The sequence below is a fragment of the Leptidea sinapis genome, chromosome 18 (genome assembly GCF_905404315.1).
Source record: "Leptidea sinapis chromosome 18, ilLepSina1.1, whole genome shotgun sequence".
NCBI classification, from domain to species: domain Eukaryota; kingdom Metazoa; phylum Arthropoda; class Insecta; order Lepidoptera; family Pieridae; genus Leptidea; species Leptidea sinapis.
Window position 1 is genome coordinate 731,645 of NC_066282.1, and position 65,750 is coordinate 797,394.

The 65,750-nt window shown below is 37.5% G+C and overlaps 1 protein-coding gene across 2 annotated transcripts; it reads left to right on the forward strand.

Annotated features, from left to right (window-relative positions):
* The first annotated feature begins 12,172 nt into the window (after positions 1 to 12,172).
* LOC126969630 (protein singed) lies at positions 12,173 to 58,799 on the forward strand. 2 transcript variants are annotated; one of them, XM_050815188.1, is made up of 10 exons: positions 12,173 to 12,430; positions 34,681 to 34,908; positions 43,731 to 43,839; positions 48,555 to 48,702; positions 48,941 to 49,126; positions 50,804 to 51,032; positions 53,704 to 53,860; positions 54,264 to 54,428; positions 56,160 to 56,287; positions 57,379 to 58,799. In XM_050815188.1, exons 2-10 carry the CDS (start codon positions 34,689 to 34,691, stop codon positions 57,579 to 57,581), a joined length of 1,545 nt encoding a protein of 514 aa, XP_050671145.1. In that variant the 5' UTR covers positions 12,173 to 12,430; positions 34,681 to 34,688; the 3' UTR covers positions 57,582 to 58,799. The 2 variants fall into 2 exon arrangements, with proteins under 2 accessions (XP_050671145.1, XP_050671146.1); XM_050815189.1 differs by having other exon boundaries at positions 34,684 to 34,908.
* The last annotated feature ends 6,951 nt before the right edge of the window (positions 58,800 to 65,750 follow it).

Here is a 65,750-nt window from a genome sequence, read left to right on the forward strand (position 1 = left end):
GTAAAAACATAACAGCTGCGACGGCGATCCGCACGCGTGGTCTCATTTTGACAACTCGCTTTATACTAAATGTTCGGACCGGACGATGGCTCGGCTTTTCCTCGCGAGGCAGCCTCGCGACGATGGTTTTGTAGCGAGGCAGCCTCGTTCAGAAAATCGTCGCGAGGCATACGGCCGAGGAAGCCTCGCTGTATGCCTCGCTCAGTCAGTACGAGCCTATCGACGTGTGATGAGTAGTTTCTAAGACTTTGACATAATCTAATGCAGTTTGCATTAGATCTTGAAAAGTAGGTATATCTGACTTATTTTGGCACTCGAAGCGGTGTCGCGTATTCTTATCAAGCGCGCAAAACGCTGAGTTAAATAAAATAAAGTCACCTAAATCATCTAGCTTTAAGGCCTTGAGGGCATTGACCGACTCACAAAGAATATTAGAATACGTCTGCAATTCATTAAAATTAGGATTTTTCAAACATGGATATCTATTTATTTGGTCTAAATACGTCACGTCTAGAATTCGTTTATTTTGATAACGCTTCACAAGTTCATTAAAAACCAGTTCATAATTCAAGAATACTTTCAATTTTAGAAAAAGCATTAAATTGGCTAATTAACGACGCGTTAGGTTTTGCTCGAATCTGAACCGACAAATCTAATATAATTTGTATTGCACGAAAAACATATTCACGCTGTGACGTATATATACATTATAAACAAATTCTCCTCTTTAGACATAATGACCAAATATAGATGTGCACAAGCAACAACAACAATAACAACACTGCCTAGCGAAATGAATTAATATCTATTAATATCTAGCAAGTTATATTTGACCTACGTAACAGTAATCTAGATTAGTTAGTAGATAAATAATATGTATCTAGTAAATGTTTATATTCGCAGTCAGTTGTAGTTAAAGAATGCGACGCAGTATTAATCTACCCTCAAGTTGCGATCAGATAGTTGAACGGTAAAACGTTTCAATGCACATACAAAGTTAGCGATGGTATGATACGACGAAATTATAATGTCATTCTATGTGAGTAATATATGCACCAAATACAAGCATTCAATTTAAGCAAAAAAAATTTAATTATAAATATTATCAGTGTTTTATATAAAAAATAACACTTGATATAATAAAATTTGTTGGACTGTATATATTAAGTTAAATGAAAATAATATCCTTGGCTCGAATGGATCAGAATTTATGTTGGCACATGAACACTTGTATGGATTGGTGCATATGTTAGATATATTTCAGATTACCTAAGTCACCGAAACAAAGAATAACAAAACCTAATTGGCTTCAAATAAGAACAAATATAGTGGCTACAAAACTGGAAGTGTTGGAAGGAATACTCACTGGTCAGGAGCACACCTCTTTTGCCAATTCACACGTCACTAATACTTAATGTTTTGGTAATCATATATAACTACTGGTAGACTTAGCACTATAACTTGAACGTACACTGTTGTCCAGGCGATTGATCGATCTTAGACCTTAGATTTCTATACTTTTCGTGAGCGTCGATGCGGTTACGCACGCGGCCATTAAGAGTTCTCTTTTGACAGTTCGCCAGATGGCGCACATCACGGATGTGCATGTAAGGAGTGACAAGTATAAGGGATTGTTCTGAAGCCGCAACAAAGGCATTAAAGCTCTAAATAGGACTCTCCAAGATATAATGAATTGTAACCGACTTATGGGCGGAGTCACGGTACTATTGGCTGGTGACTTCAGACAGACGTTGCCTGTTGTCTCACGAGGTTCACGTGCAGGTGAAGTGAAGGCTTGCCTTAAGTCATCAGTTCTATGGCCTAAAGTTAATATTTTGTCATTAAAAGTAAATATTATGGGCGCCTATCTTCAACAGGATGCAAAGGAGGAGGATTTCTCCAATTTGTTGCTAGATATTGGTGATGGAAACATATTGGACGAAAAATAAACATTCCCAGTAATCTTGGTGATGTTGTGAGAGATTTGACTAGTTTAACGAACAGAATCTACCCCATATATTGTTCAATCTGGATAAAATTGCTCTGCATTGCTGAGAGAAAGAGCTATTCTTTCTCCAAGAAACGACTCAGCCAAAAGTGTTAATAATTTTTTGATAGCTGTAGAGTTTCTTCACACTCTTGAGTCACCAGGAAAACTATCTCACATCCTATAGGTACCTTAAAGTTGGCGCTTCAGTTATTTTAATGCGCAACCTAAACTCTTCAAAACTTTGCAACGGAACCAGACTTCAGGTCAAGAACTTGCATAAACATGTGATCGAAACCACCAGTTACTGGCGTCAACGAAGTGGAAAAAGCGTCTTTATCACTAGGATTCCATCGGATTACCATGATGTTTTAAATTTAAACGTCTGCAATTTCAGGTTAAACTATGCTACGCGATGACAATTAATAAAGAACATGGCCAAAATTTGAAAGTAGCCGGTATAGATCTCAGAAATGATTGCTTCTCGCGTGGCCAGTTGTGGCGAGCTCCAGAGTCAGTTCATCAGATAGTTTACTAATTCTTCAACCCGAAAGAAGGACTAAAAATGTCGTTTACAAGGAAGTTTTAAAAAAATAGGGCTATCAATTATTTTTTTCCATACCATCGGATAACCAATTGCAATTTAAACATAGCAAAAATTTCTGGTTAAGAAATTATACTACTCGTTAATCTTATACTCGTAATATTAAAGCCAGAATCAATCTTTGAAAAAAACCGGTGTACATCTCACAAATTGTTTTTCCACGACCAGTTGTACCTATGTGGAAGCTTATAACAATATCTAAATGGAAATTTTGTTTACGGGGAAATTTGAAAAAATAGAACCGTCAGCTCTTTATTCCAAAAAATTATAATAATGTAAATTGCGACCTCTATGTAGTATGAAGTGCGGTTTTTAGTAGCGATAGGACTTCTGTCGATAGGTTTGATTTTTCTTCCAGCAGGAAAATAATCTCATAGGAAATCAGAAATTATACGCGGACGAAGTTGCGGACAACTGCTAGTAAATATATAACAGTCATTGGAGTATATTTGTTTGACATACATGAATTGATTTGATTTGACGATGATGCAACAAGTTGGAGGACAAACGAGCGTACGGGTCACCTGGTGTTTAGTAATCACCGCCACCCACATTCCCTTGCAACACCAGAGGAATCACAGGAGCGTTACCGGCCTTTAAGGAAGGTGTAGGTATGCGCTTTTATGGTAATCTTTGTGATCCTTTGTAAGAACAGATTTATTTATTTATTCACCTAAATGTTTATTAAGAAAAGTTGTATATATTTACCAAAACTATTAGGTATTAATCATTTATAAAGACTCTGTTAAAACTTGTTTCCTCTTACAAACTTTCTAGAAACTACGATACTAGTATAGCGTTAAAAATATATTTTTAATTGAACAATTTTGTTATGAGTACTTCGTCCTGCGCGAAACGATTGGTCATTTATCTTGATTAGGTAAGGAGTTCCTATACCTACCTAGAAGGTAGGCTCCATCATCTTATAGGTACTGGAAATCATCCAGCACCTTAGTCTTTGTCAAAACAAATGGAAGTCCTGATAACCGGACGGGCTTAACAAAGTTAGTTTGGGAGTTGTTATCGGCACCTCGCGTCGGCATTATCAGCCCGCTCTACGGGATTTAATTATTGCATTATCACCGAAGATACACAAATATAACAAATGTAAGCCAATCCGAACATCAAGGAAGGTTTATAATACATTTTTTTCAATATTTTCTCTCCGACAAAACGACGAAACGTCGACGAATATTTGAATTTACCGAATCTTTATTTTTATTGTATCAATTTTATTTATGTTATTTTTTTTTATTTTTTTTTGATATCGGATAGGGCGAAAATGGAGGTAGGAGAGATAAAATTTAGTAAATTTAGACGTAGACGTATTAGAGTAGACGTTTCGTGTGCGGTGTATAATCAGGTCGCTTTATTACTTGACTGGAGAGCTATGTCACTGAATATATTGTTATTTTATAATTAGTCATCGTTTTTGATTCACTGAGTAGAGATGGTGGACGGCGCACGAGCCTTGTTAGCGTGACGTGTTCGCCCACTGGTGTGTGGAGTGTGCTCTGTACTCTGTACACCGATCATACACGAGCGAGCGAGCGTCACGCCGCCCGCCCGCCGACAGCCAACATTTAACTTCATACAAAAACATTTTTATAACGAAAGCTTAAACTTAAAACGACTTAATGGATTTTAAAACTGTTTTTCTAAAGCGGTCACAATTTAAAGCAAATTAAAGTTTATAATCGCGGTTGAGCTCGCCGCTGGTAAAAGGAATGTTCCTCTTCATGGATCGTCAAGCAAGTAGAAGCAGCAATAAAGCCGACTAATCCGATGCTATTAACTGTAACATAATATGTTGCGTTCCACACATACTCGAGCAATTTTCCAACGAGAGTTGCCGACGTGTTAATAATTAACAGGCGGTGCCGAGCGTGCAATGACAGACAGCTTGTGCCGGTTGTGTTAATGGGGAGCCCTGGGGCGCTGGGGGTGACACACGCCGCAGTCGAGGTACGTTCCTCTGTAATTCAACCTTTCCTGCCGCCAAGGAATAGCAGTAGCCGTCGGTCTCTTGAACGACCAGAATTGAACCTTGTAGCAGCAAGCAGGTGAATGTATTGCTCGACCCGTGACTATCATAAAACATTAATAAGGTATCTGCCACTACGGTCAGGTGATCAGGCGGCTGGCCTGCCTCGTGGATTATCACCAGTCATTCCGTATAGGTACTACTACTACTAGGTCGGTGTGGACATGTACATATGTATGTTTGACATTTTCTATGATATCCATACGATAAGTTATAATTTTATTTTATTAATACTTAAGTTTGTTTGATGTTTTTCGGCATAGGTTCCTAGATTTATAATTGTAAGTTACTCATAATTATTATTCATCTTCAATGTTTGTTAATAAATTAATATTATAGTTAGATGGTATTTACGTTTCACATTGGTTTACAGATATTAACAGAAGTGTAAAGACTCAATCATTTTAACAAAAACGTTAATTGTGTGATAATATAATGTCTGCCATCACCCACTACATAGCTGATCGCCGCGTCGCGTGCGTGACGTAGTTTCCGCTACAGTATAAGTCAGCTACTCTGAGAACTGGACAAACAAAAGTACCTCCTAGCTACCACTTACCAGATCTAACCACATATATTATTCTGAAACAATACCTAGTCTGGCCATAAATACTTAAACAATGAAACAAAAATTTTCTATTGCAAATAACATTTATTACAATGTGTTTATTTAATTTTTACATAAATATAAACAAATTAAAAATATAAAAAGCTAATTCGAAGTGGTCTCCATTGGCTACAATACAGGTTTATGGTCAGAATGGCATTCAATTATGATCCATCGGAATAAGATCGGGACTAGACGAAGGCCAGTTTCCAGCTCCGATGAAATGCGAAACGAACGTATCCAACCAAGAATGCGTAGACCGAGGTTTATGACCCGACGCCGAGTCTTGCTGGAAGGACCCATTCTTGGTTATTTTACATGGTGTTGTTAAGGGGCTTCACTACCTTCACAAGAATGGTATCTTGATACACTTGTGCTGATGTTTTGATACCTTTTTCACAAAAGTATGGCTCAGTTACTCCTTCATAGCTAATACTCCACCAAACCATCACTGAAGTCAGATAGTGCCCACGTTGCACTCTGTCGACTAATTGGGAAGCTTCCTTGGAGCTTTAAGCATAAAAATAAAATAAATTAAATAAAATAAAATTAAATAAATTTAAATACATTTTGTTTGTAAAAATGCTGCTTAATTGTAAAAATACCTTGCCGTACCACATCAGTCTTTTACTGATATATTATACTGTCAGTTAAAAAATATATCTTCCTTCACGGGTAGGTGACGACCACAAAATTCTGCCAACCTATAGTGCCATATTTGGCGACAACCAACGACTCCAAAAGGAAAGTTAACGTAAATCAGGTAGCTGTTTGGATGTTAGGTCTGGGATTCACGTCGCGCGCGAGTTGTGTCAGACCGCATTGGCTAAAGCGAAGTTGTAAGAAGATCTCCCCGCATGATTGGTACCTACATGAACCCTGCCATCGGTGTGGTGTCCGTTGAAATCACCAAGAATCACGGTCCAGTAGAAGATTATTGAGGGTAGCGGGGAACTGAGAACCAAATATTTTTGTTGCATCACTTTACATATTATATTTTAATTGAAATGATTTCTAAATCGATGAAAATGTAAATGTTGATTTAAAAGAGTGGCAATGAGTTTCTTGCCAATTCTTCTCATTAGCTCAACCCTTTACGAAGTGGCGGTAAATTCAATTAGAAATGTAATTTTTCGACATTTATGAGGGTCATCCGTGAATAAACTGATTTTGATTTGATTGGAACACTATAAATTTTAACCAGCAGATAGATAAATAATAATTAGGTGGTTATTCGGTAGGTAGTAGTTAGGCAACGATTACTCCAAGTTCAATTGCAATGTGAAATAATGAAGTACAAGCAGATTGTATTGTAATAATATATTGGTGTGACTACTATTTAATTAAAAATAAAGCTGTATTATCTGCAAATGGAGCGTATACTACACAGACCCGCGGACAGTTCTGCTTTCATCAGTAATTATGTTAATATCAGCTCGCTACCGCCGCACGCCACGCGACGTCTGCGTCGACCGCTTTCCGAATTCCAACCGCTCATCTCCTGCGAGCATCTCGCGTGTACCGTACGAGTCATCACCACCCCAACCGGTGCCAGCCACCAGGAACTACCGGCAGGATGTACCGGTCCGGCAACAAATGTATCGACTTGCCTTTTTGTATGAGACAAAGTGACGGGACATGCAAGACATTCGACAGACGACAAGATGTTGGTAAGTAGATACGCCCTGCCCATTACAATGCAGTGCCACTCAGGATTGTTGATTGAGCGGCATCACAATTACGCTCGTCACTTTGAGACATTCTCTCATCTTGTACTGCTTTATGGTAGCACGCAGGCATCCTGTGAAAAGGAACGTCCCACTCGTAATATTGTACCCTACTCCCCAGCACCTACTTCTTGGATATAAGACTCAATCGGATCTATATATCTACACGGCAGCGTGTTACCATCTATGTGTTATAATATTATGTATACGAACCATTTTGAGATACTTACGACCTCTTGAGATCTCCCATACTTTAATCAAGTTAACATGGGACAATCGACTCATTCCAAATGTGTGGCATGATATTTTATTAATGATAACACTGGTACCTTTTTACCCACATTTATGTTAGACTAACTTTCACCACACAAATGTTTTTATTATGTTATTTTTAATTTCTCTGATCCTTTTGAAGAAAGGAAAAAAAGCAAAAGTTGTACGCCAGATATCATTATTATTGCCGCGATAAAACAATTGCAGAAAAGAGTTGTACCATGTGATCTGAGATCAAATTGTTGGGAATTCTCACATATCTTACGTCTGTAGGTACCTACGTTGTACCCACTATTGTTGTTGTAACGAAAACATTCCGTGGAACACCACCAGTGGTCGGACGAGACAATCATCACTTCGATAACATCGATTAGATCTTGAATCGTTGTTAAAATCTTTTTATTAATATGTTACCTACATGTGAAAACAAAAAACGACAATTCCAAAATGGGCACGGCTTTGAAATTGTGCACTGCCAACGTCTACATAACATTGTCGTCGATTACGACATAGTTTTGAAAGTTTGACACAGCCATGCGCCAGGCAGGTTGAGCATCGTGCTGCAGTGACAAGGACTCGCGCCGCACAGTGAGGGAGTCGACGTGTTCAGCTGAGCGCGGGTCTAGAACGTTATCAGATGTATGATAAGGTAGAAAGGCGCTAAGCCTCCCGTGGCCTGCCTCGCCGAGCGTGACTGATGGCGCACGGCCGCGCCGCTTTGTTCGCCACTGAGCGCTCACTCCGCACTCCCGAGCCCGGCCTTTCCATCTGACATTCACTTAATTTGCAGCACACGGCCACTGGGCACCCGCGCTGATGGAAAGTTATAGCTTAATAATACCAGAACAGGTAAATTACTGAGTGCAATAACCCCAGCTCGCACACGCGGAGAACTGCCGAATTAACCCACCGTGGCTATTGCATGTGTCTCATTAATTAAGTAGATTATTTAAATGATTTACTATACTAGCACTTGAATTTAATAAGCAGCACCTCCGCTATCAGCATCCGTAAATATATGTTAAAAGCACTACTATGTTCAGTTCAGCGAGCTAATAATAGTACTATTTCTATGTAGGTATGCAACGCCGCGCCCGCGCCTCAGAAAATAAATTGTCGTTAAAACTATCGATAGCCTTTATTTTTTTTAGGGAAAAGGAGGACAAACGAGCGTACGGGTCACCTGGTGTTTAATTGAGTCTGTCTATGTCAAGGAGTATATCAAACGGTGTTCTTTGAGAGCACCTCTTAATTATAAGCCAACAACATCTTATTATTACCTTATCTTGCAAATAAAGATGATTTGATTTGATCAAACTCTCTATTTTTAGAGAAAAAAAGCGTATTCGTGAAGTGACACTGGTGCAGTACAAGCTACATGTTGCTATAGCTCTGTGCAGGTTGCTGGCTAGTGACACTGGTGCAGTACAAGCTACATGTTGCTATAGCTCTGTGCAGGTTGCTGGCTAGTGACACTGGTGCAGTACAAGCTACATGTTGCTATAGCTCTGTGCAGGTTGCTGGCTAGTGACACTGGTGCAGTACAAGCTACATGTTGCTATAGCTCTGTGCAGGTTGCTGGCTAGGATCACGGGACTAGTGAAACATAACATATTAATTGCCTCATAGTGCCAGCATAATTTTGTGGTTTGTCAAGACTCCTGAGAGGCACCGTGCATAAGATACCTTCAGCTTAACCTCATGCTCATCTCGCCACTTATCTTCCAAAAAAGGCTCCTTCATCAACACCCGACGCAAAAAGAGGGGTGTTAAAAGTTTGACCGTTATATGTGTCTGTCTGTCATACTCATAAACGGGTGAACCGATTTCGGTGCGCTTTTTTATTTGCATATTTTTTTTAACAGTTGTTCATAGTCCATAGACATGTTTTATCAAAATCGGATAAGCCGTTCTAATAGTACATTTTTTCTCGTAATTTTTTGTAAATTTATTTTATAGAATAAAGTGTTTGTCAGATCCATTGCGTCAGCATGACGTGTGGGCCGGGCTTTATCCCATGGGGTGTTTTAGTTCTTTGTGGTGAGTATTGAACCCGTTCGAGCGTGTTTCTCTGCCTGACTCTTTTGGGTATTAAAACTAACTTTATCATAAAATGTATCCAATCTGTGACACATTTCGAAATATTTTCCTCACGAGTCAAATATTGGATATTACTATGTTGACAGTGACAGAGTGTCGCGTAGCTCGCCGCGCGCCGGTGTATTGTTACCGCGTTATGAGCTAGCACTAGACACGTGTTACACAGACATCAGACAATGAGAGCCGCCATCAATGGGTCCAGGAGATCGATCGATCAGACCGTAGTGCGTGCCGCCAAGACTTGGCCCGCAGCCAACACTGCGCGCCGCCGTCACTCGCAGTCTCAGTTGTACGAGTACACTGTACACTGTAGAGAATACAGCGCTGGCTCACATAACATTATATCTAAACGCCATGATATTAACACGTTGAGTGAGACATCCCTGATCCCCCATACTGTCATGTCCTAACTATTGTCATAACTCATAGGTCCTAGTATAGCGCTCCTGTTGCCAGTGTCATGACCACGGGTTGACTCAGAGAGTAATCATCGTCACGGATATCTCATTAGATACCATCTAAGTGTAATGAATAATCGTGAAAATTTAAGAGGAGACATTAGCTGAGGCCTTCTTCACATATTTTAATAATTTGATTATTTTAACAACTCTTGGGAGCACTCCCCGTGATAACTGCGGTAGAAGACACACATTGAAGCGTCTCTACGCAAAGCCAAGTAATCCCCAGTCGTTCACAGAGCACTAGATCCCCGACAATTCGAGCTGCTCTGCGTTGCACGCGGTCAAATGGATCGAGCTGATACTGGTGTGCGCCAGACCAGAGATGACAGCAATACTCCATGTGTGGTCGGACCTGCGCTTTGTAGAGTGCTAAAATGTGGGCCGACTTGAAGTATTGCCGTGCTCTATTTATGATGCCCAGCTTCTTCGAAGCCAATTTGGCTTTGCCAGATGACCCTATTCTGATACTGGGCGAGGGAAATGTTGCCCAAGAGCGGTGATACAACAAATGGGGTTTTTATTAGTGGTAAATGCACAAACTCATTGTTCAATTCAATCCCATTCCACGACATTCTCAAGGGAGGACTAGATAGAAGACACAAGTTTCTTCCGGCTTGTCGACGATTTCCCGAGAGAGACGTGCATGGCCCGTGAATAAGGCATCACCAGTGCTGTCGTCTGCGTAGAAATTTATATTGGAGGTATCCAACATATCATTGACATACAGAAGAAACAGTGCAGGAGATAGCACACAGCCTTGGGGCACTTCAGCATTCACGGGCTTCGGGTATGCTTTTTGAGACACAAAACAGTTTTTTTTAATGTTTAATGAAACTTATTGCCAGTCTTTTATTTCTTTAAATAAAACAATAATTATTATACTCTGGTCTCTGATAGATGTTATCAAAAGAAAATCTTCAAACAGTTTTTAGGAAATCATTAGCAGTCTTACTTTTTATATATTTTTTCATTAAACAAAAATTATATTCTTTTAACTAAAATAGATCTTTTTAAAATTATCAGTAAATATTCTAGTCTAACAGTTTAAATTTCTATATAATTATGCAAATATGTTACTCTTTTTATAAAGTAAAGAATTTATAGAAACTATTAGCAGTCATATATTTTTATCTATTATCAAAATAACATCTAATTTTAAGTGTTAAGAAAGTAAGAAGCAATTCTGAATTTATGTTTCTTTAAAGCTTTGTTTCATCAGGCTATTGCCTGATTTACTTTTCAGGCTTTCGGTATATTTATCAGTGAGTATTTCTTTTTCTTTCTTTCCTTTAAAATATCTTTTTACCTTAAAAGAAATTTATAAAAATCAATACAGTTATAATCTATGAAATTGATTTTTTTTAATCCTTGACGAGACTGTTTCTGTCTTCAACAAAATATTTCTCTCCTTAATCCACTGTATTGTGGTCTTGGAGAGTCGGTTTTTAAACCCGGACTACAATTGAAACCCATCCCAGACGCTCCCCGGACGCCGTCTAAACTCTAAGCTAGGCCAAATCTGGGGAAACCCGGAAGGATGGCAACCCTAGATAAAGACTTTTTAAAAATAAATTTAATAGTTAAAAACATTTTTTTGACTTTGACTGGTCGTGGACACCTCACATTTTTATTTGTAAGGCCGTAGCGTTTAAGTTATCTCACCGTCACTAAACACCACCAATCAGTTTAATAATTACATAATTATTATGTTAACTGGAATATTCTAGAGCTTGTATGTTATTGCAAAATATCCGTTTAATACGCGCAAAAAATTGACTTCGGATACAGAACTCCATAATTCTAGTATATCCTCATTTTTTTTTTATTTATTATGAAAAATAGAATTACAATTAATTACCATATAAAAGCCAAAAACCACAGACGTTTGTCAGGCATGTTAGAAAAATACTATTATCGTCTACAATTAATATTAACTAATAAATACACAATTTAATAATATAGGTAGGTACTGTAAATTACGGTAATGTTTTTGAGGCTAAAGAATAGCAAAGAATAGGTCTACAATAGGCAGTAAAAGTACCTATCACCTACTAATAAACAAAAAGAGACGTGCATCTTACAAGTTACAAGGAATTTGGCATAATAGATTTGTTAAAGCTTGTTTATATTTATTTATATTATATGTTACTTTGTAAAAACCCAATTTTTGTAAAAATTGTATCGTGCAAGTGACAAAGTTTACAAAGTTTTTAAAAAGCTTCTCGGCATTCAAAGTTCAAACCACATTCAAACCTCGCGATCTTATTTTATTGGCGGAATTTAATAATACTGTACACTGATTGGCTGTCTTTTGAACGGGTCATTCACAGCTAGATTCATTCGCAATTCGCATCAATCCGGGAGAAGCAAACGGGGAGAAGCGCCGCGCGCCGTTGCATTCATTCTGATTTCTGTCAGTTTGCCGCGAGCACTTGTGGAGGATAGGTGCCCTTTATATAATTTTATTGTTAATATACTTTTTGCTAAAATAATTTATAGATTAATAGAAAGTGAGAGAATAGCAAAAACAATTATTGTGACATACGTTAGTAAACTATTTTTATGTGAGTGCTATATCACGACTCAGGCGAGCTGATTTAGAAGTGTACTCAGTGAAGTGGAAAGAGGTAAGTTTTTATGAACTTGAGCTTAGATTGTTTGCCTGCTGCTTGAACATAGCAAGGCGGGTGGATGGCCCATTTTCTATTGTTGCGGGTATAGTGTTGAGACAATATCTATGGCTGCTAGCTATATAATTGAAACTGAACTGAATCCGTATTCCGCACGCACTGGGGGATCGTTCACCGGGCTGCGTCGTCAGTCGCCGCCCGCCGGCTGCGTCGGGTTCAATCGATTGACTTGTGACTACGATTTACTTCTACTTAATGTTTAGTTGTTTATTGCTGTACATGTGACGGGCTACACCCTCTGTTCAAGAAAATATTTTGCCATGAAGTTATTGTTGTCATTGCTTATTCTGTCGTAAGCGTCCAGCTTTGAATGATTGCCATACCTACTATTAAATATTATAATTCATTAGTATGTAATTATTATTGGATGAACTACTTGTAATACTGAGGTAACTCTCCTTATCCGTTTAACGAGATTTAAAGAGGAAACACCTTTATTTGAATGAGGTTTTAATCTGTTACAAGTTGGACAGGTAGGTTACCAATTTAACTAATAAAATGATTAAACATAAATATTTGCAATGTTAAAAGATCTATGTGTAATTAATAATTATTATAAGTTTAATTGCACATAAGAAATCATTATTGGTTTTTTGAATACAGGTAGGTAATAAAATTATGAATAGTAGGTAGTAGTAAAAAGTAATGATGGTAAAATACTAATATATAATAATTTATATTAAATATGAATTATTGCCGAATTAGGAGGTACCTACCTATAGCCTTTGTTATAACAGCAAACTTTAAAACAACTTTACAATAATTTGCATAGGTAGTACCTAGGGCTAGGTACCTTCAGGGAACTGCTTTTTTATTTCATTTTTACGGCCATACTCTAGTTGTATACTCGTACTAGTGTTCTGACTTCTGAATCTATGATCAGAACTTTCAAATATCATAATATAGGTAGCTACGTTAGTATCCATCGCTACTCTGTGGTAGGTATTTTGTTATCGGTACCACTATTATATTCTTTGTCGCGGCCCGGTATCATCAGTATTCAGTTTATCCTGTTGTTATTCTTTCATTCTGATCACTTATATTTATAATTCGATCGTACTCTTTGGCCAGCGCCCAGACTGGCAGCCTCACAGTTCGGTTCCCATTAGGAAGACATTGTAACGATCTTCCCTCGGCGAGTTCTAGCCCGATATCACTTTGTGGGACTGTTCGATCGCCCTCCTTCAAAATCTCAATGTCTATTGCGGTACATGAGATACACGACACGTCACACGTACTGTGGTGGTGTGGTGGGAACTGGGTGCTACTGGGTCGGTACTCGACAGCCCGCCTGTTTCTTATAACACTGGTTCCATTAGACAAGTGCAAGTCGTACACTGTCGAGGTATCTACAATTTTATTTAAATAACAATAATAAAAATATTTTTGTAAAATAAAAATTATGGGTGGATTTGGAAACCGCTTTCCAATAAGTATTTTGTTATTATACCGGCAATAGTACTTAATTATTTGATATATTATTCTAAATGTATTCTAATAAAAAATCATCATCATTAGTGGTTTGTAAGTTTGTTGGTAGTTGCACACGTTGCAGCACACCACAATTCACCAATAAATCGTCATACACATAATATGTTATTGTCATTTAACTAATTTAATAAATGTCACATATTAAATTAATATATTTTTGCGTTATTATAAAATTAAAGTTTAATTATATCATTAAAAAAAAATCGCAAGTAGATACGACTCCACTGTTAAGGTGTGGCTATAGAATTCTTTAAATTATGTTTAAACATTTTATCCACTAGCCTTAGGCCCTCCGCGCACTAGGCAGCCACGAATTCCTGGCTGCGGCAGCCAATACGATGCGCCTGTTTGCACGGCAGCCAGAGCGTGTATAGGCTGCCGCAGCCAGGAATTCGTGGCTGCAGTCAGTCACCGCGCACTTGTTGTAGCAACCAGACGGTTCCGAAATTTTTTCTAAAAATGAGATTTGATACAGAGTTAGATAAGCAATAATTACCAGTTCTTCCACGTACATATCGCTCGACGGAAGGATCTAGACTAGTCGTCAATTGGCTGCATTAATCTTAATTTTTTATGCATCGAAGTTCTAGGCAACTCTAATATTTTCTGGAAGATGGCTATAGATCTTTATGCATATTATACTACTGCCCGGATAGACTTCGTTCTGTCATAAGTTAACAGTAAAAAATTAATAAATATAATGTAATTTCCGAGTGATCCAGTTCTCTACAATAAAAGAGAGACGATAACGTACAACAACAAGTTTAGTAGACAGCAATTCTTTATAAACTTGATAATACTCATTGTAATGCTTTATGGTACATACATTGATGTTTTATTTGGTAACTTGGCACGTAAACAAAAAAAACAGGTGACGGTTTCCCAACGCGGCCGCGTGAGCAGGCAACATACAACTGTCCATGAGAGAAGCATGGGTTTTCAAGATTAACGCCGCAAATACTTAAGTAGTGACCATGTGATTTATTTATGGGCTTTGCGAAGGCTGGCCTCACTGCAAATTGCTGTCATTATCATTGGGGTATCTACACTTCTCCCTTATATTTTCCTTTTATAGTTATTGTTGCCTCGACTACATTGTTAAGTAAATTGTTCACTGATAGCCGTGTGCCGTTACAATGACGCGGTGGGTTAGTATTCCGTAATATTATGACTACCGATCCTATTTTTAATCAAAGGTTATGGCGTGGCATTTTCAATCCAATGATTTGCCAGGATTAAAAATTCTGTTATGACGTCATCTTGATTAGTTAGGCAATCAACTAATTTGTATGTTTTTAATTCACAGGCATTTTCATTTTAAATTTTGAAGTTTATTTCTTTTACATCCACTTTTTGGCAGTTAATATAGCACGTTGTAAAATATCTTTGTATATTGAGCGACGTTTGAGAACACCTTTTGAATGAGCTCGGGTGTTGTTTCAGTAAGCCGACAAAAATCGACAGGAAATGTAATATAGCCAGGTAAATCAACAGGGATTTTGCCATTACCAAGGTCAATGAGTTGTTTACAAAATATTATTATTTATTACTCCAGATTGATCACTTTACAATTCGATACGCATATTCTTGGTTAAATTTAGTTATCTCGACGTATTTCCACAAAGTGGAGGCCTTTAAGCATGCATTGAGTTCATCCGCTGGCGATGACCGTGGAATCACTGGTAATCATCGCTCCACTAAATCTGATTTTGATTGTTTCGCAGATCTTTCATAGTTCTTTCTAATGCCTCCAAAGACTTTTTATGTGCCATCGTGAATTAAACCCTTTGCCATTGCTGAGTTCTTCAAATGTTACAGGTTGGAGTTTCATAGCATTGAAAATTCAATGGTAATTTTTATGTATATAAATAGATAATACACAATTTGCTCCACCTTCATTTTTTAAAGAACAGTGTTGTTTTTTTACTTTTTCCACGCAATTATTATTTTTTCTTACTAAAATCTTCCATGTACCTTAAGGTGCTTTGAAAAAATAAATTAGCCGAATTGGTCGAGCCGTTTTCGAGTTTTGGGCTTAGCAACATTCATTTTATTTATATAGATAGATATTCTAAGCGTGAAACTAAAATAAAAGTTCAGTGAAATCTTTCTATTCTCGAGATGTCATGAAAATGTCAATCTATGCGACGTGTATGAGAAAATTTACAAGTGATTTTTTCGTTGTTTTGATACTTTAATAAGTATCAATCCTATTCCGGACTAAGAGAAATCCAAATAAATCCAATATCAAAAACAATCGGTATTTGTTGTATAGAGGTCTAAACGGTTCTATAGGAGAGGACCGAGTACCGACTTTGCATAGAGCTATTGTACCTACATTTTCCTTAGTTAACGGTTTTCGTTGGTTTTCATAAAAACTACCTGTTATGAAAAGCTAATGAGCGCCATTAGTTTATATTGGAGGTACCTACCTACATGTTATACTATTAATAATTTATACTTAATAGAAACGTGTTTATCTAGGCGGTTAGAAATATCCACGTCAGCAAACATAACGTCGCGCAGTATATTTATTAGCTACGTAAGTGAATGACGTTCTACTAGTTCAGCATTCTGTTTATGTCGTACCTTGTGTGATACGTGCGGCGTACTTGCAGCTCCGTGCTCCGTCACAACGATCGGGATGATTCAGTCCTGTCGCCCCTCGACACTCACCACTGCTCTTGGACACATACACACATAACTTACAATATACTAGCGTATATAATAACAAAGTGTGCGAGAGTGAACGATTTTAGCGAAGAATACACCAAGATACAAAAGGAAAGCGTATATTGAATGACCATTCGTAACGAGAGCTCCTCAATATTTTGAATATTAAAACCACCAGCTAACTCGCACATTGACAACTCAAATTTGGTCATCATTATTATCGAGGTATATCGGTCAGGTTACAGGGAACATAATATAATGAACGATGGCAAAAGAGAGCTATTGTACGAAAGTCCGACGGGCTGGCTTGACATCGCCGCGCCTGTCGCTGTCGCCTATTGGTAAATACAAAAAAAAATTGAAAACAAAATTTTATGAACGATGCGGGACTCGATTCCACGACCTCTCGCTCAAATTTTATCTGTGTATTAATCCTAGAAGTGAGGGTTATCACTTTAAAAACATAACAAATTGTTTAAATTAGGTAGTAAATAATTTATTAAATGGGTAAAAATTCAAAAATATTCATCAGCTTTGGAAAATCGCAAAACTTTCATGGGGTCATTACACTGTTGACAGTATTTGATCCATATAGTAATTAACCCTAGTATCTACATCACTAATAATTTTTGTTATCAGATAGTGTCGCAAGTACCTCACTAAAGCCTCATACAATTCATCATAAGTTTGAACTGTCGCCGTGTTCGTGGCGGAGGCTGCTCGTTACATCCCGGCCATTGTTTCCTTGTCGGCGTGAGGGTCGTCTCCAGAATACAGATGGCGCGGCCGTGTGCACGTGCTCCGTGCTCGGCCCCGGTGAACGACCTCGACCCTTCAAGGACACGCTTCATGGAAAACTATCGCCAACATTACTCGCTAGTCGCTACTCTGATGACCCCACTACGATCTATATATGTATTTAAAATATGCTCAGACTTTACTTACGTAGAACTTAGCTGACTTCAAGCTTAGCACAAGCTTTGTCATGTGACAGTGGAGATTATACTGAGCTTCAGCTTGTCTTAACAAGAGTTAAGTAAGTGTATACATTCAAGATTATTATTAAACAAACTTTAACAATTAAAAATATTCCTTATTTAGTTAAAATGTAGTTACATATTGTTAAACTGACATTATAACAGATACCATTTTTAATATTATAATATGTAGTAACTAATTGTATTTTCAGTATTTCAATGTCAACTCCGTGATATCCACATTTCTATGTTATTCAAATATTACTGGCATAACCGATTCTTATGCTATGCGGGTATTATGAAAAGCAGAATAACAGTTGTATTGCCGCGGGGAATTGTTGAAATCGACTCAAGTCTGAGCAAAATACAAAGTATGCTCTATAGATAGATAGAAATTCACAAAATGAAATCGTAATAAATCATAACTTTAGGTATACCTGAGTGAGCACGGTACATCGCCGTCCACCACGGGAGCTTTGTTTATTAGTAACGCGAACGACATCAACGCATTGTCAAGCACTACTAATGTTGTAAGGGAACTATAGAACAGCTGTGCGAAGGTTGCGTACAATTCGTCAGTATATTTCAATCTTATTATTTGTAGTTGTCTGCTCTCAAAAATAAATCAATGTCAAAAGTTATCGTTTATTTTCGTACGTTAACAATGACGAAGTGATATTAAGTTCAACGAGTATTTCGATAGCCGTTAGTTAGTTAGTGTCTCATTCTGGTCACTGCCAAGTGTCATCATCAAGTGGCTGTTAGTAGGTGCTACGTCCAGGGTGACAGTGACGCTCCAGGATTAACAAATTATACTTTTATGGACGCCGCGGCATGCACTGCCTTGAGTGTTTTACATATTCAGCATTCATTCCACCAGCTCCTTGCATCTCTTCCATGTTAAGATGACCACGTTTCTTTACCATGGTAAAAACTTGTTATATTTTTCCCATAATATAACTCGTTATTCCTTATTACTGATATAATTATATTTTTTTAATCGAAAAATAAATGAACACACAAAAAATGGTGTTGAATTCCACAAAATAATGCTTTTGTTGTTTTTAAATAGTCAAAGTTAAAAAAACTTTAATGAAATAGGCTTATATTAAGGGCTTTTGAATCTATTTATTAAAAGTTCGTATTTGGATATTAATACTAGGTGATTTGGATAGTAATAAACGTTGCTAAATAACTAGATTTGGAAATGTGAATACGACTGGTGAATGTAGATATTATATAATCCAAATCTAAACCATTTAATACATGTCCATAGGTCCAAGAACTTGCTTATAAATGTCACAATTTATACTTCTTACTAGTTACCACCAATTAGGAGAAGGTTGAACTTTAAAGAAACGAAGTGCCAACAAACTTAGTGCCGCTCTTTTAAACCAACATTTACAGACTACGTGTTTTAAGTACAATCTATATAACAAATTTATCCAATGACACACAAATAACTTAAATCGTCTCCCTCCAACATATTTTAGAATTATAATAATAATCATTTATTCAAGACTAATAATATGTGGTACAGAATGTTTTATGCCCTACCCTCTGCGGTAGGATACCCTGATTTGCAGAGAATAGGAACGACCCGGCCCACGACGCCGCCACATATAATGACATTTAAGCGACTTATATATTAGAGGGGGCAAACGGGCGAAAGGCTCACCGGATGGGGAGTAGTGAGGCAACCGCCCATGGACATCCGTAACAACAGGTGTCAAGAGATTTGCCGACCTTTAAGATGCTCGGGAGTGTAGAAATCTTGCTATATTGTGACAATATCTAAATAGTTGTTTATTGAAACTAACAGACAGGAATCAGCTGAGCGGGCTTGCAGACCGCGCACGACAGTATTGTACTCAAAGGCCCATTGTTTCAGAGAGCCGCCATACGCCTACTACCCACTGGCATGACGGCGGCGTGCGCTACCATTGTACACAATACACTCCACAAAAGTCTCGATATAAAGCCTGGCTTACTCGAACATCAAACTGTCCCACAATAGCGAATAAATACAGCGACATTGTGTTCCACGAAGCGTGTCGCGTACATCACAGCGACCATATTGTCTGCGTTCAATACTTTGTATAGATTCATCTGTTTTAATAGTTTCTAGAGCTCTTTAAGGCTGTATGGTAGGCTGTGGTATATATGTGCAACATACTAATAAGTGTTCGCTGTTGACGCAGTGTTCTTCGATATTTTCCGACACTCGCTAAACTACCAACTGTAATCAATCGTAAGACTTATAAAACATTTCTAGTAACAAATGTATAATGTAATATATATCGCAATAAATAAATATAATAATAGCGTACAAGTACCACGTGCCAGTTCAACTATATTGTGTTGACACAGCGGCTCCTTTACGCCTAATTTATATAATGTGTATGATCTGATAACATCGCTCAATGTTGTTCAGAACATAGTCGTTATCTGGAGAGCATCGATACGGTTGTTAGCTGTCGAGTGGCGCTACGCTCTGTGTGTGTGTGTGATTGTGTGTGTGTGTGCTTCTCTCCTCTTATCAACCCCAGGTTGCCACGCTCAATGTGCTCTGCACCTGCGCCTCCCATCAGAGGTACATCCTAGGCAGGTATGTTGTGTAGCCCGGTCAGCTCGCGTCGCTGTCTCTCCATAATATTGAGTCACCTGCCACACCACACCAGTGGCGGTAGGCGGGCTCTGGCGGTCGGAAGTAGATAACTCATTCACAAAATCCAATCGAAACAGGCTCTTGTTGGAACCTGATCCGACACTCTGGTAACAAAGTATTTTCCACGCGATTCTGAAGGTACGATTTAACAGTAAAGTATAATATGCCCACAGGCTACTAAGCCTCGGAGCTGCGCCGGGCACTATTAATATTGCGCAGGCCGGGCACTATTAATATCACACGATTCTGAGAAAGAGTAAGTATCTACTGATTGAATGTTGTGAATGAATTAATCCTAAATATACAAAAACTAAAGAACTACTGTCAAGCGTGGCTGAACGTGTACCACTTGTCAATCAAACTTGGTTGCAGTAACAATAGATTCGCTTACCTTTTCTATGTTGTTATATCTCCGTTAGAGATGTTGCTCTCTCTTGCATGCTTTGTTTGTCTATACGCTAGTATATTGTACGTGTATAAGTGAGACCAATGTACATCAGTCACCACCAGCTCCAAGCCAGTCACATTGAGTGCTCGTACATCATATACTGATGTAGGTGGACTCACGATATGGTCACCCTACTCACTAGTGGTCTGAAGATCTTGTCAAAATTAGAAATTGTTCACGAATGACTCTGCAACTATTAATATTATAACTATCTGAATGATATATGCATATGTTAACTTTCTAATTGTCCATTTCACCTGCTCGGTCGCAGGCGGCGCGATCTCAGAATTGGGCATTACTCAGCACTCTCACTGATCACCATTCCGTATCGTCATTTATTATAATCACCGACAGTTATTTATGACACCTTCTCCAAATAAACATGGAAATTTAAGAATTCATCTGATTATATTATATTTTAAAATTTATGAGTCAATAATACCGACTCGCGTGAAATATTTCTGAATTTATTGCACGACTCATAAGCGAAGCGTTTAAGGAAGGCTCTACTCTCGGCATCTGAAAGAGGCAGTCCTCCCAAACTATATCGCACGTACAGGTTAATATGAGTGCACTTATATCAAGTGTAACAATCTGTGAGGCAGTTAAAATATATTTCAATAACAATTATTCTGTTTATTAATAAAATAATCTTTAGGTTAGGTGTAAGCAGAGATATTTTTTATTATCTAAAGTAACACACTGCGAACTGTCTTATTTAATTATTGTTATGGAGCGAAGCGAAGCTGAGCGTAGCTCCCACCGGGACCGATTTAAAAAAATTTAGAACTCATAGAAAGCTTTCGAAATTTTCTAGGTTATTGTCGAGACAGAATTTTGAATTTCGACTTGATTTAATTATTATAATTAAAAACAATCTTGATTTACAAATTATTCTAAATTAGCACGCGCTTTTTATATTTATTTAAAAATCGCTCAAATATACGCGGCAGCGAAGCGGTACGACGAGCGACTAGTTTATAAAGAACTAACACTAAGACACGACTAGATCATAGATAATTAACTTATTTAACTAGACAACTGGACATGTGTTACACTCGTTACAATATTGTTGACAAACTTCACAATTATACTGACAGTTATTTAATGATGCTGGACTTTGCATATTTAAATATTGTTTTTTGCCATAACACTTGTCACTTGGATCTCCTTGACTCTATTCTAATTTCAAATTAAAATACCATCCACTTCGACGGAAATGACACCTTCTAAGGCCTTCAGGGAGCGAGCTTTGGCACATGAGAACGAGTGCATCTAGGAACTTGTGTACACTTTTACAAATAATCAATTACATATATTGTGGAAAATAAGATTATGGGGCATGCACTTTTGGATTATCCAAACTTTTTTAATAACTCGATTGAGTCATTATATGGATTTTGTTAAACGAAATTTATCTAAAGCTTTTGGACATCTATTAGCAAAACTATACAATATAATATATAAACTACGATGTATATTTTATATTTATTCAGGAAAGTTCTTAAATACACACAGTAGTAAGAACAATACTTGGACGACCCAAATTACCTCCACGTACATTTTCTATTATGTTTTCCCCTTTTTGACGAATCCTGACTTAGGAGACTGTTCCTCATAGAGACGTCAATTATTGACATGAGGTAATTGTTATTTTTTCTTAATTAGTTGAATAGCAAAAATAATTAGTAACAATACAAAATCAACATCAATTTTTCATTATAAGTATATTATAACTAAAAGTAATTATAATTAAAAACCATTCTAAAAAAACCCTAGATCATCTTATTGGTAATAATCGTTTTAGTAGTTATCAAGAACCTATTTATTTCTTTCTAAGTAAAAAAAAAAACATTGTTAAGAGATTATAATAGTTAAATTAAATAGAATAACATTAGTATCCTGTTTTGAACGGTAATGTTCAGCACACATTTATCATAATATAATAGATTCCTCAATATAGCTATATATAGCAAATTGTATTCGAAGAGGAAATATGCAAGATTCAATGCTTCATCCAAACATAGTGTCGGTAGGTACAGCTGTTATAACATAGACATATCGCCTCGACCTCGCTTGGTGAGTCACGCTGTTTACCCTGCACTGGATGTGTGACTCAGCATCCGGTCTGTAGGCCCGCCCTGCCGAGTGACAGGGGGATGAGTCCCAACTTAACAGTTAACAACAATATTGCTATCTAAATATAACATAAAATTAAATGCAAGCCCGCCATATAATTAGTGCTTCAAGCTATACACGAAATAAAAATGACAGTGATAAATATTATAATTCAATAAAAGATACTTAAGCAACACAACATCTTTGAAGCCTGTACATGTACATTAAAATGATATTTTTTAATGACGAATTATATTTTGTTAATCATAAGTTTAAAATTGTAGAAACACGTGAAATGACACAATTTTTATTATTTATAAAAAAAACTCGAGATATCGCGTCATACTCATGATGCCATAATATTGTTTATGCTTACTGAGGCTATTTATTAGGCCCAGTAAGTGGCTAGAGCGGTAACGAACACGGCTCGAGTAAGCGTCCAGCGAGCGGTTAATTATTGGACAAAGAATATAGTATTAAATATAAATGTATAACGTATGTAGGTATGCCTCGACCGACTGACATGGAAGAATTTTACATAGATTAATAGCATTTGGAACATATTGAGCTCTCTAGATGATGATTATCTATCACATATTTATTATATATCACAACCCAACATCAGGATGATCTGTCATCCTGATGTTGGGTTGTGATATATAAGTACCATTGATTTGAGATGTTATAAATAGTAACGACGCGCATGAACCGTAACATAAACAAAAAGGTGAACAGCCCGCGGGGGCGAACACCTGCTGCTGTGATGTGAGTGACCCGCGCCGAGCAGGCGACTACAGGGTTCAACGGTCAAACGTTCTTACCTCCGTTTGGACATGGGCTTGACGAAGGCGGACTCTAAACAACCAACAAGATTAGGTCGAGTAGAGCTGTAAACCCCACGGACTCTCGCTGGCCAACTTGTTATCCTGCGGCTCCTCTAAAGATTATATAAAGTTCACAGTCGGTCATAGTTTAGAGATATATAGTTTTGTAAACCCTGGAGAAATAATATTTTTTTTAAAATCTCTAGACATGAAAAAAACTGCTGATATATGGGGCATTTCTGTAAAAATAATAGGTTCAATAGTTGATGTCATACGAAACTACCTGTATACTAATTTTCATTAAAGTCGTTACCGAGATTCAGATTATATTTATTTATATACAAGAATTGGTCGTTTAAAGATATAAGATAAGTTACTTCATACGGAACAATTTGGCTTTACTTAGGGGACGTTCAACAACGGATGCAGGTGTTGAACTAAACAAAAATATTTTTGATGCCTGGGAGGAATCGCAGAATGCACTTGATATCTAGGTCAGCTATGTCACTATAGCACAAAAGGAACTGCGCTCGATCTTTTGATTTCATATCTATATATAAAATTCAGAAGGTTGACATGAATAGCAAGAGATCTCCTGGGACTCTTCTCAGTATGGGGGTACTACAAGGCGCTATTCTTGGACCGTTCCTCTTTCTTATCTATATAAATAATATTCCTAATCTAATAGAAAAAAACATAAGGCAGTATTGTTTGCGGATGACACTTCAATGATATTCAAAGTGAAAAGGAACCAAGTTGAAGTAGACGTTGTATGACGAAGTAAACGATATTCTATCTGACATTGTGTTCAAGTTAAATAGCAAGAAAACGAAATATTATATACCGTACTAAATTTCAAAAATTTAGATGCAAGTGTTTTGTTAAACGGACAGGTGATAAAACCAATGGAATCTGCTGTATGTCTTGGCATTACTATGGATCCAAATTACAACAAACCAATTTCCAATTACAAATTACAATCCCCATATTGAAGGATTGGCGACCAGACTTAGTTCTGCAGCATACGCGTCATAAGATACATAATAGCTTTAAGGGTAAATGTATACACTTCTACAATAAAGTCCCAGCCACTGTTCAGGCATTATCTATAAATAAATTTAAATGTTTTATAAAAAAATGGCTCTGTCGTAAATCCTATTACTCCACTGCTGAATATCTAAATGATAGGACAGCCTGGGTCTAGATTGTGATTATTTTATAGCGACTGTACAATATTGTATATTTTTATTGAAAAGAGCGCAAAAAAAAGAATGCTGGGAGAGTTTCTTGCGCCGCTTCTTCTCTCTCAGAGCGCCATTTGTTTCCGAAGCGGTAGTAGTATCTATTAGTATAAGAAATGACATCAAAAAGAATTCTAAAGGAATCAATTTTGAGAAAATAAATGCCTTTTTATGCCTTTTTTTTTTACGCGGTTAAAAATATTAGACAATTAATTGACATAGATACGGCGCGACTTGTATACTTTAGTTACTTCCATAGTATTATGTCCTATGGTATATTGCTGTGGGGCAGCGCTGCCGATATTAATGCAATATTTGTGCCGCAGAAGTGGGCTATTCGCGTTATTTATAACCTAGTTTCTAAAGAATCATTGAGAGCAAAATTTAAAGAAATAAACATCTTTACTGTTGCTTGTCAATATATTCTTGATAATGTTATGCATGTACATAGGCACATCAGTGAATTTGCTAGAAACTGTTATAACCATTATGTTAACACCAGGAAAAGACATACACTTATAATGCCTACTTGTCGGCTAAGTCAAGTTAGTAAGTAAAGTGGTGCGATGTATATGCTTTTACAGTAAGAACCCATAAAATGTTCAAAAAAAATGTATAACGAAATTCAAAAGAATTGTTAAAAAACGTTTGTGTGGTAAAGTTTACTAGACTTTCTTAAAGATACCAAATATTGGGAATGGAGCGACCACTCTCAGGCTATTAACTAATAAGTATCTTTGTACGATATTACTTTTTAATCATATTTTTTATGAAAAAAAAAGAGGCCCGCTGAGTTTGTTGCGCCTCTTCTTCTCAGGTGTCAGGCATACTTTTTGAAATGGGTGGTAGTTTTTGACATTCAATAAGTGATCCTATTTTGAATAAAAATATTTGAATTTGATTAACAATCAAGTCATTGTTCATGTAAACAAGTAGCACGATAATAGACATGTCGCCAACAATCTATCTCGTTGTCAACCAAGTGCCATGTCATGTCACTGCTCAGTCCCTCTCTGCTCGTTAGCAGCCCTGCGTATCAAAGTACTTCATACAATCATGTCTATTTTAATGCGGCCTGCATTCCTTTCATCAGGATTAAGTGCTAGGGCTGTCACAGTAATCACGCAATTATATTTAAAGCTTAAAAGCGCGTACTCTAACTTACCATAACTGCACCGAACCACAAACAACAATTTGTTTAGATTTGAAAGAGCGATATCTCAAGTCAATTTCAAAATGTATATCTTGCAATTGAGCGGACTTATCAACAGCTGTAGTAGATAATATAAGATTTACGAGAGAAATCACTGGTATATAAGAAAATATTCATACATTCAGGGAGGTGAAATGTTAATTATTAGTATCTATGTAGTGGCAGCCCTACATCATGTTGAAGCTCTCTCTAATCACAGTAATTCGATATGAATTGCTTGTGTACAAACAACAGCTCCTTGACTCACTTTTTAATGCAAGTGCATGCAGTCAATACTATTTATTTCAGTTAATGACGTTATATCATTGTATTTAACTTTTAACCGAAACATAGTTCAGCATTTAATAAAATAAATGGTAACTGTATTAATCTGAATCTCAATTTACTGAACATGGCGTTAACCATAGATGAATAAAGTATTTATGCCCATTTAAGCACATTAAAATACCACAATTCCATCCACTTATTTGGAATCAATTTAAACTCGGAAGTCCAAATAGAGCACGCAACCGCCAACATGGACTGTCAGTGTCAGTGTCAAGGCCACGGGCGTTGCGCGCGCACCACAGAGGACGTTGACTTTTTATTTTTTAATCTCGATCGCGTGCAGCTTGCGCCGCGCGTTCAGCCAGATCTGCTACATGACTCACTGATTTATTGTTTTTATTATGTTGCTCCTTGTTCCGATTTTATCTGAGTCCCACGATACATTAAGTGACTTTTAATCGGGCCGTTATTATTTAAATTCTTATTAGAAATACAAAATGACCGATTCACTTACAATCCGAACAGGGTTAATTATTATAGTTCAGTGTTTACTAAGATTGCCAAATTTTGAGATAATCTGGTGGAAGATAGTTAGTTGCTATTCGCTAACTACAAATTTAGAAAAAGCCAGTTTCATCCAATTCATCCTGGTCTTGTATTATTGATAATTAATTTTGCGCCTGCCGATTAGTTCATATTATTAGTTCATGTTCATAGCTTCCAGTTTTCAATTTTGATTTTCTCTTTCTATAGACTCTTTTTGTATTGTTTTTTTGATTGCCTATTTTTCCTTTTTAGTATCTTAATCTTTCGTAATATTATATATGTAGGTACCTATACAATAATACGAAACTGAGTTTTGAGTGAATAATACGTTTCATTTAATTTAAATGAAGTTTTAGTTGTGAGCAAGTGTACATCGAATGTTTGAAACAACAAAGCAGTGCCCGAGACACCGAGACAAAACGAGCAAAGCAAAAGACAAGACGGGAAAGAAAGTCTGCGGATTGGTCAGAGCTCGATATAGAATGTCACAACAAACAGGGCTGGCACACTCGTGTTCAGATTATCAATAGCATTAGTTAACATTCAATAACAGAATATTAATAAATCATAAAGTATAATACAGAGTAACTAATACTAGTGTGTGATAATACTACGGGTGGTTGTTTCGTCGTAAGTCGTGCGTATTTTGTTTGACGTATATTTATATGTATATGGAGTAACACGGACCACTCAGATACCGAAGCGATGATATTATAACGAAGGGTTTTGAGTGTGTTTCATGAACATCACTGGTCAGGAAACTAATAGAACTGCTCGCTGTCGGTTGTTCATTCCACATTTAAATTATATACAAAATTCTAAAGCTCGATAAGAACGGCAAGAGATCTCTTGGGGTTCCTCTCAATAGTAGGGGTACCGCAAGCGATAAGAGTCTATTCTAGGACCATTTCTGTGCCTAGTTTTGTAGAATAGAGTATCTAGCGATTTGCAATGGAACCAGGTCGGGTTACTGCTATTAATATTAGTTACTACTCTTGTTTATTTACGTAACTCAGTCTAGTGGCAGAGTTGAATTAAGTACTATTTGTATTTATTAGACATAATTAATAGTCGAAGTAAGATATAATAATTAAGGCAGTTATAGTTTAAGTATTGCTAGAAGACCGTCAAGCAAACTAGAATACAATTTATGTAGTGCAGAATACGGCTATCGCCCTATTCATAACCGAGGTATAGAATTTTACATTGACTGTGAGGCATAATATATCCTTCATAGCACGTTGTGCAGGTATCTACAGAAGCATTTTGACTGTGAAATTATTACTATTATAATATTAAAAACTTTGCAACATGGAATTAATATAAGGCGGAAGTTAATTTAGTTCGACTAGTTTATGAACTTCAAAACAGCGAGTCTCTAGTATTACCGGATAGTTATAATTGAAATGTTAGTACGAGGTTGAGTATTGATCAGTGATGTGGTATGGTGCGAGAGTCGCGGGGTGCGGGGTGCGGGGCGCGGCACTAACAGCTAACAGCGCTCTAAGACGAATTCCGGTCGATGACCCGTGTAACGGTACTCGTCGAGAACCGATCCCACTATCGCTCCCCGGCGCGGCCGCCTCGCTCTCACTACGTATTGTCTTGTGTAGTACTCGACACAAGTGCAGCGCTTCGCAAATATGACACACGCACACAACCATAACTCACGAGACACCGCAGTTATTATTTATGGAGGAGGAGGACAATCGGACGTAGGGGTCACCTGATGTGATAGCCGCTGCCCCTTGCGCGTGTACACCCGTTTTGATAACCGACCGGCCCTCCATAACACAGGCCCTCCCCAGAATGCGACCAGTGAGCCGATCACGCCACCTTTCTATGCGACAGTGGGACGGATCCAGTCCAGACTACTGGCCTCTTCGTGCTGTCGTTATAGGACGACATTGACAGTGTCACTCACACCCCGAAAATCCCTAGTTGCCTCCCACGTCAACTTTTAGCTTGTTTTGGGCTCCCCTGTTATGTCAATCTTGTCTCTTCAGAGATTTCCTTCCTGGTTTTAAATACCTGTATCTGTATATTTTTTTTTTTTTTTGGAAAACGAACAGCTATATATTATACGTAGTTTTAGCCTTAATTTAGAAATACAATAAGCCAGCAAAGTTTTCACAAACGTGTAGATTCATAATTGCTAGATTAATTACTCGATCGGGTACAACTAGGTTCGCATACAACACTAAAGTTATAGATAAAAGTAAGGGTTGCAGCTGCAATCAGGGAACGAGTTAGACACATTTCCTGATCTCAGATACAAACCTACCGTACTTATGAAAGAAAATATCAATTTGTTGGTATCTATTGTTATACCTATAATGTTCGGTACATCCTTTTATTGAACATCTGCACCCGAATTCTATAGTAATACTATCAGATTCCGTAATAAAATATGTTTGTTTCTATTCGTTCTCAACCGCTACGAAGTCTCAATCATTGACATCATAACGGTCAATGGAAAAGAGGCCAGAACTGATAACGGAGACTGCTGACTCATGCTAAGATTGCGAATAGGAGTCCGTTCAACTTGGTCTTGTCTACATACAAACATACACATCAGGAGATACAGTGAGCACTGGCAACTGGCGGTCCGGTCGAAGGTGACTAGCACGTCACCAGCCTTTACAGATCACATTCTTTGAATTATAAAAATAAAGCATGTTTTAGGCCCGCGATAAACAAATGTCGTTACTGCACTCACTGGCATTATTCTCCTAAATAATAGTAGATTTCTACTTTTAGTACTTAAATTCAAAATCAATTTTGAATAAAACATTTCGTCACTATAAAATGTAAGTATTCATCCCTACTTGTTTGGAAACTTTACCATACGTGTGTTCTTGTTATTAACAATTACTTGTTACTTGTTATTAAAATTGAATTGATGTAAAAAGAAGCTGTGTTTTGTTGTGATTGAGTCGTAACGGTGCAGTGTCCGCGTTCGGCTGATAACGAACTATTAATAGGTGGCTATCAAGTGGCGGTCTGTGACGCACGCTCTCATGTCGCAGTCCGCAGACGTTGACGTGACACGACCTCACTGGGAGAGAACATATTGACGAACAAAACAAGAGATACAAGATATAAAAAAGGAAAGTAACCATTTTTGATTGACAAGTCGTAAACGGTCAGCTACACTTCGAATTAGTATTTCAACGGACACATTGCCAAATCACTATTCATATATTTTTATTCAAGATGGGATATGAAATCACTTATTGGAAATCAAAGACTGCCACCTATTCTGATATGAACGCCTCAGACCTGCTGAGAACGGGCGCAAGAACTTGGTCACGCATTATTGGGCCTTCAGGTAGTTTATATAATAGTATATTGAGTAGTTTGTCTCTTGACATACAGGACAACAATTTGCATTGTTTGTCCTGTTAGCCATCTAGCTTGCATGGCGGGCGGCGGCATGACCGCATGAGACACTCGAGAGAGCGTCGTATATTTCTATATGAACCAAAATAATACAATTATTATTATATTATTAGGTGGACCAGGACCATCTATTTTCCATACTTCTTTATCATCTATAGTCTTTATATTCTTTAATCGAATAGTAGGCTTTTTGGATTAGGCGATTTATTTGTAATTATTTTGAATTTAGCAGGAGTGATTTGACAGTAATAAATATTAATTGGAATTTTATTAAAGAACTGTACAATGAGTCATACAAATGTGTTTTGTATTTTTCAGAGTCTCGTTTTTGGAAAAGCTATTTTATTTCTATTTCTTGTTCTGTCTTGTCTTCTCTTAAATCTTTGTTTTGAATGTAGTCATTATATTATAAATGAATTGGCATGCTATTGTGAGAATTGTTATTTGTTTAAAGTGATATCTATGGGATTCTGTAGAATTCAGATTGTAGATTGCGCTACTCTTATTGCCCTTTCTTGCAAAACAAATATTGTGTCGATATCAGCTGCTTTCCCCCATAGCAGAATTCCATATGACATAATGTTATGTAAATAACTGAAATAAATCAATCTCGCTGTGTCAGTATCAGTAAGATTTTGAATTCTTCTGAAAGCAAAAGTAGCGGCACTGAGTTTGAGATTACCTCAGAGTTACTCTGACATATTGAAATATCGATCGTCGGATGTAATGTTATTATTATTTGAACGTTGAACCCACTATCGAGTCTTTCATGTGTGCGATCGCGGTGCCTTGTTTAAATCAATAAATTACTTACTAAGAAGATGTACGGTTCAGCAGTCAGCGGGGAGTCAGCGGGGAGTCGGGGGGGAGGAGGTACGAGGTGCGACCACCGCACGGCGCGTCTGAGCTAACATATGTTACGCTTGAGATGTTAACTTACGACCATATGGTGGCTCTGAATCTGAATGTATACCGAAATATATTACTTGAAGATAGCTTACCATATGCTTATTTAATTTATAAAATAACTCTGATGGTTTATAATATTTAATATTATAAATTTCTTAGGTTTTCTTGAAGTTTTCAGTTTCGTATTATGGTACCTGAAGACATTTCAATTATTTTATTTGAGGGGAAAAATGAACAAGGTAGAAGGAGCAGTTGATAGAAGTGCGCACCGCCGGCCGCCCTTGGACTGGTGCAGTATCAGTTATAGTCTACCATACTTCCAAAATCAGAAGAATTATTACTTAAAAAAGAAAATAACCACTTAAGTAGGTAATACATAGTAACAATCTTAATATATATAAATTACGTTACACGTTGTTTGTCCTCGATGGACTCCTAAACTAATGAACGGATTTAAATGTGGATTACTTCATCGAGTGCAGTTAGGACCAACTTGAGAGATAGCATAGTTTTTATTTCGATTTGGGACCCATAATTATTTTTATTTCCAATATTTGTTTTGTATGGACATATTTTCTGTGAGAGAATCTATTGACGCGAGGTTGGACAGTTCTGCTGTGAAACAATTTCATTACAACAACAAGGAGCATACGGCACGAAATAGTTCTTGATGTAATGAAAAATAATTGACAAATACATAAAAAACAAAACAGTATTTTATGTTTTATGTTCAGTACAACGTCTGTCGGGTCAGCTAGTCTTCTATATGCTAGTCTAATATATTAATTACGATTCCGTTCTATTCATACTATTAGATTAATTTACAAAGCCAGCATGCATATCATTTAATTAGGCATTATATTGGCGATAATATATATTATATTTATATTATATTATGTAAGTGATCATTGGCGAAGCACTTACCTTTCTAGTGCATATGTAGGTGACCCAGATACAGATAGCAGTGCTGTTGACGGGAACTCAATTACAGCGGCCCGTAACGCTGTAACGGTTCACGACTCTCTGAAACATTGAGGGTTCCCTCTCTCAGCCTACTTCTATTTACTATAGTAAATAAGCCTGTTATAATGATATTTCGGAGCTAGGGTCACCGGCAGGGACGAGCCAAGGAATACGGGTCATATCTTTTGTTTTCTTCAGCGACGAAATCGTATTGTTGTTGTATTATCGTCATGACTTCAATTTGGATTTTTACGAGACATTCAATCAGATTTCTCAGTGGAACCATGATGCAGACACTAATTATATAATATTAAAGTTATTATCTAGGTATTTAAGTATCAGATTTATTTGATGTCTGAAATACGCTTTAGCAACATGTAAAGTTTACTTAAGTCACCTAGATATCTCGTTACTTTTTAACCGTAGGCACAGCCATAATAAAATTGTGAGTAGTGACAACTCACTTCAAGTTAATGTTCTTTGGTTGGACTACGATAAGATATGGGAAAATGATATGTTTTGAGGTGCAGAGTGAATCAATTGACGTAATTTTTTGGAACGAAGTTCCTTAAGGGACGATGCGGGGGAGACGTAACGTAACTCTCTTCGTGTACGTCGAAGCGTTGCTACGCGACAATATCTTGCTGATTATTATTTATATATAAATGAAACAATTATTGACATTTGACACATTTCTGACAAATTACATTGAATGATTATTTTATTTATTTAGTGCATTCGTAACAAGGCCAAATCAAAACAAAATATAATAAACGAATATTTAAATCATATTTAAATAAGTTTATATCTGCAAATTACATTGACATAAAAGCAAAATATAATGACGTTTACAGTACCTTTTACATGTTATTGAAGATAAACTTATTTAACTATTATTAGACATCTAAAAATAAAAGTTTTCAGAAATTTTTTGTCGTTTGCGTCATTAATAAATTTTTTTGGTTTCTTCGTCCATTATTAGGACAGGCAAAGGGTTCAAGCCAATACAGCCGTATTCGTTAATATTCAGTAATTTATTTCACGATTTTTACAATATTGTTCTTTCTACAAACGTAGAATAGCACGACGAATAAATAATTTTAAAGATTTATTTTGCTATGCCAAAGTATAACTCCTTGCGTGCCTATTTTAGACAGTGTAATTCAGTGGAAACTGCCTAGTAAAATTAATATTTTTATAATAAGGAACTGTGTTACTATCCGGTGTCCCACGACACCACACTCTCACACAGTATTAGTCCTATCTATTATATTAATTATATAATTTAATTATTGACTTACGAGTACAAAAGTTGAAGTGCGGCCGGTCCTATAAACCTTGAGATAACAATGACTTTATCTGATCCAACGAAGGAGGGGCTTCATCAGTGGACTGCTCTTGGATCTATTGTAGGCCTCTCCCAGTAAATCAATATTAATGGACCGATTTCTAGCTGAAAATACCAATTGGCCTTCTAGTTAATAACATTATGAGACAACCACCATGCTGTTGCCTAATATATTATGATACACTAGTGGGTGACCCCTACTCTGCCTGCGTCACTTTTGAGAACAGATTGCGATGAAACAACTAAGTGTTCCGGGACACTTGTCTAAGAACCGCGTTCAGTTTGATTTCATTGTTTCTAAGGTGAGCGCAGTAGTGCACTAAGTACAAATAATTTCGGGCTTGTTGATTGGCTTCAATTAGGATTATTTTCTATAAACAGCTGTTGCGTGTTACTTCACGTTAATTATTTTCGCGCTCCCTCGGGAACTCTTAAAAAAGTTATTCGGCAAGGCGTACCCAGCAAATGTGAATATTCAGATTTTTTCAGATTCAGATGAATTATATTAAGTATTGGGCCGTGCGTAACAGAGTCGTAAAGTGGTACCTACATGTTAATGTCGTATATTGGCTGCCACGTAATATGTAGTGCAATCCATTTACAGGCGTGCGACACGCGGCCACACACACCAGTTCTCACACTCACTTCAATAATATTAACAAGAATAGTCTTTCTCTCCACTGAACTTTATCATTAAGTAAATTCTTAACCTCAATCTTCGTTTACTTCATAAACCTATACATATTATTAAATGGTAACATAGTAAATCGATTTCTTTAAAAGAATACTTTTTGCTGTATTATAAATAATATGAAATTGTCTTGGACAATAAGTTTCAGAATTTTTATCTGTATGTTTGTCTGGGCAAAACGCAAAAATAGCACTGCTCTTTAACTCCCCCTACTTTCCGTGATCCAATGTTACTCTTCTCCGACCTTTGAGTAAATTCATTACTCTATATTTATACTTCTTGCGCTTTGTGCCTCTTTCATTCCTTCTAACCCGTTTTTTTAAATCATCACCTCTTATATTCTCGTGCAACACCAGAAGCACCCTATTTTCAATCTGTTCTCACGTGGCCTGTCCATCATTGTTCCAGCAGCCAACATGAACGGCGTGAACGGTCACAGCAACGGCGACAGCGTCGCGGCCGGCGACATCATCACGCAGAACCAGCAGCGGGGCTGGTGGACCATCGGGCTCATCAACGCTCGCTACCGCTACCTCACCGCAGAGACCTTCGGCTTCAAGATCAACGCCAACGGCAACAGCCTGAAGAAGAAGCAGATCTGGACGCTGGAGCCCGCCGCGGGCAACGCCAATGACAGTGAGTATACAGAGAAATAAATTCACTCTAAACTTTGGTCTTCTTCTTCGCGTGCCTCTCCGACTAGCGAAGGTTAGTGGTCAGCTTTATAGTTTTAATTTTTTGTCCTTCGAAATAGTTCTGCCGTAATCGCAATGCCAGTCCACTCTCGGATGTTGCGCAGGATTCGAATTGAAATATTTTTATTCAAATAGTAGTATTAGAATTTTTACTCAAAACAACCTTCCATTCGAAAATGTATACCTCAGACTTTATTAATAAATAGCCTCGGGGCGGTCGCTCCATTCCTAGTCTGTGGTATTTTCGTAATACTTTTCTTTTGTACATTTTCTTGGCGCATGTTTTCAAAGCACACACATTGCCCAACAAAAGACTTACTAACTCGACTAAACCGAGTAGTATGCATTATATTAAATTTAAATTTATTTATTAAGAGATTATTAAAATACAAAATAAAAATAATAATACAAGTTTCATGAACTAGGTAAACCTGTATTTCAGGCGTAAAAGAGCATTAAAACAGTAAAAAGAGCATTGAGCATTAAAACTAAATAAGTTTATGTATGTTCCTGGTGTTAACATTATTATTATCACAGTCAATTCGCTAAATTATAAACATTCCTATATGTGAAAGTTTATAAATTCAGGATTGGTAGAATAAATAATCCTTAAAAATAAAAAAAATATATTCACATAGAAAGATTTAAGATGTCTCAAATCGTCGTTATTACAATGACGTGTTATATCCTTCTTTGTAAAGTGAGTAAAGTAACATTTGAATCATAAAGCAATAGAGAGCGGCTTATCGGTTTGCGTGCCCTGTGGCCCTGTGGCGTGCCCTGTACTAATATAGCGATCAGCTGCACTAACAACAGCGGACCAAATGATGTCACAGAATCTGCATTGTTTCACTTGCGGTCCAACACACGCGACATTACATTTAAGAATGCACATTGTATTTAAAATATTTGTCGCAAGTTGGTGGTGTCGGGCGTGCTGTGTCCACATGCTTTTTGCTTCCAACAAACTTGTCCAATTAACAAATTATAATTAAGCTGGCTCCATTTGTCTGCATCAATGTATTTTTTGTTTGCAACATATAATTGAGTTGCGATTTTAAAGTGGACATCTGTGTCTTATTTCGGCAGAAGGTGGCCATGTGTTAGCCGTTGGTAGAAGAGCGATGAAGGTTCGACCATCCAAGCTCATTTTATGCATTAAAGTCGTACTATAAAGGCATACTTCATCATCGAAGCTGTTCAAATAGAGGCAAATGTCTGTCTAACAATGCTCTGAGTTTTTAATCCCGTCTATTAATTTTTAGGTATATGAGCCGATATGCTAGCCATTTTCCAATGTAGTCAGCACGGTTATCTGGTGAAGCTCCGAACGCATTACTTCACCAGCTAACCTGGGGAATTTCCCAAAAATTATCTAACATGAGCTAGGTTTATCACAACATTAGACTTTACTTTTATTAATGGAAGCTGGTTCAAACTTTTCAACTAAAGTGATTCTGGGACATGAGTATAATAAGTTAAATTTTCTTCTGAACTTTTAAAAATGAAATTATTTTTTTTGCAAGAAACATTGTACAATGATTGTTGAATCAACATCCCCCATGTGATCCCCAGAGACTTCAGTACATTGATTATTTATCTATCTCAGCTCTCACAAGGTTTATCACACACAACGGTGATATCTAACAATAAATTTACGACGCTCTAAGGGCTAACCGATCTACCAACACAATAGTTCTGTCCGTGATGATGGTTCGGTCTGAGTGAAGCTTGGCGCGGCCATTTTCCAGAACTGGTTACGGTGCATACTTATCATATGGGTCTTCCAAAGACACAAGATCGTATCGAAGAGCAAGTTTTTATTGTATAATCCTGGCTAGATGTTGTCTGTTCAAAAATCCTCCATTACCAAGACGAGAGCAACCGATCATCAAAGATGTACGTGCATGGTGCATTCTGTGTGTCGTAGGTACATATACAAGTACTTTACGGACCTTTCCATCTAGCGCGTCAAGCTCGGTTTGAGTCCACTTTAGTATGCCAAAAGTGTACGTATTTTGTTTCTACCTTGGTTAATGGGCTAGAGATCGTACCGTCACCTGCCGTTTAATGTCACTATGTAATAGTCCAACTAAACCAATGTATGTGTAGGTTTCAGTCTCACTAAGTGATTTGAGAAATAACCATTCTGAGAGTTATAAATGTTCGCTATATACAACCCTACCTATGAGTACTCAGTACATGTATGGTCGCACATTTGTCTGCACCAAATTCCATTCCGATGTCATGTGAAAATGTTGCGTGACTAAACGATATCAAGATCTGTTTATTCCGTGCATATAACATGAGGTCATACATGTATTATTTGACATTGTTAATCTCATCCTATTTATTAATAAAAACAAGCTTTTGCCATTCTTCTGGGAATGTACTTGTTTGTTACGAGAGATTTATTGAAAATTAATACAAGTTAATAAGAAAGATCCAAAGCACACATTTTAATAAATACTGATGCTATATCACCGGCCAAGAACATTTATTAAATGTTTAAGCATTGTGTTATTTTAGAACCTTTCTATTTGTAAATTCGAAGAAATTAAGTGACTTGTTATATGAATGGCTTATTATATTGGTACGATGAGAAAATGAAACAGTGGAGGCTTAGTAAACTGAGTTAAAATGTGTAGCGAAAAGGTTTAGTACGTAGTATTTACATTATTAGATATTATATTTTTCTCCGTTAATGTTATGGTTTGTAAAGTGAATTTGATCCAGTTCATTTCAGCCCTGTTACACTGCGACCAATGTGATCTATTGTGATAGCCACTGTTAACTATAGCTCACTTCAAACATTGATTCTTTTCATGAATCTTATTATGTCTTTTGCAGTGAGCTGACGTATCTCAAATGGCTGAAGAATTGGACTTCCCAAAGAGATGCTACGTTTACGCATTAAAGGACCACATTCAGAGAGAATGTGTAGCGGGGCTTCTGCACTATTACAGAATCTACACGCTCTGCAATCTCTGAGACCTAAGATTGAGAGGTGTTTGTTTAATCTGCAGTGCCCCGTTAATGTCCTGGTTAATATGCGTAAGTTTTCTCTACTTAGCCCTAGTGCCTCATTCGCAGCCTTTTTGTTGAAGGCTTGGATTAGGGTTTTGCAATGGGTTGAGCCCGGAGTGTTGCTCCAGAGCTTAATGCACTCTTGCGAACATGATGTAACAAGGGTTGATTTAACAAGACTCCTTGGGACACCACAGAAGGGTTTATTATTGTAGTAATTATTATAAATTATTTTGTTATCTGAGTAATAATTCATATTCATAAAAATTTTCTCTATGATTTTTAAATGTGTGCTTCTTTTCTTATAATTTCTTTTTCTTTAAGTAGTTTAATTGTTGTTCTGTGACACCAAGCCGGATAATTATTTGAATTGTTGATAATGTGAATGGACACATTATCATTTACGACTGTGTTAATTTTTGTATGAAGTAAATTTTCCATCTCATTTACGCATTTAGCTACACAATTGTTTTAACTCCACTTAACTTCTATGAGACTAGACATTATTACATTTTAATGAGCTTTAAAAAATTAAATTTGGTTCTTGGCTTCTTTTTCTATAATTATGCTATTGTTTTATCCATTTGAATATCAAGAGGTGGGTGTAAAGGATCTAACTTACTTATAATTATAGTAGACTTATATATAAGATGTTTTATCATATCAATTAATTCCACCAAATTTCACCCAAAATAATTATTGGTTTGGTTGATCGTTGTTAGTTCGTGATATCTAACTCAAAGTCACTCACGATTATAACTTCTTGAAAGTACGAAACAGCTTCACTTTCACGCTCAAAACAATTTTCAGTTCACTTCTATTTAGGGGTAGGGGAAGGAACTCAACACATATACCTAATTGGTTTCTATCTGATCTATTTATAACCTAGATCCTAAATATATTATATACGGTAAAAATATTAAGAAAATATTTTAATTGTCGCATGTCGATATATTCTTAATAGTGTTATGGAGGTACCTACATAAGACACAATTTTCTAGAAACTATAATTATAACCAGGTTAACACCAGACTTGTTATGCCTCGAGGATGACCAGTGTTCACGGCCAGTGAGGAAGAAGCTGTAATACATTTGATCAAAGTAAGGGGACGACGTGGGGGGGAAGTTTGGAGAGCGATCAAGGCCCTTCATTATGTCCAAGCCTTTTAGTTTACTTCAGACACAGCGGATGTCGGCGTTGTGTATCTACACACAGCTAGGAAATCGAACGAGGGATATTCCATACGATAATTTGTAAATTAAACTTTCTTTTTAATTATGTATCTGTTTCCTTGGAAGGAACCAACTAAACAAACCTTTTGAAATTAAGTTTAATTTGAAACGTTTGTAACGAAGTTGAAAAGTGAAATTGCTATTACTAGAATTTGAGTGTACTCGGGTGTATACGAGGGTCGCACCCTCACTGCCAAGGTCTGCCTCACCTGCCGGCCGCCGCAGATCGATACACACACCCTCCCGCCCCGCATGCGGGGGCCATGGGGACCTCCGCCTCAGAGGGTTGGAGTGTCGATAACTTGTAATAAATAGTACTGAACTGTACGAACCATTACAGAATAATGTTCAATGTAACTTCGAAACCATAAGTACTGTCTGATGATGACCATTGGGCTCGAAAAGTAGCTCATCCTCCATCTGAAGCTCCTTCCTGTCATCGTCTTACTTTGTATCTAATGTCATTACTACTAGCATCAGCCAAGCGTGGTAAGCATTTCGTTATGACCATTATGTCAGAGGATTGTCAATTTTCACAATCTGACGCTGGAACATGCAATCGGAGTTCGTATTGTCAATGTAGGTATGAAATTAAGAAAACTTTGAGACGGCAGGCATTGGAACACATTGTAAACGCTTCTATTAAGTATATGAAGCACACTTTGTAATAATACTATCTGTTGTCCGCGATGTCGTCCGCGTGGACGCTAAATATAAGCAACGAAAATGCTGCTGCATCTAGCGTGACAAAATGAATCTGTCCTGACCTACATAACATTTTTAGCGATTTTGATTAGAAGGAAGGAAGATACCAGAATTCCAATATACCATTAGTTCCAACATTCAGCCGTGCTGCCAACTATTTCAGCAAGGCCCGGTATCCACCAAACGGGAGAGGAGAGGAGATGTCTTATTTTTCTCTACAATTGTGCCGCGTCCAGCGATCAAACATGTACATATAGTCATGAAAACTACTTTCTTATTAATTCCTTTAACATTATAATGGCAAAGTACTTGTAGCGCGCGGCCCCGAGTAAGTAGAACATCTTCTCTACTCACGCAGGCTTAGCGCAGGACTTTTTCGATCGATATTTTTTATTCGTTGCTTCGATATTATTAAATTTATGACACACGTTAACTTATGTGACTTTTATATACATTTTTAGGAGAAATTCAGCAATCTATAAAATTTTAATATAAAACTACCTACACTACAGAAAAAATTGACATATAATAATATTAACATTTGACGTTACATTTACTTGTATTCTTTTCGTGTGATTTACCTTTATTATGGTCGTATGACACATACACGGACAACGTACAAATCCTTAATCAATTACTGTTGACAACTGAAAATCGTTAAATAAAAATAATAGTATAAAAATACTGATTTTTAAAAAAATATTATTTACTAAATATATTTTACAATTAGCCAAGGAAAATATATTTCGTATTGACACTGTGTTAGGTGTGATTAGGTATATAATATAAGTATTAAATGTCATAATTTTTATGTTTAATCTGGTACCAACTTCTAAATGTAACTGTAGTGAAAATGAATTTTTTACTTTATAGCTACTTTTTGTTTTAGAGTATAAGGGTAATGTGCACGTTTGAAGTCGATATTTTTTATAATTGCTATTATCATTAGTTATTCCAAGTAATGCTAAAGACATGAGTTTGTCTTTTATGGGTGAGTCCCCATTCTCTTGCAACACCAGAGGAATCACAGGAGCGTTTCCAGCCTATTAGTCTAACGCGCTTTTTTGAAAGTACCCATCAGGTTAGCGAAACTATCTAAGAAATAAAAAAAAACTACGTTTAAAAAACCGACTTCAAAAACTAAAAAGTATAAAATACTATTATTGATAGGTTTTAAGTCAGTGCCAAGCCCTAAACAAAATAAAACTTAATATTATAAACAGCTTACTTAGTGTAATTATTAAGGTTGTCAGGGCACGCGTGTCTGTCCGCTTGGATTGTTTTGTTCTAGACGAAGCTATCCCGCTCAAAGTCGTGCGTGGCGAGTGTAGGTACCTTTATTACATTTAGCTTGGCACTGACTGTTTGCATGAGAGGTGCATTAAATAATTTTTTTAGTTATTTTATACTTTTCAGTTTTTTAAGTCGGTTTTTTTAAACATAGTTTTTTTTATTTTTTACGTTTTAGTGTCAGTTAATAATAATATATAATCAACCTGAATGAAAACTCCAAAAAGCCATACACAGAAAACAATTATGTCATCCAGGTAGATGAAAATTTTCATATAAATGTTCATAAAATGAAAACTACTGGGCCAAACTATGTAAAATTGGGACCAAATGGCATCTATTTCGCATCAAATAAAAGAAGAATTACGTAAATTGGATCATAAATCTCAGAGTTATCGGTGTACATACATAAAAAAAATACCGATCGAATTGATAACCTCCTCTTTTTTGAAGTCGGTTAAAAAGAGATTCATTCGATTGTATGAAACGTGCATTCATTGACAGATTGACAGCTATAATCTTGTAAAAAACGGAGATAGCCGTAATCCACTACGTTTTAAGCAACTGTTAGATTTCAAACATAGCCGGATTATTCTTCGTCGCCAATCGCCATACTGTAATTACTACTATTTTAAACTTATGTCAAATCACTAGGGAGGCTCCTAGGAGGCTAGACTATGGGTATCACAACGGCGCCTATTTCTGCCGTGAAACAGTAATGTGTAAACATTACTGTGGTCCGGACTGAAGGGCGCCGTAGCTAGTGAAGTTACTGGGCAAATGAGACTTAACATTTTATGCCTCAAGGAGACGAGCGCAATTGTAGTGCCGCTCAGAATTTTGGATTTTTTAAGAATCCTGAGCGGCACTGCGTTGTAATGGGTAGGGCTTATCAATTACCATCAGAACGTCTTGTTCGTCTCGTCCCTTACTTGTCATAAAAAGAAAAAAATCTCACTGCACGTTTCATACTAAAGTATATTTCAATTTTGACTTAGGCAGTCCCGCCTCTTTTTACGTAGGACGTACCTGGTACCCTTTGGTACCCATGTCGAAACGTCCTGGAAAGCCAGCGAAAGGCAGCTTATTCTATAGATTAGTTGTTGTATGTTTAGTTTCCGGGTAAGTCGCCAGTGCTTCACGGGCCGGTCACCACGGTCCTCAGTTCAGTTCTGTTCAATGTTCACAGATAGTAGTTAGTCTGTCAGTGGCAGCGCGGAGTATGTCGGTGAGTCAGGTGACTCAATGACACAATACCGTAGCGGCTGGTTCCCACGCCGGTGCCGTGGGAACTGCTCTACAGTACCAGGCACACGCCGCTCGATACTCTCTCTCTGTCTCTTCCTAATAGGTCTCCGTACCCTCGGGACCTTATCAGCACTAACTAATACTAATTACTAAGACTTAAGCCCGTCTGTCTATCTGAGGGCTGTATCTTTTAAATACAAGAAATATATAACTAATTGATGTACGAGCTGCTATAATGCTGCGAGATAATCAAATGAAAGATGTTCTTCACGAATTACGTATATTATGTATATTATACTAGCTGACTCAGCAAACGTTGTATTGCCGATATTAAAATCGTGATACAAAAGTAACTGTTGATCGTAGATGGGTGAAAACTTGAAGTTGTATGTATTTTTTAATGCTGACTGATAATCAAACAAATTAAAAAAATTGTCAAAAAAATTAACGCCGTAGACCACCCTTAACATTTAGGGGGATGAAATATAGATGTTGTGCGTATCTCAGACCTACCTAATATGCACTCAAAATTTCATGAGAATCGGTCAAGCCGTTTCGAAGGAGTTTAACTACAAACAGAAAACAGAATTTGATATAGTAGATGATGTTGTTGTGAATGTTATTGAACACGCGCGGTATGTATTCGTCTGTATGATTTACTTATTATTAAATTAAAAATAAAATATCAGGTTTGAGAGGTCCAACGTACGCTCCCTGTCGGGAACCAAATCGTTAATTTGATATGGTTACAATTAAAAAAAAATGTTATAAAACTTATTATAACTTTGTTACCGTCTCACCTGGTAAGGACCAACTAATATGACAGAGTTTGATTGTTTATGTGGTATATACCACGGACTTACAATATACTAACGTGCGGCAGAGAAGAACATCTCTAATGGAAACAAAGAACCTATTGTTACTGTAACTCATTTTGATTTACAACTCGTAGAAAGTCCATGCTCCTGTGATTCCTCTGGCGTCGCTAGAGAATTTGGGCCGCGGTGATCACTTAACATCAGGTGACCCGTACGCTCGTTTGTCCTCCTCTTCCATACAGAACAACAGTCGGCCACGCTTGGTTTTAGCTCCTTAGTATTTTAAATATAAAACAACAGATTTTATCGGCCTGTCAGATCATTTATACACTACTATATTGGTAGTTTGTATTATCTAATGTACGTTAGTCGTTGCCTTATGAGTTGACATATGATATGGCACGAGTGTATAGTTTAAGTGGTGCTTGTTTGTGATGTGCAGGCATGATCTACCTGCGCTCCCACCTGGACAAGTACCTGGCGGTGGACACCTTCGGGAACGTGACCTGCGAGGCGGACGACAAGGAGCCGGGCAGCAAGTTCCAGATCAGGTTCGTACACGAGGACTGGCCGGCTGTATGTGTATGTATGGCTGTATCAGTGACAACTTATATGTATATACAATACATTCACATTACACTTTTTGAATCTAGAACAAACTTGAGTTTCACATCCAAAATTTGTCCAAAAAGCAAGAATGTGCCAAACCTGAATGACTTACTAGATCTCATTATAAAAGTTTGGTATAAACTTTAAATATTGAAATCCGTTGCATTTAAAACTGTTTCGAAAAATGACAAGTTTCGTTAATTATTAAAACCCACTTATAAACAATTACAGTATTTGGTCGACAGTGTCATTATACTTTTGAGCAGTTTGCAACACTGTTTGAAACATAATATCGTAACTCGGTCACGTCGGTGTGCACATCCGCCCAGTGAGGAGGTCGTCATCTTCCGGTGGTCGCCATCACCGCCACCACCCCCGGCCGCACTGACGCCAGCTCACACTGACTCACGGGACACTGCTTCTGATTGTGTTGACTTCATCCAACTCATTATTATCTAGCTCCGTGCCGGTGGTGTACGACGCTCGCGACCGCGCCCGCGAGTTATATATTATAATAAAATATGAATGACTATAGATGTTTTCTAAAAATATTGGAGAACAAGCGATTGACTCAGTTGTGTCAACTTGGCTACCAAGTTAGCGATTTCTACAATAGCCTACTCCGAATCGATGACGATTGTAGAAAGACAATCGAATCGATGCAAAGCGTTTGTAACTTGGCAAGGACTACTGTTGCACTTATATGTATATTTGGCATTCAACCCATCAATCAAATTTATAATAAATTACCAGAATACTTAAAAGCCGAAAAATTATATATTATAAAATTCATAAATTCTTTAAAAAACTTACTTTTGGAAAAACTTTTCTATTAATAATACTTTGAGGAAAGCATTTTTGTATGTTCGTTCCTCTAAATTGTTATGATTTTCGAAGAGCTTTTGATTATTTAGTGCTTTAATTATTTTTTAGTAATTAAGTAACATGTAAGCAATTGATATATAATTAAACTAGCTGACCCAGCAAACGTTGTATTGCCGATATTAAAATCGCGATACAAAAGTAACTGTTGATCGTAGATGGGTGAAAATTTGAAGTTGTATGTATTTTTTTAATGCTGACTCATAATCAAACAAATTTAAAAAAAAATGTCAAAAAAATTAACAAAAACATTTCGTGTGAACCACCCTTAATATTTAGGGGTATGAAAAATAGATGTTGGCCGATTCTCAGACCTACTCAATATGCTCACAAAATTTCATGAGAATCGGTCAAGCCGTTTCAGAGGAGTACGGGAACGAACATTGTGACACGAGAATTTTATATATAACATAAATCTGTGCGTAAATAAAACCAATTATGCGACCCTGAGTATTGAATCATATCAAGCAAAGGTTATTAATACATTGTTATTTAAATGTATTTTTACTGCAAAAGGAGAAATTCTAAACCTGAACTTTGAAGCTCATATCAATATTGGTATTGCAACCTAAATTTCATGTTTTTTTTTTCAATTGCGGCGATAGTGTGTCTCCTTGGTGTAACCTATTTGCTACGAATTGTTCACATCAGGAAAGTTCTCGTTGTCACCCTGTATCCTGCGTGATCAATTCGTTGGTACTCGAACATGGTCCGGCTTGTTGTCCACTGTCTGGGACAGCTGCCTCGTGTTGTGTAAACATACAGCGTCTCTCACGTGCGTTTACAAACAGACAGCCGGAACTGACAACCGTCATATAAACAATAACCTACTGAATCGGAATTGTGTTTATATCGGCTCCTCAACAAAACAACACTAATTGTATAATACAATTCTCTATTTGAATAGTTAAATGTTGAATCAGTTATTTTTACATTTTCACAAAAAATAATTCAGTGTGCGTTTTAAATCAAATCAATATAATTTTGTTCATTTAGGTCAAAGAAATGACACTTACGAATATCAACAATTATAAGATATGTATTACTTCTTACCACCGCTTTGGATGAGCTTTTATGGCAAGAAACTCATTGTCAATCTTTTAATTCAACATTTATATAGCTTCGTTGTTTTACAAAGTATTTTCATTACAATCTACAAAATACTCAACGTCTATTTCTTAATAACACGAGTCAGTTGAAAAAATAAATTTAAATACATAATCTTTATATATAAAAATGAATTGCTGTTCGTTAGTCTCGCTAAAACTCGAGAACGGCTGGACCAATTTGGCAAATTTAGGTCTTGAATTATTTGTGGAAGTCCAGAGAAGGTTTAAAAGGTGAATAAATAGGATAATGCTGCTAAATCAAATAAAAACAACAAATTTGTTTTTCCTTTGATGTGTCCATACATAATTTCTATGAGAGAATTTATTGACGCACGGTTTGACAGTTCTGCTGTGAAACAATTTCATTACGACAGCAGGGTGCATATTTTACGAAGTAATTTTTGATGTTATGATATATTATTGCCAAATTCATATAAAAACATTATTTTATTCATTATATACAGAACAACGTCTGGTCAGCTAGTATTAAGATAAATAAAAATCACAACAGTGATTGAGTAGAATATATTTATATAAAAGTGGTGATAGCACAGAAAAAAAATACTGACGGTAACACGATCTTTAAATGCTTTGTTTGCCAAAATAGCGTTAAAACTAGACCCCCTAGTAACTGTGTGCTGATGTGTGCAGCTGTGAACCAGATTCTGATTCATATATTTTAAGTCCAAAGTTAATCAGCGTTGCCATAAATATTAATAATAGAAAATAATCTGAATATCTAAGAATGTGTTGGCAATTAGTTTTGTTTTGTTAATTCTGTCCAATGTCGTTGACTCCCGTGATGAGATGAGGAGGATCTTAATGAACGTGTAAAGTAAATAAAGGGTCGTGGAGAGGGTGCCGACGTGATCGAGGGCCCTCGTGACGCTCAGCACTCCTCCGTCAAACTCTTGTTAACGAAGTTATCATTCATTTTTTACTACCGCGAGGCGCCACTTCACACTTGCATCAGCTCTGAGGTATCTTCTGAATGGATGGTAGATGATCGTTCTGAAGACATTATATAAATAGTTTCTTAATCTATTTTCCATATAATAATTTGAATTTTATTTTGTTATTACACTCCATATACGTCGTTCATGATCATACTGAGAAACTTTGATATTCTAATACATATCGTGACATAGTCACAATAAACTGAGCAGTTACATAAAAAACACACTTCTGCAAACAAAACGTGCATCTAAAACCTACTAAAATGACAGCTTGTATTATTCGTCGGGGCATGCTATCGATGCTATTTCTTAATTGTTTCTTGTGTAATACGCTCCCACTGCACAGCAATTACATTCCTAAGCTCCCTGATGTTGTGCGGAGCGGGCTGCACCGATGTAACTCTTCGTTTTAAAACATCCCAAATGTGCTCTATGGGATTTAGGTCCTGACTTCGAGCTAGCCAATCCAAACGACAAATCCCTACCTCTTGAATATACGCGTCCATAGTGAAGGTAAGGAATTAGAACTTCTGATACCGGTGTGCATTCAAAGTGCCGTTTTCTATGAAGAGTAACTCCGTACGGTCCAATACATTAATCGCTGCCCAAAACATAACTGAGCCTCCTCCCCACCATAAGGGGTTATTTCTTCAAAGCAAACTTCTCCGAAACGTTCCCCTTGCCTTCGCTCTTCAGATATTCTGGCGTCGTCCGAGAATAATACTCTATTCCAGTCCTCTTGAGTCCACGTCGCACTATTTCGAGCTAGGCTAAGTCTAGCAACTCAGGGCTCCCAGAGTAATTTAGGACCACGGGCTAGACGGCGATGTACCATGCGTCATACTCGTGAACAGGCGCACATTGTGGTGCCTGGACGGTTTTATCTTTTTATATTGATACTAAACTATTTTATGTGATAATAATTGCTCGAATAACACCTCAATGCACTCATTACTCTTTCGAGTTTTTTTTTATGATTAATCACTTTTTTATAACTTACGCAAGTTTGTAAAAAACGTTTGAGTAATATTGGTCGCTCACTTTTATAAAATTGAATAGTTGTAGAAATTGAGTGGTCATTTTGATCGAAGTTAATATTTTTTTCTTCTTATACAAATTTAATTTATACCAAACCAAACCCATTGTAGGTATATTTAATCCCAGAATAACAAACTATTATTTTATAGAACAAATGAGTATCTAATTGAAGGCCGAGATTTCATAAAACACAGTTTCTTTATCAAAAGTGTTTGTAACATAATTCTTAAATACTTATACGATTGTACGGAACCGACCGCGAGTCCGTCTCGCAAATATTATTAATTGAATGCAGCACAGATTTAGTAGTAGATAATATTATATTCTTGGAATGATAAATGTTAGTTATTTATAACGTTTTCTCTCTGTACCGTTGTTTGGTCTGCGTCGTCAGTATTAATTGTCAATAACGTAGCGTGTGATGGTAACAGGAAGTACAAAACAGATGGAGGAAAGTTGCAGTGACTGGTTGTTGTGATTGATGCGCCACACATCAGCACGCCACCGATACCTGATCTGTCGGTGCGGCAGGCACAAATTCAAATATCACTTATAACAGTCAAAGTTATATATTTTACCGCTTGTTGCACGTCCACCAGTACCGTAGTGGTATTAGTGTCCTGGGTGGCGTGTCCTCCATGTCGTGACAGGTGATGTGTATTGTGGTTGCAGCGTGTCAGACGACGGTAGCGGGCGCTGGGCGCTGCGCAACGTGGAGCGCGGGTACTTCCTGGGCTCCAGCTCCGACAAGCTGACCTGCACGGCCAAGGTGCCCGGCGACGCGGAGCTGTGGCACGTGCACCTGGCAGCCAGGCCGCAGGTACAACACCGTACAACACAACAAGCATCCGAACACAATACAATTACTTTTCATGTTTAGGAAATATGGGAAAGAGAAAGAGCTATCACGACACCAATTTGTGGACGTTGTAGATGAGCGAGACCTGCATCAGTATGAGAATGTACAAATCGGCCACATATTTAATGTCAGTTCATTCATCAATCCTTCAAATGTTCGTACTATGTGCGGTATATAAGTGAGTGTATCTTGGCGGCAGGTCAACCTGCGCTCCATCGGTCGCAAGCGGTTCGCGCACCTGTCGGAGGCCCAGGACGAGATCCACGTGGACGCCAACGTGCCCTGGGGCGAGGACACTCTGTTCACCCTGGAGTTCCGAGCGGACGAGGGCGGCAAGTACGCGCTGCACACCTGCAACAACAAGTACCTCAGTGCCGCCGGGAAGGTAAAACCTCTAGCCCTCCAGCCCTCTTGCTTTACCTTCCAATATAAACATGAATCTGACTGCGTCATTAATTAATTTCTGTTAAAATGATGTACCTAAGTATATAAAATTATATTGATTAAATCTTCTGGTACTCTGGCAGTTACTTATTTTGTTTCGTATTAAAACTTACAAAACATCACTATTGTCATCGCTGCATTCTTTATTTATCATCGTTAATTCTATAAAAACTATATTTATAAGTTAATAGATTATTATAAGTTAATAGATTATTCAACTCTTAAAGGTTATTTTTTTATTAATCCAATTTCTCAATAAACATCACGATTAGAAAAACGATTTAATTTTATCTTGCACGCTAGAGCAGCGGCCACCACCCGCCTATTACATTTAGTTAACATTTATCTTTAGTTTGATCTATTCAATCACGCCGAGCGATAGTTACAACATAAGTAGAAATCAATTATAATGTTCATTAGACAATATAATTAACTCGTCTGTGTCAGAAGTGTCGTATCATATAATATGGGACGCACACGCACCGTGCGTGCTGTACGCAAACAATGTGGCCGTGCACTTTGTAGCAAGCTTACTAATACAGTTTAACCTGCTTATAAAACAAGCACTATTCAAAATATGTACGAACGCGGATCTGTAGTCGGGCAAAATACAATTGATCTTGACCCTTTTGAAATAAAAGGCATTTCTCAAAATCGATTCCTTTAGAATTCTTTTTGATGTCACTTAACACTACTACCGCTTTGGAAACAAATTGCGCTGTGAGAGGAAAAAGCGGCGCAAGTAACTCCCAGTATGCTTATATCCCTTATTTCTAGTGTTATAATAATGAAAATCACGATTAATTACAGCAAAAAGGTGACGATTTTTGTGAACGTATATTAAATAATAATGAACAGTAATATTGATTAAAAAATTTCTTTAACTCTTTGCCAGAGCAAACACTATATCAATGTCCCCCCCACACAGCAAAATACCGTACGTCATGATGCTGTGAAAATAACTGAAGTTAGTATACTTAGCGGTCGCACCATTCGTGTACTCACTAATGCTACTGGCGTATGTAGCAGAGCTGAGTCTATCTGCTAGTTGGGCAATATAATATGAATCCCCGCAGGAGCTTTTCATTTACTGTGATAAGAGCGTACTGGCTACAAGCTCCTGTGTTTGGTGTAATTAAAATTAATGACGTAAACACTTTGTTTTTTACTGTTTAAGTGAAGATTATTTCGTCTCAAACTTTGTATAACTTTGATGTGTATCATGAAGTCAGGGAACATACCCTCACTATGCATTCGTTATATATTGCTAATTCAGGTACTATAATGTCAAGTATGTTTTTTACAATATTAGTCGAATGACATAGGTTCATACCTATGGTATACGTACCTTTAACATACTTAAATTTCAAATCAGTAGAACATACTGATACATGTTATTCAACCATATCCTGTGCTGCTTTTGGTGAAGAGCTTTGGTTGTGATAATTGCGATTTCGGAGAAGAATTTATCAAATTCATTTGCAATTTCTATTTCCGACTTAATAACTTGATTTTTCATTTTTAAACACATATAAGTGTGACGGCAAGTTGACCTACCAGTTTGATCATTATTTACATTCCAAATCAATAATATTATGTCAATCACTCATCCCTGAAGCTCCTGGAGGCCTGCTCGAGCGCGTGCTTGTTCAGCGCGGAGTACCACGCGGGCGCGCTGGCGCTGCGCGACGCGTCCGGGGCGTATCTGGCGCCCATCGGCTCCAAGGCCGTGCTCAAGACCCGCGCCACGGCCGTCACTCGCGACGAGCTGTTCTCGTTGGAGGACAGCCTGCCGCAGGCCGCCTTCGTGGCCGCGCTCAACGACAAATACGTCTCCGTCAAGCAAGGTACCGCCTCTACTACTACCCCTACCACCTGTGCTGGACACTTCCATTCAAAATAGGATAATAAATCACTCACTAAACGTCGATTGAATACTAATATTACTCCAATAAAATTAGGAATAACCCTTTAATTAAGCTATCTATAACATGTGGCTTGCACGCTGACTTGACTCTTGGATACACTATTTTACAACCGTTTGTGGTAGGTACGTGTCATACACATACACATCCCATCAACAAAAAATAAATAGACAATTGCAGCGCAATGTCAGAGTTAAATAAACTTTATTCAGTTAGGCTTACAATAAGCGTCTTTTGAATCGTCACTATTAATATTTATATTAAAGTACTGAATCTACCATATGTTCGGAAAAAGTAGAGCACGTGAGAAGAACATACAAGAAACTCTAAGGGCACTCTTCTCAATCAAAAAGAGTATTTTTCAATGGCTGTAATATATATAACAAATTAGTTAGTAAGGTGCTGCATCCAAAATAATATGAAACGATTCAATATTCGATTTTGCGAACCCGGCACGTGCTGGTGTGGTGGCCATGAGCCCAGCTGGTGGAGGATGGAGGACGGGCTCATGCCCCGTCAGGTAATGGTAATGAGGTCGGTAGTGTGTCGCGGATGGCCATTGTTGTGTTGAGACAATACGATACAACACAATGAGTACAGTGCGCTGCCACTCACTTATTCAGGCAACAGTTCCACGAAATATGAATCGGACTTTTTAAACTTAATAAGTCAACGACTACTCACTGACTCAACATGGGATTCAAAATAAAATCAAAAAAAAAAAAAATATATCCATTAAGGTTAAAAAAATATGAATGTTTATAATTAAACATCAAACACAAATAAGAAGTGGCAAGAAACTAATTGTGACACTTTTCTCAATCTTTATTTACAGCCATACCTTACCATTTTACCAATCATTTCAATAACATTATATCATAATATAATATATAGTAATATCATAACCAATTTGTAACGTTTTTAAAGTGATAACCCTCACTTCTAGCATTAATACACAAATAAAATTTGAAAAACAAAATTTTTAAAACGATGCGGGACTTGAACCCACGACCTCCGGCGTTCTCCGTGCCGGTGCTCTAACCAACTGAGCTAACCGTTCGAGTGACGTATCGTCATAAAATCTTGTATGGCACGGAACGCCGGAGGTCGTGGGTTCAAGTCCATGCGGGACTTGAACCCGTTCTTTATATGTATCTACATAAACACTGTATATAAATAGAGGTATAATGAGAGCACTATGTTAACGATAAAAAAATTCTAAGTATATATTTAAGTTAAATACACATCTAGTGGTGATATCTATCAGATTGTTTATCGGTATGGAACATCACACATGATAGGGCAGAATTAAAGGGGTTAAAAGCTAAGTTTGTGTTTCTGTTGCTTGAACTAAGCTTTGAATGTAAGGAGTAAACTTTTATGATATGTTCTCACAAATACGTATCAAATCACTAAAGTTACGATGAATATCCTATTTAACACGCCACGAGGTTCGTCAGTGGTGCGGTACCCGTGGACATCATCGCTCACTGTACTCAGTCACGGCTCACAAAAAGCATTGCTCTATTGTGAGCAACTTTCTACAGTTTCTCCGCACGGATGCTTGAGTGCGGCGCGGTGTGTTGAAGGGGGGAGGGGGGGGGGGGCTGCCTCGTGCGTGTGGCGTGTTATCACATTGATTGACTCTAATTGAGAATTTATAATCCTGTGCGATACTTAACCATTTCCCGGTATAGAATCTTAAGTCGGGTTTGTCTTGTACATTATAAAAGTTCCCTCACTACTGTACCCACACCCCGTTATTAATTATCCAGACTTGAGAGTCGTCGCAGCTTCTTTCTTTAGAAGGCTATAATCGTCAAATAATTCGGAACCAACGTGGAATCAACATTTTTTTGTGTGTGTATTTCTGAGAAACTTGTGTCTTCTATCGAGTCCTCTCTTTAAAAGCTCGAGGAATGGGGTAAATTAAACCTTGGCTAATTTAACCTCTACAAAGCACAGGTCGGGCCACATATGGGGTATTGTTGTCATCGGGTCTGGCGCACCCCACTACCAGCTCGATCCATTTGACCGCGTACAACGCAGAGCAGCTCGATTTGTCGAGGAGCCAGTGCTCTGTGAAAGACTGGATCATTTGGCTTTGCGTAGAGACGTCGCTTCATTGTGTACCGTATTTATCACAGGAAGTGTATTGAGCTGTTTCACCTGATTCTTGCCGGCGAATCCCAACTTCGCATGACATGCCATCTGGATGTGTGGCGGTCCTCCACAGCGCGGTTTTCAAGGAACTTTCTTTCAAAGCTGTGGAATGAGCTTCCTCGTGCGGTGTTTCCGGGACGATACGACATGGGTACTTTCAGAAGCGCGCACACCTTCCTTAAACGCAGGCAACGCTCCTGTGATTCCTCTGGTGTTGCAAGAGAATGTGGGTGACGGTGATCACTTAACACCAGGTGACCCGTACGCTCGTTTGTCCTCTTTTTCCATAAAAAAAACGTAGTGAACATAGATTTATCTGCGAGAATATTCATAATCGTGTGTGCTCTGCGATGGACGATATACAACATACAAAACAAATAAGTGGATAACATTAGCTTCTATTAACTGACATCGTGATAACTGTCGCCAGGCGTGGACGTGACGGCGAACCAGGACGAGATCTCCTCTCACGAGAGCTTCCAGCTGGAGTTCGACTGGGGCACGCGGCGCTGGTACATCCGCACCATGCAGGACCGGTACTGGACCCTGGAGACGGGTGGGGGCATCCAGGCCAGCGGGGACAACAAGTGAGATATACAGACCACTGTTATATATAATATATTATACATACTTCGTCCTGCGTATTGACTCATCACGATATCGCGGGAACCGTAAGGCCCAGAGATTTGAAATTTGGTAGGAATATTCCTGTCGTCGATGGATGGATTAATAATACATAATATAATATAATGAAATTGTTACTATGTATACAAACTATACATTGAATACATATTTGAAAAAATACTTGCTGTGTGTTGTACAATCAATAACGGAGCTAAAAAAGTACAGAATTTATATATAATATGTATGTTTATATATGTCCAGGAAAATACAACACATAGGCTATATATTGTATGCCTGCTGCTTATAACTTGACGTCGCGGGCAGTGTGAACAGTATCAAGTGAGCGCTGTGTGTGTGTGTGTGCAGGTCGTCCAACGCCCTGTTCGAGCTGGTGTGGGGGGAGGCGGCCGGCTGGCTCTCGTTCCGCGCCAACAACGGCAAGTACGTGACCACGAAGCGCTCCGGACACCTGTACGCCAACTCAGACGTGCCCGACGACAACTGCAAGTACTACTTCTACCTCATCAACAGGTGAGAGCCGCTGCCTCTGGACAGCTGCAGACTTCATTATTTTTATCATAGACACTACTTATTTAACGTATTGTTTTAGTATGAGTGGCTCAAATAGTTCAGATGACTTTCTAACAGATTGAGCTGCAATATTACATATCTATTATTATGTTTGTTTTTAATGACGATATAAAAATTATACCGCATTATATTATCACCCCCCATTGCTTTTGTCTTTAAATTTTCGCTTTTTTTATATCATGCGTGTCAAAAACAGCGCGGCATTGAACTCCGGTTCAAACAATGTACCGTCATTTGTAATAATGATTTAGTTGACAGGGCGTGATTTCTGTTTGTATTTCTTTCCAAATGTCTACCTAAACTATTAGTTATTTATTGCCGTTAATCAGCTTGAAGTCGAACCTTTCGTTAAATAGGGCGCATATAGGCCATAGGTCGTCTACATTAATATGACCGTAGTCAATACTTCACGTCAATAAAAAAAGAACGAAAGAAAGAAAATATATTTATTTGGTTCAAAAACAAATTTGCAAACACAAAAATCATAATCATACACATAAACTTTGAACCAAAAGGTCGTCTGCTCAACTTTATGTTGTGATACTAGCCACAACGCTGATATTCTGCAGACGCCTATCATTGGTAAGTTGCTACGCAAGTAAACATAAAAAAAATCAAAACTTACAAACAAAAATTAAAATTGTGCACAAAAATATAATTATGAAACAATACTCATGTTTCAAAAATAAAATTAATTAAACTTAAATAAAACAACACACCTAACTAACCCACAAATGTAAATTACTAGTAACAAAGAAAAAAATTAAAATAAAACTAAATGACATTTACATTTCATCATAAAACTTCTACTTAGTTGGTATCTTTTTGGGTTGATAATAAATAAATACGGAGTTTTAACCTAAAAGTTTTAATAGATGTACAGCTTACAATTGGTGGAGGTAAATTATTCCAACATTTCGTGGCAGCATATCGGAAACTGCCACGAAAAGCAAAAGTAATACGTAGAGCAGCTCAACTTCGGGGACCCGGTGCTCTGTGAACGGCTGGACCACTTGGCATTACGAAGAGACGTCGCTTCATTGTGTGTCTTCTACCGCATTTATAACGGGGAGTGTTCCGAAGAGCTGTTTCATCTGATTCCTACCACCGAATTCCAACTTCGCACGACACATCACAAGTTACCACCCCACCATCTGGATGTGTAGCGGTCCTCCACAGTGCTTTCAAGGGGCTTTCTTCCACTTACTACATTTGTATATTATATAGAATATAACTGTAAGATATATGAATAATGTTATCTTCAAATGTTGCGACTAGCATTACTTAATTAGGGCAATATTGATGTATTCGTGATGTATGTGTGTATTGAGGATGTGTGATGCGATGGTTCCTGGAGGGCCCGCTACGGCTTAAGGTTCCTCTGGTATTGCTGACTATATGGGTGGTGGTGATAACTTCGAATGAAACTTCCGGTGCCTCTGAAGTCTGAAAACCAGGTTCTGTATCTTCTGTGCACTGAAAATATTAAAAGAGGAAAGCTTAGAAAAAAATACTCTTACTGATAAAATACTCTTAATTCTGTATTGTGAAACTCCAGTGCTAAAGTGAAGCTAGCACCATGCCTGAGAACCTCAGTGTCCTCCGCTCTAGAGAGAGCTGAGAGCTGGCGGAGTAAAACATGTGTTGATGTAATTTGAATGTTGGTTCCAGGCCGATCTTGGTGCTGAAGTGCGAGCAAGGGTTCGTGGGACCCAAGGGAGTGAAGATGGAGTGTAACAAGGCGAACTACGAGACCATCCAAGTTGTGCGGGGCCCCAAGGGCACCGTCTACTTCAAAGGTAACTTGTTAATTGAAAGGTTTAGACAAATACTTGCATGGCAGAGTTAGCAGAAGAGAGTTAAAAAAAAATCAAGTCCAAAGTCCAATTATCTCCTTAATACGTGAAAATCAGCCTATACAGGTGCGTCTTAAGAGGATTAATGAGCTTATATAGTAGCGCTACCAGAACTTATTGTAAATAGTACCGTTCGCTCAGTACCTTTGTATATTCGCAGTAATACACATTTAAGGTCGTTGTAGAACCCATAGCCATATAAATCGCAGCCTCTTTCAGGGGTACAGCAGCGCTGTAGAATTTGTTAACAAAGCCAATGTCTTTATTATTAACTTTTATCCGGGGAGTATATGGCTTGTTATAGAGCTTGCGTGCTAGACGGGTGGTCTAGTTTCCAGAAACTTCTGTTAGTCCTTATTATATATTGGAATTACCATTGCTAGCTTCCATTATTCGGTGATACTCAAAATTATTATATGAGTCAGCGGTAAAGTGATATCCGTGTTTTATATATTTATAAGATTTGTATTTTGCTTAAGTACTTTTTCTTTTATTTGGTTTATTCCGGAAGCACTATATACTCGTAGATCGTTTAACCAGTGTTTTATTAAGTCTCGTCTGTTGGATTCATGAAAAATTATTGATGATTAATTATTATACGAGTGTTTTATTTTGGATGCTTAGTCTTCCTCAGTTTTTTTAATGTAGTTAAATTATTTTCATTGTTAGTTGTCTCCCCACAGATGCATAATATTCGTTATGCAACATTAAACAATGTGTTACGTCATCAGAATTCTTCAACATTCTGTTTTGAGTGTTTATACTGCGTGGTCTACAATCACCTTTCATAGCTTTTGTCAGGTTTACTTTCCGTTAAAAGCGAGCGTTCGTAATTGTGTTTTAGTCGATGTTACAACATTGATAAATAAAGTAATACTATGCTGTCAATAGATTATTACAGGAGTTTCTGTATTTTATGTAAATATCTTTACATCTTTTTATTTTCATACTTTGGATTATTTTTGTTGATTTGGCGGAGTTTGTCTGTTAATTATTAAACAATATATACCGCTGTGTGCGGTGCGCGTGCGCAGGCTCCAACGGCAAGTACTGGGAGGCGGACGGCGAGGCCGTGACGTGCGACGCGGAGGCCCCTCAGGGCTTCCAGCTGCAGCTGCGGGAGCCCACGCGCCTGGCCATCCGCGCCGCCGACGGCCGCTACCTGGCCGCCGCCAAGAACGGCAACTTCCGCCTCGCGTCCGCCGACCTGGCCTCCGCCACGCTCTGGGAGTACTGAGCGGGGCACCCCGACCACGACCCGCTGTTCTGTTAAAGTTAACTACAAATATTATGTGAGATTACTGTAAAGGATACGATATCGGCTTGTATTACATCTGTAGCGTCGGACGTGAGGCCGGCGGCGTCGCTCATGTTCGGGTGCGGTGACGACTACACAATACTCTTCCATTATCTGTTTGTATTCATCTCAATATTTATTTACATTAAGGCGTGAAACTTACTTGTATTGTAATATTTAAAGGGGCTCGTCAATCGGATGACATCTGTCCACCATTTTGTGTAAAATGTGACAAAATATCAGACCGGGTATGTACACAAGAATGGCTCGAGTACGCAACCCTTGTTGTATAGCATTGAGGTCTCGGAAACGATACAGATGGAGAGTGATGGCGGCCCGACGTGCATTTAATATAAATAAGATGTTTATCGCAGATGTTGCGAATGTGATTGTAGGAAGATGTCGTTGGTGAACAATAATACAATTATTATTAATTATTGATCAGAGCAAGTTGCGTGACGTCACGCGAGCTTACCAATTATTTTTTTAATCTTTGTGGCGCAATCGCTTTAGTAATTTATTTTTATGAAAATTAAATCTTATCAAGGTATTTATTGGATCTACCGTCTAGTCGACGAGGACATAGACGATGCGGGCTTGTGAACAATTTGTGAAACAGACTGAACTTTACAAACTGCACTTAATTATTGTACCGTAATCTAAGTTAAATTTGGGCTTAACGCAATACCAGGCGTGCGTCGCGACCTACAGGGCACTTACTTATCAATTTTATTTTTTATTTAAGACTATAATCTAACTTAAATATTATCATCCATACGGCGGTTTGACCTGTATATCCTGTGGTTAATTCTTAATATTGAAACATCATATTTCTTACTCTGAGATACTGTTTCCTCAGTTCTCTGTGACGCCCCGGCCCCGCGACTGCTCAGCCTGGCTCTATATCATTTAGTTAAGTTAATGTAAGTTACATCGGTATAGTATTAAGCTAAACTACGCCCCAAGTGGACGTCCATTCCAAATTTTTTACACTTTTTAGTATTTTTATCAAGTTTATACAAATATTGTATGTATTCGTCTGGTGCGACACGTATGGCCGTAGCTGTAAAGTGCGGCGCCCACAGTTGCGCTGATACGATTGATTATTTGTACGATAATGTCTTTGTAAACTATTAATTAATAAATTATAATCATATTTCAGTTCGTTTTATTTGTACTGATTCATTCATTTTCATTTCAAAATTCTTTATTAATAAAATATGATAATACAACAGAAATGTACAGCGATTTACGTTTGAACATTAAACATGAGAATAGCTACACAACTTTAAGGCTAGAAAAAAGAAGGAACGCCTATTAAAGTTTTAGCAAACATAATAACATAAATCTCGTTAAGTCAATGTATAACTGCTACAATTACTAAAATAAATTGTGACAATAACATCCAATGCGTATTATTAGAAACTAATTACGCTTGTTACAATTAAATAATCTATAATTTAAAATTTTGCAAGATTTGTCAATCTAGGAGCTGAGTAATCGAAGATATAAAAATGAAGTTATGTCTTAAACTATATGTTGACAGCTGATCTATAGTAGGTTTATCAAATGTCTATCTGCATATCTATAATTTATTACATATTATTTGTTTCGTCTTCGATATCCGGAATCCATATTGAGTCAAAGCCTTGCTTTTCAAGCGTTTTCGATGCTAGCGACATCTATCTCCCTTCCGGTTTGTGCGTGCAGTGCCACCTAGTGTTTCTTTTACGGACTAAAGTTGTTAAGTTGGAATCACGCACATAATCTTTTCCTCATTATAGCGTCGTTTTTCGTTGCGTTCACATCGATCTAGCTAATTTAGTAAAGCAAATTGAATTTAAAAAAAGTTATTTAAGCTTTACTTTGTTTCCCTTCTAAATGGAGCCTAATTCAATTATTGAAAATATAAGTGCTTTAAATAAAAGAAGATATGAAGAAAGAAGTAGCAAATATTCGTCATCGAGTTCCAGTTCGGAGAGTGAATCCAGTTCAAATACCTGGGATGGACGATAAATTTCGACAAATCTGTTCTGGCTCCGACTCGTCAATTAGAGTTTTTAGGAATTCTATGGGACACCGAACACAACACGAGATCCTTGTCAGAGCCGAAGTGCACTACGCTCCGCAAAGCACTTCAGAAACAGATGTCGAAAGGCAGTTGGTCCCTCAAACAGGCCCAGTCCCTACTGGGGAGACTCAACTTTGCCACATTCGTGATTCGAAGAGGAAGGCTTCATTGTCGAACGTTACAATATTACAGTCGACAGCTTCCAAAACTACACCCTTACCAACCGTTTCAGTTTCCAGAACCTGCCGTGACAGAAATGAAATGGTGGTACAACGCAGCTTCAGGTACGACACCGATTCACAGTCCCCCGTTCTCCCATCTCCTAACAACGGACACCTCCGATATGGGATGGGGTGCTCAGGTTGGACAATCCATGATCAAAGGTCAGTGGACAGAGACACAGAAACGCTGCCATGTAAATGTCAAAGAGCTATATGCAGTTTTTGCAGCAATATCGGAAAAGAAGGATCAATTGCCCCAATGTCACATACTGATCCAAACCGACAACAGCACAGTGGTAGCTTATATCAACAAGGAAGGTGCGAAAGAAATTACTCAAATTGACAAAGAAGTTACTGGTTCTCCTAGACGAGTTGGACACATGCATAACAGCTCAGTACTTCCCGGGGCGGTACAATGTCGAAGTAGATACCTTGTCACGCCAAGGGGGCCTCTTGCCCGAATGGCATCTGACAAACGAAGCCTCTCAAATTATATTTCAGATGTGGGGAACTCCAGTCGTGGCCTGTTTGCATTAAATACGGCTCATGTATGCATGGACTGTTACGTAACGAGAGACAGTCAAGCCCTATTTCACAATGCGTTTTGTCAACAATGGAACTTTCGGCTAGCATGGTTGTTCCCCCCGCCAAACTTGATTCCTCTCGTATTGCAGCACTTAAACGAGGCTCAGGGTCTTTACATATTGATAGCCCCACAATGGACGAGATCTTTCTGGATAGCCGACATCCAGCGCAGAGCAATACAAGCCCCGTTTCGCATTGCAAATCTTCACATAGTACTGGTAGACACAAGGACGTGGATGCATCCACCTCGAATACAAGAAATCCAGTTGGAAGCGTGGCTGATTTTGGGTGGTCAAAGGTAATCGAGGATTGGTCAGAAGAAGATAAAGCCTTATTGCTATCCAGTTGGCGAAAATCAACTCGATCAATCAAATCAACACTCATGCGCCAGCATGGAGAAAATGGAAAGAATGGTGTGCTAAGGGTTCAACAAATTTTAAATTTCCTTCTACAGAGGTGGCACGATACTTAGCTTACTTCCACAATGTAAAAGAACTGGCCTATAGAACTATACTTGTTCATAAATCCGTGATTTCAACTTTTACCAATATCACCAATAACGTTGATTTATCTTCAAATTTCTTTATTAAGCATAATATACTAAAAGCAATTTCGGTATCACGAGTAAAAGCTATAAAACCCCCTATTTGGGATCCTAAAATTCTTATAAGTCATTTATCTAAAGTCAATCCTAATGAAAATAATATGTTTGAAATTTCTAAACGAACTGCAATCTTGTTATTATTGTCGTCCGGCAAAAGCAGAGTCCATGATCTCACCTTGCTGCATATAGGCTCAGGAAACTTTATAGATGAAGGTGATTCAGTCTTGCTTTGGCCAGTGTTCGGCTCGAAAACTGATAAGGCTGATCACAGACAGTCCGGGTGGAAAATGCTTAAGAATACCAACCAAAAGATCTGCTGTGTGTACTGGATAAGACGTCTGATACAGGTATCACAGGAACGCCGTGAGAAAGGCAACTACAGTCATTTATTTATTACAACCAGGGGTAGTCCACGACCTGCTACGAGGACAATAATAGGGGGCTGGGTAAAATTACCACTTAAAGATGCAGGAATTAACGCCCCACCTGGTTCAGTTCGTTCGGCAGTTGGATCCTTAAACTGGTTAGAAAATTTTAGCATCGATCAGATTCTGTCCACGGGAAATTGGAAATCAGAACACAAATTTCGGAAGTACTATCAGAAACAAATCATTTCTAATGTTAATAATCAGGAGTCCCTTTCCTTATCTAATTATTTTAATGCTGTCAAAAAGATGATATTTTGATCTTTAATTATTGTATACCAATGATATCTCAGAAAAAATAATAGGTAAGTTTTATTGTTTGTTAAAACTCTCTATTTTAAAAATTTACTATGTACCAACCTTGTTTTTTTTTAGATAAAAAATACCTACCTATCTACCTAAACCTATCTACTACAGGTAACGACATTTTTTTGCATTAAGTATAATATTAGGCAATTAGTAATTATATATTTTATTTAATTCAGAGAGACCTCCATATATATTAGTAAGTGTATTAGTAACAATATTTATTATGTACTACGTTAGTATTATTAGTGGAATATATTTATAAACCTAGAGCTAACTGTATCCAGTGTTTCTGGAAGGAACAGTCAGCTCTGGCAGCAATCATCTTTAGGATGCTGTTACTGCTAACACGAAGACGCTGCAACATGGAAATCGCTTTTTTGCGCATTATGGCATGGAAACCATCCAGATGCCTCAGCAAACATTCCAAAAGCGCTACAACGCCATGGTAGCGCCAACAGCCTCCTAAACGCATTATTATTATATGTGACACGTAGAACGCTATAAGCCCCGTGCGAATATGACACCCACAAGCCGCTCGAGTAAAAAGACTGGCAGAATGCTTTGAATAATAACGCTTTAACATTATTTGTGCTTCGAGCAAACCTGCGGGCGAGCATATTACTCCTCACTGACAGCGCTCTACGCTCCCGCTCTATGTCATAGTCATCTCTTTAGTCATTCGAAATGCTGTGACCTAAGTATTTGAACTTATCAACTATCTTTAGCTTTTTATTTGCGAGAAATAAGTAAGGATAATTTCGTGACTTGTGTTTTGGAGTTCGAAATATCATTACTTCACTCTTTGATGAGTTATATTTTAAGCCGTGAGCCACTGCATATGTCTCGCAAATGGAAATAAGCTTCATAAGTCCTCCGATTGAGGGACTAAGCAGTACCATATCATCTGCGAAACTAAGATTATTACAACAGGTTTCATCTATGTGGCATCCAACGTGTATGCTGCTCAGTTCCTCAATCAAGTGATTAATATAAAGATTGAAGAGTAACGGACCGTCCCTGTCTAACACCACATTCTTATCGATATTCTTCTGACAGAGCATCCATCCACCTAAGCTGATTTTTTTGATTGGTATACCAATACTTGACTAGGGCAGTGAACTGTTCTGGCACTCCTGCACTTCTCATCTTGTCTCACAGTACTGGATATGACACCAGGTCAAACGCCCTAGACAAGTCAAGAAAGCAGGCAAACACTGAGGTTTTCCTATTGGTATAGTACCCAACAGTATGCTTTAACGCTAATATAGCACTTTCCGTGACGTCCCGGAATATAATATATTATACCTACCTAAAATAAAAGATCGTTTTATTTGCTCAGATAAGAATAATATATACTCATTCGCTCATACATATACTCTAAAACAGACTGCTAAAGAGACAACTTTCCTTGGAATTCAATTGGGTAGGTATTTAAAACAAGCTGGTAACTTAACGAATTCAACAAGAAACGAAGTGACAATGACGAATAAATGAAATGATCTGTCAGACTGTCATTGTCAAAGTGAAGTTAGCGTTGAGGAACAAGGATTTCACTAGTATCGATTTTTATGTAAATCGATTTATGTACGTACTAAATAAAATAATTGCTCAGTTCTGTTTTCTCCTTAGAAAAAAATATATTTTATTCATAATATGGTCATTCGAACATAAACTCAAACTTAATGCACCTAACTAATATTATATATATTAGTCTTAAGTAATTAAAACAATTATTGTAATGCGAACCTACCGCTCGCACATAAACCTTAGAGGTTTTGCGAGTATGTCTTTATTATTATATATATTAAGATAATTTTGTTCATTGAATAAATAAATAAATATGTAAAACAACTGGATGTTATTTTAATCGATTAAACATATTCATTCGATTACATTTTAATCGGTTTTCTTTATTTTAATGTTTTTTCAATTTGTAGATTGCAAAATGAGCTAGTTTTTTGTATGTTACATCAGAAAAAAATCTACTTTTTTTAAAGTAGTATTTTATCTTGTTAACATCAGGCCCAAGAGTCCCATTCTCCTTTATAAGTAATATTAGAAATCAATTAATTTTTGTTAGTTAAATTTTTTTACTTTCACGTACATTTTACTTTAAGTAAAAGTTTTGAAATGTAGTCAAGTAGAAGTGGAAAATTAATTCTGTGGTGTAGTTTAGTCAGGTTTGTTCATTTTTATTCCTTTATTTTGCAATATTTGTAACAACTTATAATTAGATATACAAGTAGAACTAGCAAACGGGACAAGCATACGTAATGCAGGGACGAACGAGAGTACTGTATATTCTCAGTTTAGTATACGTGCTGAAATTACTTTTTCGTATTAAAACGGGACTAAGGGCACCCATGTCTTGGGCGCCTTTTACATGTACGTGCTTAACATGCTTTGACCAGTGGAGTTTATTATCCATTAAAACTCAAGATACCGAGAGCTTCGCCAGGGGATTTCATGATCAGCGATAAAAAGATGTCGTTTCGGGGCTTTGCGATGACATGTAAACAAGATAGCCTCCGTCTTAGACTCGTTTAATTTCAGCTTCCATTTAGAGAAGTATGTACAAAGCAATTCGATTGCAAGTTGCAATCTACTAATTATAAGATCGACATGAAGTGATCTGATGAAGTGTATGAGGCTGTGTCGTCCGCAAAACATGCAAGGCTAGTATGCGGTTGGATAGGGATGTTATTAAGAAAGATGAGTATGGGCCTAGAATAGATCCCTGAGGAACACCAGCAGGGGATAGAAAACATGATGACTTGGATTTGTTGAAGTGAAGTATAAATTTGCGGTCGGAAAGATAGGACTTAATAAGTTTTACAAGATCTAGTGGAACATCTAGATTGACTAGTTTGTGAAGTAAGCCTTCATGCCACACACTATCAAAAGCTCTTTCAATGTCTAATAAGAACATACCTGTTGACTTATGAAGACTTAGGTTATGAGAAATATGCCCTGATACTCTAGCCAATTGTTGCACTGTAGAATGTTTGGATCAAAAACTAATTGTTCATTAATAAGTATATGATCAGAAACACATAATAAACGGGTGTAAATATTTTTTTCAAATAACTTACCTAAGGACGGGAGTAGACTAATTGGACGATAATGAGTAGGATTTGATTCGTCTTTGCACGGTTTTTTTAAAGGAATAACTTTGGCCCTTTTCCAAACTTTAGGAAAATACCCAAGAAATAGGCAGCCATTAAAGATTTTCGTTAGGAAGACTACAGTCTTTTGCGATAAATTTTTGAGCATTATATTGTGAATATCATCGTCTCCTGGAGCTTTGTGGGTCTTGAGAGCACAAAGTGCTTTACGAATCTCTAAAGGACGCACTATTCGGGTCGGCTTCACAATTGTGAACTCATCAATCTTTGTTAAAGAGTCATTTAATACAGTATCGACTTCAGGACTTTGCGAATCCTTAGTTGTTCATATTCTACTTGTGACAAGTGTAGTGACCGAACGTTGATCTCGCCGTAACAGTAAATTTTGAAATACCTTCATACCTGAAAAATTGTGTTTAAAAAATGCACTAATTGTAACAAGAACATTACCCCAAAATCTCCTGGGCTGGAATGTAGCAGATGCAATAGGTGCGTGCATGCAACAACAACCTGTGCCAAGCTCTCCAATAAACAACTAGCAGCTCTCCGCAACTCTGACGGTCTAGAATGGAGCAGACGGTCATCTTTCTTTCTACCAGAGGATTCTGAGAACGAGGAGGATAAAGATGTTGAGCACGTAGTTACTTTTGATTCAAAAAAACTACTTAAAGATATCAGCCGTGAGATAAGAAAGGTGGTAAAAGATGAGTTAGAAGAATTAACAAACTCAATTAATTTTATGAACAGCCAAATAGCGGATCTAGAACAT

Bases quoted from the DNA above. Each gene is read 5' to 3' on its own strand.
- LOC126969630 (XM_050815188.1), top strand. From the start codon at position 34,689: ATGAACGGCGTGAACGGTCACAGCAACGGCGACAGCGTCGCGGCCGGC. The intron at 43,840-48,554 runs GTTCGTACACGA...TTGTGGTTGCAG, and splicing joins GGCAGCAAGTTCCAGATCAG to CGTGTCAGACGACGGTAGCG. The intron at 48,703-48,940 runs GTACAACACCGT...TCTTGGCGGCAG, and splicing joins ACCTGGCAGCCAGGCCGCAG to GTCAACCTGCGCTCCATCGG.